At 38.3% G+C, this 50,634-nt stretch overlaps 3 protein-coding genes across 6 annotated transcripts; 1 reads left to right on the forward strand and 2 right to left on the reverse strand.

The window, feature by feature from the left end:
• Positions 1 to 8,084: 8,084 nt before the first annotated feature.
• slc12a4 (solute carrier family 12 member 4) lies at positions 8,085 to 27,357 on the forward strand. 3 transcript variants are annotated; one of them, XM_085255027.1, is made up of 24 exons: positions 8,085 to 8,532; positions 16,216 to 16,313; positions 16,403 to 16,534; positions 16,879 to 17,025; positions 17,401 to 17,455; positions 17,678 to 17,808; positions 17,969 to 18,210; positions 18,470 to 18,684; positions 18,948 to 19,112; positions 19,470 to 19,568; positions 19,691 to 19,748; positions 19,881 to 20,055; positions 20,381 to 20,499; positions 20,712 to 20,810; positions 20,958 to 21,077; positions 21,880 to 21,984; positions 22,888 to 23,056; positions 23,742 to 23,937; positions 24,210 to 24,379; positions 24,649 to 24,780; positions 25,119 to 25,226; positions 25,351 to 25,538; positions 25,710 to 25,843; positions 25,949 to 27,357. In XM_085255027.1, the coding sequence occupies exons 1-24, from the start codon at positions 8,397 to 8,399 to the stop codon at positions 26,038 to 26,040; spliced, it is 3,285 nt and encodes a 1,094-aa protein (XP_085111153.1). In that variant the 5' UTR covers positions 8,085 to 8,396; the 3' UTR covers positions 26,041 to 27,357. The 3 variants fall into 3 exon arrangements, with proteins under 3 accessions (XP_085111153.1, XP_085111273.1, XP_085111209.1); XM_085255083.1 differs by lacking the exon at positions 8,085 to 8,532 and adding an exon at positions 15,094 to 15,184; XM_085255147.1 differs by lacking the exon at positions 21,880 to 21,984.
• A 258-nt stretch (positions 27,358 to 27,615) lies between these two features.
• Positions 27,616 to 34,912, reverse strand: dpep2 (dipeptidase 2). Of its 2 annotated transcripts, none has more exons than XM_085255257.1 (11): positions 34,807 to 34,912; positions 34,202 to 34,385; positions 33,981 to 34,107; positions 33,741 to 33,870; positions 32,243 to 32,393; positions 31,706 to 31,775; positions 30,881 to 31,057; positions 29,798 to 29,882; positions 29,646 to 29,721; positions 28,502 to 28,637; positions 27,616 to 28,392 (listed from the first exon to the last, which is right to left on the reverse strand). In XM_085255257.1, exons 2-11 carry the CDS (start codon positions 34,366 to 34,368, stop codon positions 28,189 to 28,191), a joined length of 1,323 nt encoding a protein of 440 aa, XP_085111383.1. In that variant the 5' UTR covers positions 34,369 to 34,385; positions 34,807 to 34,912; the 3' UTR covers positions 27,616 to 28,188. The 2 variants fall into 2 exon arrangements, with proteins under 2 accessions (XP_085111383.1, XP_085111463.1); XM_085255337.1 differs by having other exon boundaries at positions 34,202 to 34,349; positions 34,807 to 34,888.
• A 9,080-nt stretch (positions 34,913 to 43,992) lies between these two features.
• Positions 43,993 to 46,252, reverse strand: LOC146582927 (ribonuclease P protein subunit p25-like). Its single transcript, XM_085255463.1, has one exon. The coding sequence runs from the start codon at positions 45,489 to 45,491 to the stop codon at positions 44,661 to 44,663; it is 831 nt and encodes a 276-aa protein (XP_085111589.1). The 5' UTR covers positions 45,492 to 46,252; the 3' UTR covers positions 43,993 to 44,660.
• Positions 46,253 to 50,634: the final 4,382 nt, after the last annotated feature.

A 50,634-nucleotide genomic window follows, 5' to 3' on the forward strand; every position in this document is an offset into this window, starting at 1 on the left:
ACTGCCAGATCATTTTTGTAACCAGTATTTTGCAGCTTGTTATATAATCTGTGTATTTAAATTTATACGGGTGCCTCTAGATTGTAGATGTTAACAATGCTACCTGACTGAGAGTGTTCATGAAGTGCATAGCTGTTTTTTTTTGTTTTTGTTTTTGTTTTGGGTTTTTTGTTTTTTTTGTTTTTCCTCAACACTTAACACTTTACATGATCATTCACCAACAGGGATTCTTTGCTCCCCTTATTGAGAGCACCAATGAAGAGCTTCCATATGTTATTTTAATGCTCAAAGTCAACTAAGAGATTTTCTGCTTGACTTGTCCTTAGACAGGGCATGAAACTGCTTATCAGTAGTCTAGCTATGTTTGAGCTTGAATACAGAGGGTGTTTAAAAATGGCTGTACTTTCTAAACATTTAATGTGGACTTGCATTTAATGCCATATTATGTGTTACGGAAGTAACATTAGGTAGTTTTGCTCTGTCATCTAATAAACATTTGAGTTGTTTAATATGAACATTTAATTCCTACATAATTTACCAGAAACTGTATATGATAACTGAACCAGACAAAGAAGTGTCAGTGTCATACTAATGGAAATGAGTGTTTGATACCAGGGCCCTGTTTCAGGAAGCCGGTTTAGAAAACTCAGAGTTAAAAATGATACTCAGGGTTGAGTAACCCCGAACTGTCCAACTCGGAATATTCGGTTTCAGAAAGGCTGATAACAATTAGTTCAATCAACGCGGAGTTGCTTTAACCCCAAGTGAAGCGCGCGGACGAGGATACATAAAGCCCTGATAAGCGGAGCACAGATTAAGCGAGTCACCATGGAGACGGAGGGAAAGAAGGCGCGGTCAATGTATTTCACAGCGCTTGAGGCCGAAATTCTGATGGCAGCATATGCCGATAACATGCAAATTTCTCAGAAAAAAAGTAACACAGCCTCAGCTGCAAAACAAAGGGAGCATGCATGGCAAAACATAGCCGACAGAGTCAATGCGTGAGTGTTAATATAAACATTGATCTAGGGATTTCCACCCATTTAACACGTTATTTTATCATATGTTATTTTATTTGTTATTTTATACATTTTATTTTGTGACGTGATGTGAGCGCAGGTGCAACCCAACAGGCCCCAAACGTGCCTGGCAGCAAGTAAAAATGAAATATAAAAATATAGTCCAAACAGGTGAGGTGTAATTGTATTATGAGCCATAGTGCTTGGTCTGTTTGTCCGATGTAAATCAATTGCAGTTAGAGGCTACATTAATTTTCTTTCTGTAAGCACTTATTGAAATTATCTGAGCACATTACAAGTACATATTTGCTTACTCTGTATGCTCAAATGTGGCCCGTTATAGCCAACAGAAAAAAAGCGGAGGCCCGAAAAACAGGTGGGGGTCCTCCACCACCACCACTCACAGAGGCTGAGCAGTTGGCCCTCAGCCAAAACAGAGGGCGCCCTGTGGCCGAAGGCATCTCTGCAGGGACATCCTCTGAGTCAATAACCCCGCAAGACACAAGTGCCTACATAGGGGGTAAATTCAAAATAATACATGATGTGCATACATCCTTTCTTCACAGTCACCTTTGCAGTGCTACTCATTCATTTGATAAACTCTTTACCATAATGGATTATTTTGTAGTGAAGTTATTTTCCTACTGATTTTGCCTTGCCTCAGTCTTGGTTGTCTTTGAGAGCATAATGACAATGAAGTGTAAGGTGATTGGTATGTTTGTTAATTGCCATTTGGTCCCTTGTAAGTTATAAGTGACCTGTATAAACCTCATATTCTATCAGTTGATGGTGATGGTGTACTGCATCTGGTGCAGCCTCCTGTTGAGCCAGACCAACATGCAGTTGTGAGTAATACTCCACAGATTATATGAGTTTACAGTAGAACAGCAATGTTGTTAACTTCTTTACTACAGGAAAATAATGAAGAAACATTGACAGCTGTTACAGAGGAGGAAGCAACAGAGACACTTTATGAGGTTTACATCTTTTAATACTTTGTGTACAGGAAACACAGGCGACCAATAAAGCCAGTTGAACAAAAAATCTGTTTATTCTTCTTTCAACATGTTGAGGTGATGGGTCAAAGGAAATGATTGTGACATATGGTGTCTCTGACTGCTCTTCCATCTTGTATGTCCGTGGGAGGGTCAGGATGTTCATGGTTTGGATCACTGCTGATGTTTGGTTCAGAAGGACAGTGTTCTCCTCTAATTGTGGCAATGTTGTGAAGAATCACACATGCCACAATAATGTCACATGCCCTTTCTGGGGTGACCCTGAGTCTTTGCAGGCACTGGAACCGGGCCTTAAGCATTCCGATAGTCATTTCAATTCTGGCTCTTGTCCTGCAATTAGCCAGATTATATCGCTGCTGTGGGCCCGGGTCAGGGTAAGGGGTAAGCAAATAGGGTAAACATGGATACCCCCTATCACCAAGCAAGTAGCCAGTGAACTCTCCTAAGACAGAAGGATACACTTCAGTTCAAATGTCCCTGAAGCAATTGGTCTTTATATATTTTAAAGTATTCTCAACTCACCATGTCCAAATTTTGTGCTCAGTGTACATTCACGGAATATTTGTGAGTCATGGACAGAGCCTGGCCACTTGGCTTCCACATTTGTGATAATGTTGGCAGCATCACATATGATCTTCACAGTGCAGAGAACACAAATTAGCATCCATTACTATAATGAAATAATTTGTTAGTTTGAAATGCTACAGGGAACTATGTACCTGCACATTAATGCTGTGGAAAGACTTCCTGTTCACATAGTCTCCTTCATTTACTGAAGGAGCAATGATTGGAATGTGAGTGCCATCTGTACAGCCAATCACGCCTGGGAACCGTGAAAATAAATGTAAAATTTAAGTAGTAGTCCAAGTAGCACCACATCATAAATTAAGTTTTGGTCATCCTGATACCTGCAATTTTGTGGCATCCCTCTTTGATAAATCTTGTGGGTCTATGACCGGGGAACACAGACGAGTACAGGAGACGTTTCAGTGCAACTGTAACATTCCTGACTGCCCGACAGACGGTAGCCTTGGAAACGTGCTCAGCATCACCAATATTATACAGAAAGCTCCCGTTTGCAAAAAACCGAAGTGCAATACAAATAATATGTACAGAACTGAGAGAATGTCCACGATGTGTCACATGCGTAATATATGGCCTGAGGATGTTATCCAAATAACTTATAGATTGTGCTGAGAAACGGTAACGTTCACACAGAAAATCATCAGGAAATGATAAAATGTCCAAACGCGCTCTGATCACTCTCTCCCGGCGGAGAGCTCTGCGGAGAATTTGGGCTTCACAATCTACTGGCTCTTCAAGGAAGGGGCACGCCATGTCCGACACTTCCTACTGTCAGGTTTCCGACAAAGGGGCGGAGACAGTCAGGGTTAGTTGTAGTAAACCTGCTAGGGGGCAGGTTAGCTTCACGGAGTGTGTCGTCATAGTGACTCACTGAGGCTTCATCTGAACTCGCTTTGTGAAACCGAAAACCCAGAGTTTTCTTTAACTCAGGGTATACTTACTCAGTTTTTCCACTAAACCGGCTTCCTGAAACAGGGCCCAGGAGGCAGAGCGGGTTGTCTACCAAGGTTTGGGAATCAGGCCCCTGCTCCTCCACTCTGTATGTCAAAGTGTCATTAAGCATAATGCTGAACTTGTGATAGCTGGAAAACAGAATAAAAGTGCTGTACAGATATGTATATGTATATGATTGTGGCTGTAGCCAAAACAAACAAAAAAAAATAGTTGATTGTTTTTTACATGTTTGTTTTTGTAACAGACAAACTTGCTCTTTTAGTAATAATCCCCCAGAATTGTGCTGTTGGGAATTCTCCACTTTATTGAACAGACAAAAAAGCAACAACAACAAAAATAGCCCACATCATGCTCATACAGTAGTAACCAATCAAAAGCAGTCACATTGTAAAACATACCAATTGTTATGCTCTTTTTGACTCCATATGACCCCGTCATTCATAAAAAATAGAATGTTGTATTAAACAAGAATGAATATTGACAATTTAAAAGAATAATACATGTTGCAAGCCTAATATGACAATTACAATGGCAATTTTTGTGCATATTTCATTACATAAAAACTCAATGTGCTTAACACAAAACATAGAAATATAACAACACATGTTTGTACAAAATGCCTTAAGTCTGTGAAGGTTCTCAGGTTTGAAAGAGGAGTGAAAGAAGCCATCTTTGTCCACTGTGAGCGACCATCGTTGAACAGAGGCGGGGGTTTACGACACCAACTCTCTGCCATCTATAATCCAGTTTTGAGATCCCTTCCCAGACGCCTTAACGCCCACTCACATCCTGGGCCATCTGATCTCAGGAATTCGCATGATAAGGTGGGGCCAGGTTTCACAATGAACACACCCGAAACTCTGACTGATTGGGACCCACACCCAGTTTCACACCTTGGCTCAGGCGATTAGAGGATCATCAGGGGGTCCTTTTGTCCCTCTGTGGGGGGTCACTCCCACTAGGTTTAAATCTGGGACTCCCCACCATTTGACCTTAGAACTGAAGAAGCTTCTTGGATGAGAGGTGAAACGTCTTCAAGCAACTTAAAGAAGTCCAGACGCTTTTCTTTGCAAGCTCCTTTGACTAAAATGCCTTAAGGCAATGGCAATTTAAACAATTATAATATTAAAGTAATGGCATCATATTATATCAAAATATTACAAAACAACAAAATAAAACAATAATAAACACCTAGTGTAGACTTGAGTACAAAAGGTTTTGAGTCTATTTTTAGCAGGCAGCTAAATGCATGGTGTTCCTGACCAAGTTACTTGTACTTATATTATTATTATCACTATTATTATTGTTGTTGTTGTTGTTGTAGGCATTTCCCCTTTCATATGAAAAGAAAACAAGCTGTGATTCGATGGGTGGCTTCTCCTCCTCTAAACCCAGTGAGTTTTGAACCAAATACTTTACTTTTGTTATTTTGTTGTTGTTGTTTTTTTGTTACAATTTTATTTCCACATAAGAGCAGGATCTTCTGCAGAGCCAAACTGACTGAAATCATCACAAATTGCTGTCAATTAGAAGACAGGCATATGTGCTTTGAAGATTATGCCAGTATTTAGTCACAATCCCAGCCAGGCCTCATGACATTCATTGTCCGCAGATCCAGATTTTCAGTGCTGGAGACAAAGTGGAAGGACCCTGCAGCCACGTCAAGCTAATCATGGCAGCCAAAGGTAATTGGATTGACTTAAGTCCCAACAGGCCCAGTATTAGAAAATTGTAATCAGTGTCATTGGTAGAAAGACAAGGGGTGCTTTGCTTTCAAAATCAATTACAGTTAGCCAGTAAAGAGTCATTTGTTAAAAATGCAGAGAAATCACTTTGTTCAGACATTTAGCTTTAAAATGCTCTCTTTTTCTCAAGAAATGTTGGAAGGTAGAATCATGGGAACAACTGGCTGTGATAAAACCTGACAAGTAAACCTAAAGGTTTCCAATATTTGACATCATTCCTGAACCTTTTGCATGACTGATTCCTGCATTGCTGAGAAAAAGGATTTAATACTAATATTCCAGTAGAGACTGTTACACCAATTGTTCTGTAATTTAAAATCCCTGACATAATTTGCATGTTTGGACTACTCTTAGGTTTCTAGAACTTATTACTCTCACAATGTAAACAAAAAGGTAACTCCAACACTATATTTCAAAATAATCAGTACTTGCTGTCATTTTTCTCTGTTGTATGGATTATTGAATTGAGTTGAGACTGTGTTTCTTATTGTGTCGGTTTTGCTTTTTTATCCCATCTCTTGGAAAGATAAATGCTGAGAGAAAATCTTGAAATAAATATAAATTGATGTGTATTAAATGTATGACAGCTATAGGTTAACCATTTACATTTAGATCTGTGCTATAGCCTGAAAAGACCAGAATGAATAAGTGTTCAAACGCTGCCATCTAGCGGATGATAACCATAATCACAACTTGGTTAATGTACATGTACTGCAACAGGAAGAAAGGTCAAAAGATGGAGTGTGAGTTATGATCATATCATTCTGGTAATATATAACTTAACATCATATGGTATCACACATGCTCATGTACAAAGCTGTTGCATTATAGGAGAAAGGGTGTTAGGAAACAGAAGTTAATTCTACTTTGCAAACTGATTGTCGAAGTACACTTGATATTAAGGATATTTAAGCAAAGTTATCTACATACCTCTCCTAATTCTGACCTCAGCAAAGCATTGTTCCTTCAAGGATGAGATACTGTACTGGACAGACTCAGTACACTGAGTCTACTGGTATGCCTTAGGGCAGTGAAAAATATAATAAATTATATTTTAGAAAGTTTTATCACTGTACTTTCAGTTGCAGTAACTCACAGTACCAATTCCCAAGTTATCTTCTATGCTGTAAACAAGCTGGCTCTCACGTTTCATGGAACCTAGCAATCCTGCTAAGACATCTTTCCACAAGAATGAGTAATCATTCTTGTGTCAGTGCCCATTGCTCACTGACCTTTACTTGTACACAGCACTGCATGAGTTAGGAAATAACCTTATATGGACAAAGTCTTGTGTGTATTACTTTTTCAAGCCAGAAAACTGGTCAGGAAGACGAAGAAGAACAAGAAGAAGAAGAAGAAGCTATAAACAATTACTACTATGGGCTGAGGAGAAATTTGATCTCATATATAATTTGGGGGTTGATGATGTGCATAAGATGACTAACAAACCTTCTTATAGGAGTATGATATTGATTGCAAAGTATTGCTTGCAAGGTGAAGCACTATGTGTTCCCAGGTTGATTTTAATGTAAATCAGATATATTGAAAACATCTTTAAAGGAGGCCATCTTCAGTATTCTTATAATCATGACAGTTACGTCATATGAGCTAAGAGGTATAGATTCAGATTAGATTTTTTTTTTAATACACTTTCATATTCTAAACCTTTATATTAATTGATTTGGAGTTACATTAATTGAGATACAATGTATGGCATGTGGGAACTGACTGCTCCTAATTAAACTATAAACCTTTTTAAAAAAAGATTTTTTTGCAGTATATCATAAAGCATTATATTTACTGTATACTCTATTTTTAGTTTCAAAAAATAGACACTATAGTCTTGACAAGGGTTAAGTAATGTACATCTTTTGCACTGGGTCAGATGCCTTTTACGTCATATAAACAATGCCATTGAACAAAAACTTGTGTCTAACTGTACAGTACACAAATCCATAGATGCAATAAATATTTTCCCCTTTTGTATGTGATTGTCATTCATCAAAACTTTAGCTCATTTGCATAAAATTGTTTTATAATCTTTAATAGTTTTTATAACAAAGAAAATGAAAAGTATGAGAGAAAAGAAATAACAAAGCTTCAGCAATCAAAGCCTGTGCTGCAGTAGCAGCAAGATGTAGAAAAAAAAAAGTCATCTTAAAAAGGAACTCTAATAACAACCTTTCTAGAGTGTCTTTGATCTCTCGGTTTTTATGGTTTTATAGTTGCAGACTAGCTTCTATTCCTGGAAAGAGGAGGGTAAACTTTACTTCTCGTTCTGATGCTACTGCAGTTCATTGCAGAGGCTACCCACGCAGCTTCAACAGCTGCTGACCATCATATTCCATTAACATACAATTAATTTCACTCAGTTAATAATTATTTCACTCAGTTAATTGGTTATTTTACAAATGTTAGTTTTAAAAACATCTCCCTTAAATCTTAAAAAAGCTCTAGCTTCAAATCCTAAAATAACATCTAACTGTCCCCCTGTTTACCATGGGGCCCTAGAGTAAGTTTTTTTTTTTTTCTTCCATCTTACACTGATAAATGCTTTTTTCCCACTCCGTCTTTTTAGGCCTGTGGTTCCACTTCACCAACATTGATTATTTTCCAAACTGCCACGTTGCTCTCTGTGTGTTTTAGGAAAAGCTTGCTTACACAGAGGACTGCCTGTCTGAACCTTGAACAGACAAGGACCACTCTGTTAGATGTCATTATGATACACGGAGACCAGAAGGGGGGGGACCTGCACTCTCTCACGCTATGTATGACTCGGTAACTCTTTAACAATAGCTGTGCCCAACAGATTATTACTTTTATTTGGAGTTTGGGCATATGGGTGAGTGTCACACCCCTTACAGCTGAACCTTACAGTTCACACCAAAACCAAAGAAGAAGAAGAAAAATCAGCGAAGGCTGGCCTGTGGGCGGAGAGTATGATAATACCCTTCAGAGGAAGTGAGCGCAGTGTAGTGGAATGTAGCTGCCATTAGTGGGAGTTGAGCTGAAGCTGCCCAACTGCTAGCCCTCTAAGTTGTGTTTGAGCAAGAGACACCGAAAAGAGTGATGAAAACATGCCTCACTTCACGGTCGTACCAGTGAAAGATCAAGTTCAGGCTAGCTACGACAGCTTAGAGGGGATTAACTGGGTTGATTACAGGGATACTGGACAGGACTACCCTGATCATCAAGATACTGTCAGCTCTGATGGTAAGTCTAATAACTTTTACGCAATTCTCAACTTTTGAACAAAGGGACTTTTTAAGTTCTATAGTTCAAAGAAGTGTGTCCCTAAAGTGATAATTCATTAGCTGGACACGATATTTGTTGAGATTTGTTTCCTCCCGAGAGAGCCTTCTGAACAGCTGGTTGAATGGTTACCATGGCAATTCTCCATTGCCAGAAAGCAGTATTCCTGCAGTCTGTTTTTGATATTAGGGTCAAATTAGAGAAACATTTATCACATTGGAGCTGCTTTTTCCCTCCATCAGCAAGTCTTTTAACATAAACTCAGGGACAGATGAGTAACAAAGGGAAACAATGAAAGGGGTGAGGACTGTGGTGGGAAGAAACAAAGGGGATGGTGGTGTGTGAGTGGGGCCTGTACTCCGGCAACAAGAAAGGCCTCAAGTGCTTCCTCGCACAAAAGATGGAGCTCTTTTTGTACCAGAGGAGTATTTTCTTTCATAGATCAGCTGCTAAACAAAACACAAGCAGATTCCTCCCTCCCCACTTTTCAGTCTAAGCTGTTTTCTGCACTGGATCATGATAGAAAGAGTGGAACCATACTCTGAAAGAAAAGACAGGGAGAAGCTCTGAGTTTGTAGCCTTTGGGTAGGATTATGTGAGAGCATTGCCAGTTTGCATTGCCAGTTTGCATTGCCAGTTACCAGCAGGAACTTATTTGTTTTAAATAAAAGAGACACATGGGGTGTGGCCTTTAAAGGGGCACCCTGCCTTTACTAAAAGCCCAGAAGGCTGCACAAACCACAAGCAGCACTGTACATTTCTTACTATGTGACTGTGTTAGTTTATTTATTCTAGTGCAGCCACTGTTTAGTTTTTTTTTTTTTAAATATGTTCGGCTGTGTTTGTCCAAAAATGTGGGAGTGCATGTGTGAGTAAAACATTTTCCATGATGCAGATGAGATTACACATGCTTCAGTGAGCCAAAGTCTCCAGTTGACTGATATTTGAAGCAAAACAATAAGAAATCTCAGCACATGTTGATGCAGCTCCTGGCTCGTATACTTCTGGAATATATGGAAGCCACCCATTAGAGTTGAAAAAATGGCACAAGTTGTCTTGAAAGAACTCTGAAGTTTTTTTGTATTTCCCACAAGGCTTTTGCTGTTTAACCTTGTCTTCCTGCTGTCATAATTCTCTCTAACCCACAAAAGAAGCTTCCTGAAGTGCGAAAAAAAAGCAACAACCATTAAAAATTTCAGAAGGCAACATGGATGACTATGCCAAACATGATGAGAAGGAGGAGAAGGATGTGAAACTACTAAATGATTAGAACAGCAAAATGTCCTATTGTTTTTCAGTTAATCAGATGTAGAAATTAAACTCTCTTTAGCTACTCAAGTTGACTGAGGTTTTATAGCATTGCTTTTCTTTAACATGTATGTTTTTAAAGCATCATACCATACTTAAGTATTTATGAAAATGATAATCAAAAGAAATGTGTTTTAGTAATTAAGATTGGAATATGTATAATATGAAGTAATTCTAGCTACATACATATTAATTTCTTCTCCATATTATCTTTCCATTCATCCATATTTAGACAGAAGAAAAAACTGGAAAGTAGTCTGTGGTAAACAGTTTAAGAAATGGGGGCATGATCTGGATGATTTCATCCTGGGAGTGGTGTGCCTGGCAGTGTTACATGCTGTATATGTCTGCTACAGTATGACGAATGCAGCACGGAGGAAGTGACACAGTGCGAAGTCTGTTTAAGGCTCTGAATTCAGCTCTGTTCAGCTTACAGGACAAACTGTGCAGTCATTATGTTGCTGTAGTTGAGACCCTGAAATAACAGAATTCTTCTGCTGTGGGTTTACATTCTATGATTCTTTGCCCACTGAGCTTTAAAATATTGCTTTAGGTCATTGTAGTTTGTGTAAGTTTGTTTACGTACACCTCTCTTAAGGCCCAGTCACAGTATTGTAATCAAGCTAAAGTCTGGACTTTGACTGGGGCATTGCAACACCTAAATGCTTTTGTTTTTTCCAACAACTCTGTTGTCAATATGCTGATGTGCTTGAGATAATTGTCCTGCTGCATGATCTAATATGGACCAAAGCGCTAGACAAATACAGGCCATTTACCAAGCATTAGTCACTGGAAAGGTAGACTGTCCAAAGGAAAGTCGTTTTATTCAGTTGAAGAAGAGCACCAAAACTGCTAACATGTACTTTTTTTGTTTTTGGAAACTATTCCAAACAAGTCTTTCAGTTCAGTCTTTTTTTGATTGCACTGCCTTGAACATTGGCATTTAGCCTGTAGCCTCTGAGATGTAGTCCCTGGATTGTTGGGGAATTGAGCATTCCATGGTTTGAACTTTGAGTGAGTTTAATAGGATGTCCACTCCTGGGAAGATTGTGGCATTGTTAAGCCACACCTGAATGCTACAGGTCAGCATACTGTCAAAATGTTGCCTTTTAAAGAGGTGCTCATGCTTGCTAATGATCATTTAATTAAGAGCACCTGGCTGCTACTTACTCTCTATTTATGTCTGTCCTGTCTATGGAATCATGAAGGGTGTTAATTTTTCATAGAGAAATTGCAAAGAATTCTCTGAAAGGTTTTCTTTTTCAGGTGACTATAGGTGGCACTCTGATATAAAAGATAAACATACTTGGATGGAGTGGAAATATAGAGCTAGTGACAGAGTTAAAACACAATGTCACACACACACACACACACACACACACACACACACACACACACACACACACACACACACACACACACCTTTCCAAGCAACATGTCTGAGTTCAAGTACTTGTAATACATTTTGTCACTGGTGACATAGACGGTCATACCCTGATTAATGGATAATTTCATGCAATGCAGCTATCTTGCCATCGTCAGCCATCTTTGTTCTATCTGCTGGTTTGCATGAAAGTGACAACAGTGCTAGCTTGAACCCCCACCTCCGAATGTTCCACCTTCCTAGCTTATGTTGAGGATCTCATACTTCAGTACAGCTGTACTTCAGTACTGTTCAGATTAAAAACAAAAACAAAACCTTCTGTACTTGTTGTGCAAGTACTGAAGGTACTAAGAAATATATATTTAGTATTTTGATCTTTTACCCCATTGCAGCATACTTTTTAGCATTCTAGGGAGATTGTGCGACCTTTCACACTAAACAAGCATTCACAAGTATTCACTCTACTTACAGAAAACACAACTTTAAACCACTTCGTAAAGACACAGCAGATGTTTTCCCTGTGCTCACTACATTTTACAGTTAATTTGTTTATCAAATACTTCAGACACACTGGCATGCCCATTTATTTTATTGGTGTGTTTTTGGAAATCCATTGTATGATAAACCTTTTACGACCCCCTGAGGTAATCAGACTGAGCAACCACCCTTTTCTCATCATTAGCACACATCAGAGTTAATATGTTTGGCTGTAAGTCTCAGCAGGTTAACATTCCTCTGCTCTGGTCAGATTGTACTCGCCATGAAATACTGTCATTACAACAAACCTTGCTGTAATAGCATTGCTTTGCTTACATGATTTCTTGCCAAAGGCTAAGACAATGAGGAAAGTGGAATTTCCGACACCGTGCAGTAGGGTCCTTGATACCAGAGGCTCAGTGATGTGCAAAAGGCTGGCCTGTGTCATTTGATTGCATAGAAGAACTACTGTTGCATAGATAAAAATGGTCTAGATCTAGTTAATAACTACCTACAATGGGCACATTTGGACCAGAACTGGTTGGCTGAGTTACCATAGCTTTCAAACTCTCAGGGGAGCTTGCATTGCTTATTTTGGAAAATGATGGTAGCAAGACACTATAACAAGAAGAAAGCTGACTAAAAATGTTCTGCTGAAAAGTCTTGTGTCCTTGAGTTTATGGTTGATATTACTTTGAGTTTAAGCATTTATGTAGACCATGTAGACCTGTTGTTTTGCTCTTGTATTGCCTCTAATGAAGTAATGATTAACACATTCACAAGTAAAAGGTTGCTAGTTTGATTCCAGCTGGAGATACAAATGCCCTTTGGGGTTGTCAGGGAATCTGTAAAACTCTGCCAATTCAAACATGTGAATCTAACCGCTATGGGGACCTCTTGTGGCAAGTGAGCAGCCGAAAGTGACTTCTTGCACCAGTGTGGAAGACTTGTGCAGTACACATGCCATACGTGCCATCATGTGTAGTGAGAGAGCATACTGAGTGCACAACATAGAACAAGTTTACCTTTTAACTATTTGTATTGCTGCCACGCAGCATTTGTATCCTCTTTGCACAACCCTGTAGAATAGACACATCAATATTTGCTTTGTATAAATTTGTTATATAAAAGCAAACACACTCACACACGCACATACACACAGAGGGGGAAAGAGTGAGCTGTTTGCAGATGGTGTATTCAGTTGTCATTAGTACAATATCATTGCCAACTTACTTCATGGACTAAGCTAGGACTTAAGTCTCTCGCCCAGTGTTAAGTCTTAAATATTTATTAAAGAGGAAGTTTAGCAAAGAGGCTTTTTCAAATCCTAAGAAGCTAATAGACCACAATATTGTTTTCCATGTCTAATCAGCTTTACAAAGTAGATAAACGTTGCTAGACTCACTCACTCACTCACTCACTCACTCACTCACTCTTAGCCTTTCGCCCTGTATTTTAACTTGTCAATGTAAAACTAACCCTGAGGAATATTAGTAATGCCATACTCATGTTTATTATTATTTATTTTGTTTTTATTTAATGGAATAAGTTCATTTTATATATTACTATCACTATATCATAGTAATAGTGTTAGTAAAAATAATAATAATAAAAATATCATAATAACACTGATGGATTTTAATATTTTGTGAGATATCTCAAACATGTTTTGTGAGATTTGATGAGTGTATAACATCATAAATAAACTTGAACTTTGGTTTTGTTTAGAACTTTGAAATGCTAATACACAACAGACAGATTTTATTGCATGTTGTGTTTGACATGAGCTAAATTGTTAAAGTGGAAGTAGCCAGATAGTTTCTGTTGTTTTGGAAATCTCTACATGGATATCACCATTGTCAGTCATATAACATAGTATGATTTTCAAATGAATACAATTATACGTTAGTCAAATGCTTCTAACTGGATGTTCTTAACATGCAAAACGCACCTTATGCTGACTTTTTCAAACATTAGAGCCACCATCACTTTCAGTCGCCACAATTTTCATACAAACTGTCATCGCTGAAATAATGAGTTAAAGTACTTAAGATTGTTTAAAACTATTTTGCAATGGGATCATATTAGCTGTGAAGCTTCTAGCTAGTAGTATACTAATATTATACCGTACCAATGAGATGCACTACATCTATCTTGGAACTCAGCCTTCATTGTTGTCTGAACTACAGATGTCTAAAATTTTTGGAGTGGTTGTAACAGTGTTGTACCGACTGCCCCGTGATGGCTTTTCTATAGTGGAACTCAGAACGTCAAAACTGTATCAGCTTTGCTATCACTGCTGGTAAATAGATTTGTTGTTGTTTTTTATCTATTTACACATTTTTTCGTAGATAGATAGATAAATAGATAGTTGACTTTTATATATTTTTACTTCTATAAACTGTGTTATTCCCACAGTGAAGTTTTAAATCTTCTAGCTGTAGCTGTGAGCTGTTTTGCAGGGAGCACAGATGACAAGTTAGCACATGCAGTAAAGCCTCTGCTGCTCTGTGCTCACAGCAGGACTACAGTTTGCCTTCATAACAGGCCAGTTAATCTTTAATCTTTTAGATTAGACATTTAATGTGAGGTTATTAACAAGAAACCCCTTCTGTCTCCTTGGCTCATTGTTAAAGTCAGATTTATGTTGCCTGCCCAAAAAGGAAAGAGTTGCACGCTTAACTATTTGATGTTTTAGCTCTTTGGTTATTATGCAGAGCATTCAGCATGGCCGAGTCACAGTTCTTGCCAGGAAGCAACTGAACATCTCATGGCAAACCAAACATCAAGACAACACTAGATGGCAGTATTGAGATAGTTTTTTTTTTTTTCCTCTTATTGCCCCCTAGTCATCCTTGCATTCCAGCTATAGATAGGGGTTTCACGTGAATTTGGCCTTAAACTTTCAAAGATCAAGGTTTCTTTTGTAAAGAGAAATGTCAAGTTTCATATTATATCTTGTTACTGAGAATTTGCAATGGATGGTTTTCAATAACAGGTTTTTGCATGTATGCTTATCTTTTATAGTGTTGCTTTTTGCTGCAGCCTGGGAGCACCGAAATGTGATTTTGCATACAGATATATCCAGAATGATCATGAGCACATTTTAGAAATGCAGAAAATATAAGACTGCTCTTTAAGGTGATACCGTGAATCCAACCCAGCCTTTATATTCCTGTGAGAAGGCTTGTGTCTTACATATGTGTGTAAGTGGTGTGTATGAGTCAGTAAATTATCCCTGTTTTCTCCACTCCCCACCTCTTACCCCTCCTCACTGTACGCCATGTGTTAGATTAGGCCCCTGAATGAGTATTCACCCTGGGTGACCGAGTGTCCTGGATAGCAGAACATAGCATACGCTGCTGCACACTGCACAAACAGTGCATAAGTGCATAAGTATGCTCGCTGATAGCGCTGTTAGCAGCAGTGGGACGCAGAACACAGGTGAGTAAGGACCAGCATGGAAGTTCAGCCAACTCACTTGCTGGTATTTTCTGCACAGTTGAGAATACTTTTCTATTTCATGTCCACTTGGTACATTGGCTGGGTTTTTGCTGCAGGATTCATTTGGGTTTTAAGATGCCGCTGTTAAAGTTTACATGCTCCAATAATCCAAGGTTAGGTAATTTCTAGGTAATGAGATGTGTTTATGCCTATGAGTGTGAATGTGTGTGTGTGATAAAGTTAGCAGAGCTGCTTTGCGTGCAGTAATTGCCCCAGGCGCTGTGCTTGTCTCTGTTTGATTCTCTTCCTCAAACGCAAACATTAATGAGAGTGAAACTAATTATAATCCTATTTATCACCTGGTCTTGTGCTGCTTTTGGCCTTTCATTGCAATTTTGCTGAATGAATTGTCTTTCTAAAGATTACTGCTTCGTGAACGCTGTTAAGATGTTTCAATTAAAATTAGCAGTGACAGTTAAATGCGAAGAAGAATTGCTATGGAATAAAAAAAATTGAATTACTATTTGTTTCTTTTTGTTTTCATTTTTTGCTCCTGTACAAACAATAGTGTTGATAATGTTTTTCCTCTGTAATAATGTCACATATTTTATATAGTTCAGATAATTATTAATTTAAAAAAATCCATCAGGTGTTCTTTCTTTGAAGTGTTGATGTCTGTTTTGGTGTAAATCCATCGATGACTTTTTATGGGATTTGAGACTCACTGAGCCATTGTCTTTTGTCCATTTTACATATAGCTTTCATTTATTTTTTGTTAAAGAAGTGCTCGACTTTACCATCACAAGATGCTGTAATGATGCTACAATATTGTTTCAGCCTTTACAAACATTTTGGGAACCATACCTCATATTAGTGAATCAGTCATTAGCTTTGCTTATGTAAATGAGAATAATGTTTGCCATATTTACTGTCCAGAAAAACATTTGGTAGGCCTAAACTAAACTGCTGGTTTTCCACATCTTTGTTTTCATTATGTTTTTATTTACTTTTCTATCCCTTTTCTCTAACAGGACATGGCAACCATAAAGAAGACAGTCCGTTCCTTAACAGTTCTGATGCTGCTAGCAAGAAGAATGACTTCTATGACAGGAACCTGGCATTGTTTGAGGTTTATTATTTTTACTGTGCAGAATTTCTATCAGATTATAGATTAAAATCAATCTGCTGAGATTAACTTCATGTCCTGTCTTCTTTCAGGAAGAGCTGGACATCCGGCCGAAGGTTTCCTCTCTGCTCAGTCGCTTGGTCAACTACACCAACATCACCCAGGGCGCCAAAGAGCATGAAGAGGAGGAGAGTGCTGAGGCGTCACGTAGGAAGACCCCCAAGGTCAGTAGTCGGGGCAGAGCAAGGGAACACTGTGCTTCACTGTTTTAAAAATCCGTACACTCTGTCTTTTGAGGTTTGGAAACATTATACTCCTCTGGTGGTTCTCTCCCTGCCACTTTGTCCATGTTATTAAGGCTTGCTGATTGATTGCTAATGCCTTTCTACACTCTGCATTTAGACTGTGGCTGTGTAAGACCTGGATACATGCAACGAGCTGATAACATGATTGAATGACCTTTAAAAAGTACATCAATCAATACTAATGATCAATACACTTGTTTCCTGAAATGTCATGCTCAATACTCTCTCTCTCTCTCTCTCTCTCTCTCCCCCCCACCTCTCAGTCTCCCAACATGGGCACTCTGATGGGAGTCTACTTACCGTGTCTCCAGAACATCTTTGGTGTTATTCTCTTTCTCCGACTGACATGGATTGTCGGGATGGCTGGCATCGTACAGTCCCTCTTGATTGTCCTTATGTGCTGTTCATGTGTTAGTATGCACAAGCACACTATACCCAGATATACACACAAAATAAAACCTGCTTAGTTCTCCGACCAGTGTGGGACATTAGCCAATGTTTTGTTGCTAAACCAGTCAATCAAATTCAAATGTTGGATTACGTAAAACTGCAGCAATTATTCAAAACTAAACAGTTTTTTTCTGCTCACCATGCCCCCACTGTCTTGTCTCAACAAATACTGTGCATGTTCTAAGTTACATATTCTGATCCTTGTAGGACTAGATGAATACCAAGACTTTTCCTTAGCTATCAGTTAGATCTGCAGATGTTAACATTATACCCAAGAAAGAGAAGTTGCTGTGGTGTCTGCATATGTTTATTTTCTTTTCTCTTTTGTTTTTTAGACTATGCTGACAGCCATATCTATGAGTGCCATTGCTACTAATGGAGTTGTTCCAGGTAACACTTAGAACGTCTTTATTCTCTTCAGTTCAGTGTAAAGGTTTCTTTAATTTTATTCTATATTATTTTTTATCCGTTTTAAATATGTGTAGATTATTTTGCCAGTTAATTAAAATTGCACATTGGCATTTGCTATATAATCTGCTGGGTGCTCAAAGAAGAAAAAGAAAATGAGAGAAATTTCCAGTGAAGTTTTGTGTTGATGTCTTTTGTGTATAGCTGGGGGAGCTTACTTCATGATCTCACGCTCACTTGGTCCTGAATTTGGAGGAGCTGTGGGGCTGTGTTTCTACTTGGGCACTACCTTTGCTTCTGCCATGTACATACTGGGGGCCATCGAAATCTTCTTGGTCAGTTTGCCAAAATGATATTCTCCTGTTGCATTCAAGCTCACATTTGTATAGTAAAATATAGTTCTAGATATGGTTTATTAGTTGCATACTATGGGTTTTATACTGTATAGGGTTTATATCCTGCTATGATTTTTATTGTATTTGTTTTCCTTTCTAGAAATATCTGGTTCCCCAGGCAGCCATCTTTCATGACACGGAGCCCCATAGGAGTGACAGTGCCATGCTGAACAACATGAGAGTTTATGGCTCTTTATGCCTCAGCCTGATGGCTGTGGTCGTTTTTGTAGGAGTCAAATATGTCAACAAGTTGGCCTCTCTTTTTCTGGCCTGTGTGATTATCTCAATTGTCGCGATTTATGCTGGGGCAATCAAATCTGTGACTCATCCACCCGAATTCCCGTAAGTCATAGTAAAATAAACATGTCTTAACAAAACATGGTGAGAAATATGTTTTTTTTTTATGTTTTTTTTTTTCTAAAATAGAAAAACTAGTTAAATGCCTAAACAGGCTTATTGAAGTCAATTTGAGGTAATCATTCCTAAAAAAAAGAAATGGTGACCAAATTAGTATGAGTTTAATAGATGGTTATACTAATGCAGCTGATATGTTTTATGTTATACTGATGTGTAACGTCTTTTGTCCATGTTCTTGTTGTAGGATCTGCATGTTGGGCAACAGGACTTTGGTCAGAGATCGCTTCGACGTCTGTGCTAAAACTATAATAAAGGGCAACATCACAGCGCCCAGTCAGCTGTGGGATAAGTTTTGCCTACCAGGGAACATGAGCAGTGCTCATTGTGATGACTACTTTATCCAGAACAATGTGACAGAGATACAGGGCATCCCTGGACTTGGCAGTGGAATTATTAGAGGTAAAAACTGACAAGGTATTAGTATTTGGTATTCTGCATTTTAAGAGTAGGCTGCCCTTGAGGTGGCATGAAGCATACAAGTTAGTAGAAAACAAGCTGCCCTAGTGTTTTCTTAATGTAATCTCATGTAGTCTTACGTTACAAAGAGATAAATGTGATATCAGGAAGTTTTCTTTTCAATGGCAGTGAGGCGTTGAAGTTCATGAAAGTCCAATTTTAAGTTCTGTCTAAACATCAAATCTATCTTTTTTTTCATCCTATAGACAACATGTGGGGAAACTACCTAGAGAAAGGAGAGCTCTTGGAGAAGGCGGGGCTACAGTCTGTGAATGCCCATGGGGCTCTGGAGAACTTTGGCATGTATGTCTCAGCAGATATTGCTACATCATTCACACTTCTGGTGGGGATCTTCTTTCCATCTGCCACAGGTAGGACAGTATGATAAAGCTGACAATCTAACTTTAAGAATAAGATATACAGCTTTTATGACACTAACGTCAGCCTACTGGAAAGGTAGAAACCCATTTTTAAACATTACATTCGTCAAACATGACATGGTTGTGACAATAGCTTGAGTGTGCGACTATATGAATGTTCTTTAGAGTTTAAAGCATTAATATGCATTTAGTAATTTTATGCTACCTTTCATGTTCTCATTTCTAAAGTAACACATGAACAGTCAAATTGTGTGGAGATGGCACAATGCTCCCTACAGACAGTAGGGGGCATTGTTTAACAGTTTTAAAATTTGTGTTGTTTTTATCTGTGGTCCATTCCTATTGCAGGTATCATGGCAGGCTCCAACAGATCTGGTGATCTCAAAGATGCTCAGAAGTCTATCCCTGTGGGAACTATCTTAGCCATTACCACCACTTCACTTGTTTGTATCCTCACTTCTGGCGAATACAAACTCACAATGTTTATTTTTGCAATTTAAAGTTGACTGAAAAGCAGGTATGCAATGCACATTGGTTTTACTTCGAGATCCTTAACTTATGGTAATCAGATTTTAGTTCTGTGGTCCTGTTTGGCTCATGCATTGAAGGAGTAGTCCTTAGGGACAAGTAAGTTTATTTTTGCAATTATAATGACTTTACTATTACAACACTTACTGTAAATGGTAAGGTTTCACAATTGGAAATAAATAAATATACATATAGTAGTTAGATATTTATTCAATCAGCTTGTACTTGCAGGTTTGGGGATGCAGTTAAAAAAAATTTGGTGGTGGGAACTCTTGCCTGGCCATCTCCATGGGTCATTGTTATTGGCTCCTTCTTCTCTACTGTTGGAGCAGGCCTGCAGTCTCTCACAGGAGCTCCACGACTTCTACAAGCCATTGCAAAGGACAACATCATTCCCTTCCTGAGGGTAGGACAGCACAGCTTTGATGTGGTTCAACAGCTATTTCTGTAGGGGAAAAACATTAAAGCAACTCTGCAAAACAGAAATAGCCTCTGTACATATACAGTATAATAAGAAAATAGGTTAATCCAATTTTCATTTTTTTCCTTCTTTTGGGGTTTTTGTTTTGTTTTCCCCCTGAAATATTTGAATAATTGCGGTAACTTCCCAATACTTATTTGCATCAGGTAATATCTTATTTACAGGATTGTTTGAATATAAAACAGTATGAAGCACGAAGACATTTGCATTGCTTTATGCGAACTATTTGAATTTTATTTTATTTTTTTAGGTGTTTGGTCATGGTAAGACAAATGGGGAGCCTACGTGGGCACTGCTGCTGACTGGGCTTATCGCTGAGCTGGGGATCCTTATTGCCTCTCTGGACATGGTGGCTCCTATCCTTTCCATGTAAGCTCACATATATGATATTATGTATTGTAAAATATTGAGCATATATTCCACAAACAGGCCTTTCTCTTTCATCAGAGCCATCAAATATATCTTTTGTCTTTTTGTTAAAATCTTTTATCACTTTACTTATCTCAGGCATCAAATTTCCTCTCTGTGGTGCTCTACTATATTATCTACTTTACATGTTTTATTTTGTGCCCTTTTAACAGGTTCTTCTTGATGTGCTATCTCTTTGTGAACTTAGCCTGTGCAGTGCAAACTCTTTTACGCACACCAAACTGGAGGCCAAGGTTCAAATATTACCACTGGTAAGTAAATGTGTTGTATATTTATGTTTTATGATGAATTTTACTAGTTTTGCACCCTTTATAGTTTTATTGGTGACACATGAGAACCAGTGGCACCTACGTTATCATGCAAAAAATAATTTCAGCTTTTATGTATCGTACTAACAGGGCTCTGTCATTCCTGGGCATGAGTATGTGCCTTGCTCTGATGTTCATCTCCTCCTGGTACTATGCCATTGTGGCCATGGGCATTGCTGGGATGATCTATAAGTACATTGAGTACCAGGGGTACGTCTGGAATTCACTTTACACTGTTTTGATGTTCCTATCCTGCAACTATAAATTTTCATGTGGTTTGTTGTGGTGGTTGTTTTTCCATGTGACCTTTGCATACAAGTAGTAAATATCATTTGACAACTAATTATTTCATCTCAATCAATCAATCAATCAATCAATCTTTATTTATAAAGCACTTTTCATACAGAGAAAATGTAGCACAAAGTGCTTTACATAGTTAAAAGCAGCCCACCCCACCCTCCAACTCACTCCCCACACTCTCAATACACATATATCCCCCCACCCACACACACATACACACACGCGCACACTTAAAGAGTAAAAATTGGGCTGGGCTCGCATGAGCCAAGTGAGGAAACACTATAACAGGGAGCCGTCTGCACCGGGAGCCGGTCACAGACCGCAGCCTCCAGGCTGGGCACACAGCAGGAGGGAGGCCAAGGAGCCCCCCAACCAGGCTGAGAGGACCCCAGAGACCCAGCAGCCACGGTCAATAACAGCCCCGGTGCAGAGAGCGCCCTCCGAGGAAACACTGGAGATATGACGCAATACAATATATACAGGGTAAAATGATAAAATAAATAAGAACAGGATACAATATAAATATAAATAGAATAAGAAGATTAAAAAATGAATAAGAATAAAATCAAACAAATATTAGGTAAATCCTAAATTAATAATAGAATAACAGGATAGAATAAATAAGCATAAAATAAATAAACGCTAAGTAAAAGCTAAATTAAAAATCTGTCTTGCATTACTATGACTTTTTTCCTCTCTTAAACAAAAACAGAGCAGAGAAGGAGTGGGGAGATGGCATAAGAGGACTTTCTCTTAGCGCTGCACGCTATGCCCTACTAAGACTAGAGGCTGGACCACCACACACAAAGAACTGGAGGTATAGCTACACTTCAACACCAGCGTTGACTGTTTCTCTTTAGATACTAACATTTGGATCCCATTTTCGAGGAACATGCTGCATGCTGGGACATAAAAGTTTCCACATGTGTGTTTATGATAAGAATGTACACACAATAAACAAAGCAGCATCCAACATCCTGCAATCTACTGACCACAAGCAAATAGCTGACATTGGTACTGGTTCCTTGTAACAGCACAACATATTCATTGAGTATTATGTTTAAAGTAGCACAACCAATGTTATAGAAGTTTTGGTCAGATTTTTTTTTTCCCCCTTGTTTTTAGTTGATAGCGTGACTGCTTGGGAGTTTCAGTAAGTTAGCTTGCCACACTGATATTGCCACACTGATATTGCCACACTAAGTCTGAACTTCCTGTCACAATGAAAGAGAAAAAAAAAGTCACTATCTGCAGAAAACAATTCAATCAAGGCAATAGTTAGATTAAATGTAAAGATGATAGCCTAATAAGCAAAATCAAAAATATCTAGGTAACTGGGCAAACTTTTGGTATTCACGTAATACTTTGAATAATTCTGGTCAATGTGGAAATCAGTCCTAAGACTTCAGTATTTCAATAGGACCTAATTCATACTGAAACAAATATGATATGGGTCTAAATAACTGGAACACTGGTGTTTCAGTAGTTAAACAACAATCCTACAGTTTGTAATTAATAAGCACAAAGTCACAGCCCACTCTTTCAGCATTCCTTGTTTATGGTGAGTCATAGTTCATTGTCATGAGCGTATTCGTGATGTCCTTATTTTGGTCAGAGTTGCAGCACTGAATTAGAATTTCTCCATTTGCTATTTACTACTTTGTACATTGCAAATGGAGAGGATGCATTCTCATATAATCTATGACTTTCCGCATTGCAGACCTCAACTGTTGGTGCTGTTGAAACTAGATGAGGACCTCCATGTAAAATATCCCCGACTGCTCACCTTTGCCTCGCAGCTGAAAGCAGGAAAAGGCTTGACCATTGTGGGCTCTGTTATCCACGGTAACTTCCTGGACAGCTATGGAGAAATGCAGGCAGCTGAGCAGGTAGACGCGTGAAAGGGATGCATGGAGCACTCTATTGTTTTCTATTATACTGTGCTGCTGAGAAAGCGGCTGATTGTTACAAATGAACACCCTTTGTAATTTGAAAAACACAATGAAGCATAGAAATGCTTCAGCGTGAATTGTGAAATTTATGTCACATTTCTTCAGCGGTGATTGCTTTATCATTATTTTTTAATGCCTTTGTGATGTTATTCAAAGGGTATGGCAGCAAAGTGCTTGTTGTTAGCGGTCTAACGACCAATGAGCCATTTCAGACAAAATAAGGGGCAGTGCTGTAAGATTTTTCCTAATGTGATATGACTGGTATGACTCCCCCAGAGAATATAACAACAGAACCAGGTTTTCTGTTGGCTATGTTGCAAGCAAATACTGAAACCGCTCATCTTCTGTTCACTAAATGCTGAGGTTATTCATATATTTTTCATTAGGATGGATACTGTGGATACTGAGCAGGGAGGCAAACACATGCATTTAATTTATCTGATGAATAGCTTTATTATCATCCTCTGTCATCTGTGATTCCATTTCTATAACTAATTATCTATTTTCTTCAGTGATTATTATGTAGGTCTACTATGTGTAGTTTACCAATATAAAACTTTTTTTTAATTTTTTTTATAAAGAACTACTATTCAGTCTTTCCACATATTTCTTCCCCTCCCAGGCTATCAAGAATATGATGGAAATTGAGCGGGTCAAAGGCTTCTGCCAGGTTGTGGTTGCATCTAAGGTACGGGAGGGCATTGTCCATTTGATCCAGTCATGTGGTCTGGGTGGTATGAAGCACAACACTGTCGTAATGGGATGGCCATATGGCTGGAGACAGAGTGAGGACCCTCGAGCCTGGAAGACTTTTATAAGTAAGAATCTTAAGAAAATGAAAACTCACAAATTCAGCGGGGTCCCCAGTGATGGCTGCTTACCCAGATTATGTTTTAGACAATCTACAAACCTCTATAATAAAGCTAGTCTAACTTGTAAATATACCTTGTGGATGCTTAACCATGGGTTTCAGTTGGATTGATATATCTAGTCAGCCACTCATTTGTTTGCATTATCTGTATCCAGTATACTTTTTACACTATGTGATTTGTGTAAATATCTTAGCCTGCACATTTTCATCCAAACCCAGACACGGTTCGCTGCACGACAGCTGCACAGCTGGCCCTGATGGTGCCCAAAAATGTGTCCTTCTATCCAAGCAACCATGAACGTTTCACAGATGGCAACATTGATGTGTGGTGGATTGTCCATGATGGGGGGATGTTAATGCTGCTGCCTTTCTTGCTTAAACAGCATAAGGTGAGATGAAAGTATTACATATATGTGAGGGTTTTTTTTTTTTTTTTAATTCATGTTAATTCTGAGCTTAAATGTTTCACTTTTCATCAAAAACACGATTTAATAATAATCTGCTTAAATAACTCCTTTTCTTTAACCCGCCTTTGTTAAGTTTGACTTTATATGCTGTTCTAGGAATTGTCTTTAAAACTGAGGTTTCTTTTTTAATCATTTATTTATTGCACAGTATATTATCGTTGTGATATCTCAAGACTTTATTTGTAATTTAGGTCTGGAGGAAGTGCAAGATGCGCATCTTTACTGTAGCCCAGATGGATGACAATAGCATCCAGATGAAGAAAGATCTGGCCACTTTTCTTTATCAGCTGAGAATAGAAGCTGAGGTGGAAGTGGTGGAGATGGTGAGTCCCACTTATACAACTAATTTTGAAAAAAAGGAAAAGGAATTCTTATGCTTTGGATTAAAAAAAAATGTTAGTGACTTGGTCATTTAACAAAAAATCTCAAACCAGTCGTGTATGACGTCAGGTTAAACTGAAAACATCTAGTTCGTTGCTTACTATAAGGCTCCACCAACCTGTACGTGAAGAAAAATGAAAAGCTGGAACAAACTAGTGCTTAACTTAATATTTCAGATAACAGAACACCATGAATGAATTCGTTTGCACCTCCAAACTCCCTATGTTTCATTTACTATAACCATTAACATTACTCCCCCGTTCCCCAAATGTCATTCCAGCATGATAGTGACATTTCAGCATACACCTATGAACGAACATTAATGATGGAGCAGAGGTCCCAAATGCTGAGGCAAATGAGGCTTTCCAGTGCAGAAAGACAGCGAGAGGTAGGGTTGTTTTGAACCTTGTTAAACTCCGGAAAGTTATATTTGTGAAATATATGCATTTTTCGAGTTTAAGCTTAATAGAGTGACAAAATAAAACCTCATTTGACTCCTATGGAATCCCAAGGCTCAGCTTGTTAAAGACAGACACTCCTTGGTGCGTATGGGGAGTCTGTACTCAGATGAAGAAGAGGAGATTGTGGAAGCTCCTCCAGAGAAGCTTCAGATGACATGGACTCGAGAGAAGTGTGAGGCTGAGAGGAGGAACAAAAACAATGCACCTGAGAACTTTAGAGAGCTCATAAGCCTCAAACCGTGAGTCCGACTAAGTCAGATTAAGCTTCAGCTTCTTCTGGAATGATTAAACCATTTTACTTTTAACCACTAAAAGCACACACGTTGAAAATTTATCTATTACTTCTCTGTGTGTCTGAGTGAAAACCTTTTAGAGGCACAAATCAAACTATCTCCATTGCTACATTCCAGGGATCAGTCCAATGTGCGGAGAATGCATACAGCTGTGAAGCTGAACGAAGTAATAGTAAACAGATCCCATGATGCTCGATTAGTACTGCTCAACATGCCAGGACCACCCCGAAACACAGACGGAGATGAGAACTGTATCCTTTGCCACTGAAATTAAAAATGCTGTTTTGGGTTGTAGTGTGTATACAGAATGTATAGGTTTTTGTCTAATTGGTATAGTTTCTTTAACGGTACCTCAGACATGGAGTTTCTGGAGGTGCTGACTGAAGGTTTGGAAAGGGTGCTTCTGGTGAGAGGTGGAGGGCGGGAAGTTATTACTATCTACTCATGACTAAATAAGAGCTGCTATACGAGGGCACTGACCTCATCAGAATAAATTCCACCTCTGTTCAAAAGGTGGCAACCAATTTGCCTGCAGACAATTATGCGTAGATGCATAAATTTGATATTTTTTTTATGGACTTTTGATTATAAAAAGAGGTTCATTCTATTCTTGTAGAATATTGGGACACTTTTGAATACATATCATCCTGTTTGTTCATTCTTTTATAAATGAAAGCTGTCATTTATGCTCTTTTATTTCAAAACTTGTCAGAAACAAACTTTTGGGAATTTGTTCTTATTTTTTTAAGGTACTGATTCTGTACCTCTTGTACATGATATTATAGCTATATTTGGCAATTTGATAGGCAGGATTGTACCGAGTATTACACATTTTGTTAGAACAGTATTAATAGGATGCCAGATTATTATTCTGAAACAATTCTCTGATTATTTTAGGGAAACACAAATATTTATTTATTTATTTTCTAAACATTTCCCCGATGAGAATAAAGAAAATGTTACTGTGGGTATCGAACAAAGCGATGGATATTTTGTGTGTTGTACAGGTGGCTTACAATCTAGATTGTAAATCTGGATGATGGACATTATAATGCAAGAGGAAAGAGTAAGAATTTGTATTTTTTTAAGATATGAGTCAAAGTGTTCATGAACATGACCTTTAAACTGTTGCATGTATACTGATAAGCTTACATGTTTATAAAAAAAGATGCTTTAATTTAAAGTTGGAATCCTTATGGTTTAATTTTTTTTTTTTTTTTTTAATCTACTCATTATTTACAGTTGACCTTTTCTTTAACTGCCACTCTAAATCCATTCTATAAAACAATGGCTATCTGTATCAAATCTATACCTATTAGTGTGGAAGTCTTCTTTTTTTTGCACTGAATTGTAATTTTCAGACTATACATACATACATACATACATACATACATACATACACACACACACACACACACACACACACACACACACACACACACACACACACACACACACACACACTATTTTGTAGCTTCTAATAGTTTATATTACCACAGGCATCACTAATTCAACTAAGACTGAAACTCTACAAGGATTACATCTTTAAATTAATCTAATCTAGAATCTGAATATGTTTTTAGACTTTGTTTTGTGTATGTTTTACCTGAGAAACTGAAGATAATCAGTATTTTAGATCAGGGTGTAGTGTCTGGAACGACTATATTTTTTTGTGTTGACTAAATAGTTTTTTTAAAGGCAAGGGTGTGTCTTATGGAAAGTATGACAAGTGTGCAACTATTAAACACTCAATGTCAGAACAGCATTCCTGGTTCAAATTTATTTACGCTATTTAAACCATTGTTAATTGCAGCAAACTAAATATGTATTTTTTTGTTTTTATTTCTCTTTTTTTTGGTTACTGTATTTCTGGCACAGTCCACTACTTCAATAGGAACTTTAATAGAGTCGTATTTTATTTCATTCATAACTGTAGGTTTTTAAGAAGCAATAAAACTACCAAGTCAAATCCTATGATTACACGAAGATCAACATCACCACCTCAAGTGAGCACACCAAAGCAGATATTTATCAAATTTATTGCCATTGGGTTGTGAGCAACAAGGCTACATGAATGACGTAAAACCATAATATTGTCTTATGCTATGAGAGTAAATAGAACAAATATTTGCTTTGAAACTGATATTCTGTACAACTTTGTTAAAGTGCTTGAAGCATTATAAACTTAAGTAGACAACCTCAGCTTCTAAGCTGTTTCCTAGTCAATCCTAGATACAAAGTATAATCTCTAAAGTTATATTTATCAAGTTTATCATTCTATTATATTTTGTAATCTTCTATGGACATCATGAAAAAAATGTTCTGCCAACTAAATAACAAAATAAATAGTGAATTAAAAAAAAAAAAAAAGATAAAACCAAGAGGTCTCTTTCAGACATCTTCTGAATTTTTAATTAATCGATTAACGTATGTACAGGAGTTTGCATTTTAATTATAGCAAAAATGAGGTTAGACATTAAAGTCATTAAATTCCTCCTAATCTCCACTGATGTGCAGCACTGTGACACTCCTTTCTGTGTACTCCTTTCTATACAACTTCAAAAGAATGATACGGCTGAACTGAGATTGTTAATATTCATTCAATCAAAAATATTCTGGAAAGCACCAGAACTGTGGCAAGGATTAACAGACCAGGTAATCCACCTTCTGCTCCAGAGGACTGATCTGAGGGCAGGCTTCTTGGGTCTGGACGTCTAAGGACTAGCCTGCATGGGTTGTGTGCCTCTTCAAATGGAATCTGGACCTCACTTGGTAGATTTGAACTCAACTGATCACGGACCTTGGTGAAAATAAAGGAAGGAAATAAGAGTATGCCAACATATAAAATACTTAAACTCATGAATCTTTCACCATCTATTCTCGTTATATAAATGTATTCTCTCGCTCACCCTCTCAACCTGTTCAAACACACGCAAGAAGTTACGTCGAAGGACACCAGCCAGCTCATTCTCAGTCCAGTTTCTTCTCAGCAGTTCCTGGATTAGGGCTGGGTATTTTGAGACATCCTCTAACCCATGAGGGAAGCTTTTAACCAAAATGAAAACAAAATTACTCTCAAATTATTGTTTTTAGGCGAACCATTGTAGAAACAGATCCCTCATTCTGAAAATTATGGTGTTGCTAAATACATTTAGTTTCATACCTTTGACACGTGGAATTACAAAAGTAAACACAGAAACATGATTTGTTTTATTCTCAGTTCTAATAAGATTTTGGGCTGAAGAATTCTGCAAGAAGAGCCTTGGCATCGACTCTCCAAGTCAATGGGTCAGGAAGAATTTTAACCTTTATTAAATTCCTTTATTTAAAGTTTGCTGTAACAGGCTGGAACAAAAGCTCCAAAAGGCAATGAAGAAATTTGGTCACTGTTAAAGACATGGGGTGTGATTCATGGCATTTTTATATTAATTGCAGTATTCAATAATGAGCTTTGTTTTCTTTTTTCTTTTGTTTCATCACAAAACTACCTGATACTGATTGTTTAAGACAATTCCGTTTAAGAGGACTTTGCGCACTTTGCACCCAGCAGCACAACAGAGTCACTGCATCCTCTCACTGTAGGGGTTAAAAGTTCTGATTCTGATTTTCCTTAAATTTGTCACCCCTCTGTATGCATAGCAATAACCTAATATCCACCATCTTGCAGAAAATCTACCGCAGCATAGCAGCCTCCATTTATGCCTATTAGAGGTATAAAGTTATTGATTTTTAACCCACTTCAGTCTGTTGACAACTGGACAGCTAAATTGCTGATATGACAAGCAAACAAAAACCACACAATTGATTTGGCTCAACAACGGCCTTTGAAATAATCTGTCTGGAGAGTTCCTCAGACAAGCGTGTTGCCTATTAGTATTAGCTTTGTTTTGTCTCAAAAGCTTTTCATTCATCATGACTATAGAATATAAAGAAGATTTAAGGTAACTTGCATGGATTTTCTGTTTGCAACATTTACCACAACAATTACAAACAAACAGTTACCTCTTTAGCTAATAATTTGTGTTATCTGGTTATTGCAAATTGATTTCTTACCTTGTAGCACCTTCATAATCCCCTCCAATTCCTATTGATTCAGCTCCAATCAATTTCTTAATGTAATCAAAATGGTCTGTAAAAATAGTGGAATAATGTATAAACTGAGATATAAGAAATACAAACACATCCATTCCAGATGGACAGCTCACCAGCCACATGAGAGATGTTAGCCTCATCTATGCAGGAAACAAATGTGTTGTGGAGATTCACCATGATCAACCCTTGGTTCTTTTTCTGAAAAACACACAGGGCCATTACCAGGCGTGGAGAAAAGGGTTAAATGCCACCAAACAGACTAAAATAATCTATGCATGTGTACACTCTACAGAAAAGTTATTGTTTAATCATTTCATTTGCATATAGTGTAAATTATTATGTCTGGCATATCGAGATGCCACTCAGATCCCAAAAAGAAAAACAATAAGACTAGAAGTCAAGAGGGTTTTAGAACTGTTTTATCTAGTTCTTCCTGTTCAAATGATGATTTACTGAGCTTATGTGTATGAGTAATCACACAGAAAAAAAAAAACACGTGGAAATATCAAATTCGTGGCTATGATAAAATTTAAGTATTGATACTATTTATTTTTCAACTTGATTAATAAATAGAAGAAAAGAATATTCTCAGTTTAAAAATAAAGAGCCTGAAATTACCCCGACACTGTTGACAGTAGGCTTACACACAGCTTGAATTCTTGATCATCAGCCTGTCATTAACCACTATAAGCATTTTTTTTTTAAAGTAGAGGGAGGAAAATGACTATCATTGTTAGGGTAAACAATCTGATATTCTCATTAATAGGTCCTCACTATAGTACTTTTATTTCATCCTGTGAGATCACGTTCTGGTGCCTGTCTGTGTATGCAAGTAAAGGGGAAATGGCAAGAGCTAAAGATGGCTGAGGAAATCATGGAGAACACAGAACGACATAAAGACAGAAGAAATGCATTAAGTTGATTGTGCAAATAAAGCCTTAGGATTGAAATCAATAACTCTTAGTGGGTGAAAACTGAATAATTTCTAATGGTGGAAATCTGTTCATAAATGTTTTATGCTGTTGATACACAAAAAGCCTAACCATTACAAAAATTGTCTGACAGTTTTTCTTCTTTAGATATACACATAAAGAGACACAATTAAAATGAGCCAGTCATCGATGTGACTGATCAGACAGTTGTTTAATCAAGCGGTTAAGAAGGCAAGCAATTACTTTTAAGGTTGTATTTCTCACCAGTTCAAGTAGCAGATTGTCAGGAACATTGCGGCTGTGGTTACATATGGAGTAGGAAGAGGAATGGCTAAAAATAACCGGAGCCTTAGAGTGACTCAGAACAGCAAAGGATGTGTTCCACGAGGTGTGGGAGAGGTCCACTATCATTCCGAGTCTGTTCATCTCCTCGACTACGACCTCAAAAACACAATTAAGAACATTTTGGTGGCATCAGGAAGGAAGTCATTTATTCAGAGGAGAGGATGTTGTTACATGTAAACTATTAGAAAACACTCATGCAGATAACCATCAAGAGTGTCCCTGCACTTTGCTGTTGAGACGGAGATCTGAATGGGAAAGGAGTAATAAAGATGTTTTCTATGTTTAAATAAGCTGCCTATAATATATTACCATATTCCAGTAATACACAAGGAGTTATTAAATGAGAAAAGTCCAGTTTGGGTTAACAGAGATTCTCTTTCCACAGCTTCCTATCAGGAGAAGATTTAGTATGCACAGTATTCCCAAATTCTAATAGTAATGAGGTTCATTTTATTCAGAAGGTTCTCAAGTTGCAATAACTATACAATCTCTATTAATGCAAACATAACAACAACAATAATGCATAGTAGTTTTATAATAGTTATAATAGTTACTTAGTTAATACAGTTTTATGTCAACAACTGAATTTCTCTTATTTCTTCAATACAGTATGGAAGGACTGATATGTTTTATGCTTTCTGAAAAAGGGTCAGGCAAAACTGGCATGCACGCTGACATACTACTCTGTGGAATGTGAGATAATGAAATACAGCTGTGGCTAATGTTACTGAAACTCAGAATTACCTTCCCAAAGGATGTCAGGCTGTTATTCTCCCTCTTATATACAGGGTAAAAAGTTGAGGATGATTCAGCCCTGCATAGAAACAATATATGTATTTTAATGTCACAAGTGCTGCAAATTATTCTTCTCCTGTTTGTAATTACTTAAAATTACTTTGGGTATCTGAAGGGAACTGCTTCAGATACCCACAGCTATAGTCAATGTGAGATATCTGAGAGAGGACATATATAGGTTAATTTGCATAAAAGAAAAGGATGTCGAGGTGAAAATGTAAATATGTTTCACCTTTCTATCTTTCCTATTCTATAAACAAATACTTCTTAGATTAAATGTAGCTCAGTAGTTCCTGCTTTAAAGTTGCTATGTAGCAATAGACCATTACAGAGCCAATGCTACGTATTTGATAAAATAGAAATTCTATTCAAAACCCAATTTATTGCTTAAATGATCATTTAAGAAAAGATCGAGATATGACTTTTTAAATACAAAGTACTAGATATACTGTAAAATATATGCTGTATAAAGTCTTTTCCTATTACCAGGGTGTATTACAAGAATGCGTGAGACCCATGGAGCGGACTCCAAGCTGGTAAAACATCCGCAGGGCAGGAAGGCTGCTGTCAATAGAGTGGCCTCCTTCGATACTTATTAAACAGGCTATCTTACCCTTGTCCTTAGAATCTTTTAGCTCTGCAATGACAGGCCCACATACAAAGCACATAAACACATAATTGGACATCATTACCTTCAGTTATCAGTTCTACTTTTCATCTGGTTACAGAAATGCAAGCTAACGTAACCATCATATTTTAGAAAAACAAACAAACAAACAAACAAGATACATTTCAAAACAGTAATCTAGTAACCTAAAAACATTAAGGAAATGACCTCTAGTTTCAAAATTTCTTGAGAAAGTAGTTAGTAGGAAATTCTTATCTGATTTATTCCAATCTGGCTTTAGAAAAACATCACATTACAGAAATCACTTTATGACATTTTAATGAGTGTGGACCCTGGAAATTTTACAGTTCATATTACCTCATCCTTCTCTTCAACAGACTCAGAAATGAGCTTGGGTTAGGTGGAACTGCACCCAAATAGTTCTAATCCAATCAAACAGAGTATTTAGAATCACTGTGGTTAATTTTAGCTCATCGAGTTTCTCCCACGACTCAGTCCAAGGGCCTATTTTGTTTAGTTTACATTTGTTACCACTTGGCTATGTAATTTGTAATTATACACAAGCATCTGACCATTGTTATGTCAATGGCTGCCAGTTAGAATGAGTCATTTAATCCTGGAGAACACAAAAATCTAGACTTCATTCATTCCTATTTTACTGGCATTAAGGATGGGATAAAATTAAAGTTCTTGTTCTTCTTATTGGTCCTGATGATTATTCTTATAGTCGCCCTGCTGACCTTGAACAATGACTCACTGACCTAAAATCATCTGCTGGAGGTTTAGGGGAGTATTTCTGATCAACAACTTAATTTCAAACAGCATATCAAAAGTCCAGACTAGTCTTGTGTTGTGAAATATTTGTTGCATAACTCAGACCAGTACTTATGAATAATATAACGGCATACCTTATATCTGCACCCTCATTTCCCCCTGATTAGATTACTGCAACTCACTGTTTACATGCCTAAAAGTTTGGAGGAGTGAACCATCTATAAAACACAGCAGCAGTACTACTCACCAACACTTGGTGAGATGAACATGCCATTCCAGTCCTTGCAGATTTACACTAGCTTCACTACAGAGTTCAATTTAAGATTTCCACTGATTACTTTTAAATCACTTCACAGTGAAGCTGCACTTTCTATTTTAGAAGTCCTAACGTCTAATAGATCAGAGAATCGATTACTTCTACATGTTCCACAGTCCAAGCTTAAAACCAAGGGGTTTTCATGCATTTTGAATAGTTTTTAAACCAATGTTTTGTGTAAATACTGCGAAACACCTTATAACTTTGGTTTAGAAATGTGCCATAGAAATATAGTTAATTATTATTATTAAGAAAGTATACAATACCCTGGACAGATGTGACCAGTTCAAACTCCTGGTACTCAGTGCACATACGTCTCACCACATCTATTTGTTCCAGAGTAAGCCTCACAGCATCCTTCTGCTGAGCACCACACAGTACGTAGACAGCAAACATCTGATACAACATATCACAGAACATTAGACACATTTTACTAACCAATAAATCTCAGATGTAGATGGATTTTTTTCCAGATTGCGCTGTGAACACTTGTGAAATTGCAATACCTGTGTCTGCACATGCCCTGCTTTGAAACGGGATATGTCTGTGGATACTTTGGAGAGGTTACGGAGGTCAACTTGGCTTAGGTAGTTGTTGTGACGAATCCTCAACTGGAGAGCGAGGTCATTGTGACTGACAGAGAGATGGGATAGTGGGTGATACAAAATTGAGGGACATTTTAATTTATGATAATTTATGTATCTTGTATGTATGAAGCACACTTTACCCATCAATCAGTGGATATGTGGACATCAATTCATCTACGTCAGAGCATCCACATATTTTGGCACACAGAGAGAAAACCACCAGAGCTTCGATAAACTGCATCCAGAAGCTGTGTGAAGCATGTTTTTCACTTTTCCACGAAGGCATATCTGAACACAGAACACGCATCAACGCGTTACAGTTATCTGATAAGGCAAAGAAGAATAACATGTGAATGATCAACACGTGCACACAAAGAATATTTTGGATCTGTAATTTATTTTGAAAGGATCACAGCGCAGCTTGGATTGTTACAGAAATATTATAGCGGCACTTTTAAATATCGTCGCAATAAACTTCTTGCTTTTTATCGAATGTATGAGTTCTGGAATACATTAAACTGCAACTCCGATAAATATAATAAGTATTTTGGGATCGTCTGTTTTTTTTTTAAATTGAAACTTAAGTCCACATTAAAATAGCATATAAAAACAACGTACCATTTAAGCGTGCTTGAAAGTGGAATAATGAAAAAGGTAATTGCTCGGGATAATTAGTGCATGCTCATAATGAACCATTTGTAACTATAGACAGCGCGGAACAGCAAAATTTAAACAATATACTTACCAGCCAGGTCGCTGAAAAATGAGCCGTATGGCCACTTTGTTTAGCAACTGTGCACACACTGTACCAACTTTCCAGCTCTCCGCCCCACACAAACGTAGAGCAAACCTTTACAAAACTGGAGAGCTGCCTGTGTGGTGCATTCATGTGCTATCGGAAAATTGCTAATTCATATAAATTATTTATCGCTTGATGTTGTAGAAGAACTGCATTTTGCAGGACCGGGTTCTACAAGGACCTTAATCATGCTTTTCTTCGTTCTGTCGCTTCTCTTTTGACTTATAGCAGCTTCCAAATTTGGTAGTGGTAAAGCCTGCTATCAACGGGTAAGCAAAACAAACAAATAAATGAAGATGTGAGGGAAAAACTACAAAAACTGTATTTCACATTTTTTACGTATTCTATACTGTTGTATCTGTAGGTTCCATAACTAGTATGTGGCGTTTTAAGTATACATTTATTTGCTAAACTGCGTCGCCTTATTTGGAAATACAAATTGACGACTGCGAATTGAAAGCATGATAAAACCTGAACATTTGAAGTTGCCATCTGCTGGCCACATAGTAAATCACATTGTTAATGACCCATGTGTTTGATTTGGCAAAGAATTTACGTTGGTTGGAGAGGGTAGTCGACTTTTTGACCAGATTGTTTAACACTATCCAGGTCAGTAAGAAACTTAAGGAAGGCAAAAGAAGTGTACCGTGTATGTGCAGAGCTGTAGTAACCACAGAGGGATAAAGTTGAATTAAGCTGCATTAAGAAGAGAGGTGACAATTAGCGAACAGTTTAGTTTCATGCCGAGAGACTGCCAGTTGCGATGATTGCTTTGAGGGTGTTGATGGAGAAGTATTGAGATGGTCAGAAGGAGCTGCAGTGTGTATTTTGAGGATGTGACGAAACAGATCATAGAGTGCCAAGGGTGAGGGTGGTGCAAGACATGCATGAGGACAGCGAGACAGTGGTGAGGTGTGCGATAGGAGACTGATGGATTACAACGGGGATCGGCTCTGAATCCGTTGTTCTTTGCAATGATGATAAGTAGGATGACTGATGATGATGCTGTCAGGCAGGAGTCTCTGTGGACTATGATGTTTGATCACAACATTGTGATCTGTAGTGACATTAGGTAGCAGATGAAAGAGAACCTGGAGAGGTGGAGGTATACTCTTTAGAAAAGAAGAAAACAGTCAGTACAAGTAAAGCAACATACCACGTGTGCAAATGAAAGGGGAACAGGTGTAACAGTGAAGATGCAAAGTGTAGAGATAGTGAATGTGGACAAGTTTAAATAGCCAAAGCGATGGACAGTACACATGAGTGATGAAGAAGAGAGTGCACACAGGTTGGAGCAGGTGAGTATCAGGGGTGAAAGGAATAGCACATAGTGAGGCCTGCTGTTATGTATGGATTGGAGATGGTGGAACTGAAGAAAAGAGTTGGAGGTTTGGAAAAGTTGAAGTTTAGGTTTTTGCCGGGGGTGACCAGGACGGACAGAATTAGAAATTAGTTTATCAGATGGACAACTCAGGCTGTTTAAGATGGTTTGAACACGTGCAGAGGAGGGATAGCAGATATACTGGACTGGAATATGTAGATGTCAGGCAAGAGGAAATGAGGAAGATCGCAGAGAAGATTCGTGGATATAGTGAAAGAGGACATGCAGACAGAGGAGGATGCTAGAGATGGGATGAGATGGAGACAAATGTGCTAAACCCTAATGGAAGCAGCCAGAAGAAGATCTGTTGTTGAGACAAGCCTGTTGCTAGGAGAGGGGAAAAGAACAAAAACCTGACCCCATGGTCACCATCGAGTTTAGCTAAGTTACGGCAGTAGTGGTTAAAAGTTACATCGTTTCTGATCAGCTGACAAAATATTTTAGTAAGTGAATTTAAAAGATTTGTTAAAAAAAGGGGGTGGGGGGGGGGGGGGGTTGGTGGTAAATAAAACTAAAAGTACTTCATTTGGTGACAAGAGGATATTAGTAACAGGCCTATTTCATAACAGACATCCTCACAATTGTAGAAGGAAAATGACAGCATCTTTAATCACATTACCTGTGGTGAGTGAGGCATCATCAAGACTGAAAACTAAAACTTAAAACACCAAGACTGAAATGAGTCTTGGTGTTTTAAATAAAAATAATAAAATAATTCATTTTATTATTTGGGACTACAGATGCTCACATTTTCTACTGTGGCTTGTGATTTGTAAATTTGTAAGAAGTTTCAGGCTTTGCAGTGTTACGACAACTGATACCAAATTGTGCTTTCAGGAAGCTGGATGATTTTTCACGCTCACAGAGAGACAGTGACTATTTGCAACACAAATTTGCAGTTTTGCATTAAAGCACCACCACAAAAACTCAAAGTAAGAACCCATTTATATAAAACAGTAATCATATGTTTACTATTTATACAATAATGAGGGTCCTGGGATGATATTCAGGGCCTGAACCGATTGTAGAAATTTGGCTCTTTACTTTTGAGAGGAAAACTCATTTTAGAGTAGTCTAGTGGAGAAATTGTGATACATTTTCAGTTTACTTTTTTTGCGTTAACTTGGTTTACTCTGGAGATATGACACCTCTTCCTGTTTTGTACCAGTGGTGTGCATACTTTGTGTGCTACTGATACAGAGCTATGTAGATTGTGAGTTATGTGGCGCAAGTATGTGTCACACACAGATAAATAGATAATGCTTGACATTTAATCTGTTTCTATGCAGTTGTTTTATTAAAATTGTAATTTCTGAATTAGTTCAACCATAAATGAAAACACTAAAGTTGCTCAAATTTGTGCAGTTGCAGTGAACTTACGACCTAAATTCAGTGGATGGCCTACTCTTCTTCAGATTTGAATAAGAAGATATCCAGGGGAAATTTCTGTTTTGCTTTCATTATTATTATTACTATTATTATTGTTATTTTTTTATTCCTTCTCTAATTTAACATATCCAAACATATATCTAATTGAAAAGCTCTCTGAGCTCTGCTTCATTATTGTTAACAGGCACCAGAATAAGGAAAAGGAAGGCGATAACACAGTGTGTGTGTGTGTGTGTGTGTGTGTGCGTGTGTGTGTGTGTGCGTGTGTGTGTGTGTGTGTGTGCGTGTGTGAAAACTTCCATTATAATATCACTGAAACATGAAAAAACACTGGCTGCTTTTTCTACATTTAGTGAAAATTATAATGAAGCTGTTTTGGCTACATTTCATTTTCTGTAAGGTACAATGTCTCCTTTTGAAACTGTTCTACATACATGTACTTACACTTTTCTGTATTAAATGTCTGATTACTGAAGAAAGAAAAAGTAAAAACAGCCTGATCATCAAAACCAGCTGGCTGGGGACCATCAAACATTTGTGCCCAGGTCTGTCTACATGGTATGTTTTCATCTGTAAACATGAAAGCTCAATTTGTGCTTAGGAGTCTTTGTCTTGATGCTTTAGGCATGTGTGCAAGACATCACTTTTTAAAACTATGGGCTGTTTACCAATTTATATACAAATTATGATTTAAAAATAATAATAAAAATTAATAATAATAATAATTATTATTATTATATTTTGTAAGTTTATCTATTTATGCTAAAAAACACTGCATAATGTACAGTTACCATACAATCTGAACCTCACCATAAAAGGTGAAGTTCAGATTACAAGCCCTGCTTTGTAATGCTTTTTTACTTGGAATGTGCTTGCACTTAATGAACCTGAGTTGAATTGTGCAAATGTGAATTAGTCTGGTGTTGATGGGGAGCATCAGGGCACCACAAATGAATTTCAATTAATTTCAGTGGGAACATGCAAAGCCTGATTTTGTGGTCCACCCACTGATATTTGGCCTTGTAGTCTGTAATGAGTAGAGTGATTCGGCTCTGATTGGAGCACCCCACTGTTGCAATGGAGTAATCACAACCGTGTTGATATTACTCTACCAATCCTCCCACTGCGCAGAGTGGACCCCCAGCTGACACTGTTTGAATTCAAATAACCAAATCATTTAGTCATATTGTCAACCTTGCTGTGGAATGTGATTGGCAAAATAACTGATGAAATCCTGTTAAAACCTTATAGTGTGTGTTCACAGTTTGATGACGGAGCTTAAGCCAAATCCTTTTAATTAGCATGCGGATTCCTGCATGTGTTTTATTTTATGACATTGAAAGCATGAGTGCAAGGGTTGGGCTACATTTAGGTTAGTCATGTCAGAAAATAGATTTTCTGAATAATTATACTCATCTTCTGTGGAGATGGAGTCACGGAAAAACATTTTGATCTTGAGGGAAAAAATGTATAGTGACAAAATGACAGTTATGTGTCATTTTTATATTTATATATCTCTGATCACCACAAATATATGTTGTGAACCCTCTTTTGCTATTGATTTCTCACATTTCTGAAAGGCAATTCTGTGTGTCAAATGCAATCTTTTAAAAAAAAAGCTTCTGAAAGTCATGTAACAAGGTGATCACTCTTTTAATTTATGTAGCAATGTATTGAAAATCATTATTGAGGCATTTGTTTTATTCCTGCATTATTCATTTGACTGGTTAGACTTGAGTTTTATAGCAGACATGTTAAATGTTTTTCTGGGTTGTGGTTCACTTTAATTCAATTTATGTTTATTTATATAGATCCAAATTACAACAACAGTTGCTTCATAGTGTTTTATACAGTAAGGTAAAGGCCCTACTGTAATGTGGAGAAAATTCATTAACGTCAATAATCAAATTATTTCCTATGAGAAAGACTTTACAAAGGTAGGAAAGAAGAATCCTTAGGCTGCCCCTCCCTGAACCATTCTCTTGGAATAACAGCCATCTGCCATGATGAGTTGAGGGGTGATAAGAGCAGTTTCCATCAATTCCAAAGAAAAAATAAACGAAATAAAACAGAAACATACAAAACAAAGAATACTAACTAAAATTGTGTGAAATGCAACGTAGTATGTACTCAGTAAGCTGTGCAGTCACTGTAATATCATGTCATGTTGTGATATTAGAAATCAATGGCAGTGCAAGTTAAATTGGTGTCAAACAGAGATTCCAACAACCAAAATATTTTCAGCCCAACACAGAGGAAAAAAGCCATCTAAGGATTTGTGCTGAATTCCATTATTCCTCTGTGAATTAAAAAAAAAAAAGATGTTGAAAAAGACACCGTAGCAGTCTAATTATACTACATTTTCACTTTATTTTGTGCCCGCATTATCCTGGTCTTTTCTTTTTCCTTTTTGGTCTTTTAAGAAAACTTCTTCTTTTCTCACACAGGAAATCATGATTTAGTTTCACAGTTAAATGCAGCCAGACAGTGCTAAGAATTATGAATTGTATGTTTTCATCTCTACACATAGGCAGTATTTTTGAGCAGTTCATTCGCAATATTAACTGCAGTCCTGCATCTTCAACAGATTGCACATGTGCACAGTTGAGATCAAAAGGTGAAGCCTGGAAAAATTTAAAGGGTCTTACTGTTTCCAGCTTACCATTAGGGTTTATTTCCTTCTTCTATCTTCTTCTGAGCATTACTGGAAAAGTACAAAGCTAATGTTGTTTGTTTTTTCCCCCTGTAATTCACAGATATCGGTCCCTGAGCCTAGCCTCTTTGTTCCTCATCAAGGCCTTTCAGAAAAGATACGGGGCATAATGTGTTACCATGAAACCTCATTTATTCAAATTCTTTAATCTAATTGAGTCCTCTCATTATTGCATAGAGGAAGAAATGAGGATAAAAGGGTGAAATGTTGTTGTCTCTGAGAAAAGGCAAGACTTTAACATACCAGCCTTGAGATTGCCATTAAATGATCCAAAAAATAGCATAGCCCAGAGCTCCCATTTGCTTGTTGTAAATGCTTTGTTATATTCTTAAAACTGTATTATAGATAATAAGCTCGTCAGATAATGGTGTTGTATTCTGTGGCCATTTAGCTTTGTTGTGGAAATCATCTAGTGCACTGGGCCAGTTATGTCTGTCAGATACATCAATAATAGTGCTCTTGAGCAAGTTGTTTTTCTGCGGTTGACTTGAAACTTACTTCTCCACTAGAGGGCAGCAGCCATTAGTTGATTTTTTTTTTCATATTTCTAAACCTATCTCTCATATAGGAAAATTATTTGAATACCAGTGTAATGTATATCACTTACAGCTGCATGTTAGTTATGGAATACAGCAAAAAGAGCTCCAGAAAATCCTCAATTTTCCCAGATTTTCAAACTTAAAATCTTTGACTTTGTCAAATTTTCCTCTAACAAAGTCTAAAAGCAAACTCTGAGTGATTGTTTTAGTTGTCGGGTATTTAAAAAAAAAAAAATCAGTTTAAATACATTTAAATACACCAAGCCTTCGTCTTCAGTCGCAGCTTTTGAAAAAATGTTGAAGACGTCTTGGTCTTCAAACTTCTCATTTCTTTTGCCCTGGATTCTGGCAGTCCTGTAGTCAGTGTTCATTATCTGCTCTTACAGCTTTGACTTCAGCACAGCAATTACATCCTCAGCTGCACTGATTAATCCAACATGGAGGCATTTCACAAAATGGTTTTGAAAAGACATTTCCAGACACTTACCAGGGAGTAGCTGTGGCACAGCTTGTTTATGCAGATAGACCACAGCCAGTCAATTGGCAATAAGATGTTTTCAATGACTGCTTAAGTGTTCTCTTAACCTCTAGTGTACACTGTGCAGAAAACAATAGACTGTCTGGAAAATGATTAATTTAATCTGCTTTAGCCCTGACATATAGTTGAGGTGCCTGATGTCATTTTTGGGTAATGTATGTTTCTCTATTGTTCAACATATTCCCTCTTTGGCCATTCATTAATATGTCTCCAGCGCTCTCTGCTTAACTGCTTAACCTTCCATTCTTTCCTAGCAATCACATAATCAATCACTGGCCCATTACTTGACAAGGCAGACAAAGAGAGTGTATGAGTGAGAAAAACCTTTTGGCCTGTCTCAACAAGCAAGAGGAATGTCGACTTCAGAGGGCTAACACAAGCAGAAAACATAGGCCCAGTAAATATTCAATTTAAAGGATTCCCAGATAAGGCGAGTTGAAAAATTGAGGCAGCACCCATTCTTCTAGATAAGAGAAGACGGAGCCATCTGGAGGCTGGGAGATAGCGAACTCCCACGCCATCCCAGAGACCTCACTCTCATCTGCTGCAGCGGCAGAGAAGGGGAAAAAAATGGAGTGCCAACACTTTCATTATGTTAACTTCAAAATGAATTTATTCACATTCAGTGCATGTAGTCATTGGCTTTGGCAAGAAGGAGGTTACTGTTGTGTCCACCATAACAGAAAACTGTAATCAGCCTTAAAGTAATGCTTTCCTTTGTCATTTATGATTGAAGTATGTAGTGAGTATTTAATGAATTGTTCACAGAAGAACATTCTGACCTTCAGAAAAAACGAGAATGCAATATATATACGTAACATATATACGTAATACGTAATATATATGTATGCGGTGCGTGTGCATCCGTGTATGATGTGTGTGTGTGTGGCGCATTAACTAAACGAACAGAATTTAAGCCTAGGCCTGTATTTCCTCCAAATTCACCTTGACTGCATGCTTGAAAACCACCAGCTAAACATTACTGGCAAAACAGACTCTCAGCTTGTGAATAACCTTGTCCACATTCCTGTAATGCACTTTGTTGACTCCTTCACCATACTATTTCATGCCAGCCTCATTGGATTTAGCGCTGGGATGATGCTTTTGTCAGGATGTTTTATCTGTTCTCTCAGTCAGGTACGCTTTGCCATTATCCCTAATTACCCCCACTGCATTTCACACTTGGCCCAGAATTCTTAGTGCTTAATAACAGATGCGGGTCGATTTGAAATGTACTTATAGTGGCATTATCTGTTCAACCTGGATCGTAGACTGACTGTCCCATAGGCTCTTGGATGAAAGCTGTTAACTCTGTGATAACAATGACCTGGAATGATAACCTTCCTGCAGTCTTGAGGACACACAGTTTGCTACATATGTCCTGTATTGCAGTCACAGCATTTTGTATTCAACCTTGGGTGCTCTGCTGTGCTCTGATTCATTTAATGGGATCGAGAGGGAGGTTAATCACTATGTCTGTCATAGACTGTTAAAGTGCTATATGAAATACTAGCATTTTTCTTTCTTTGTCCAGTGAGTTCGAAAGCAAATGCCATAGACCTGACTATACCTTTTTTTCTCCTCCTAAAATCTGCTAACAATGCCCCCCTCCAATTAGGAGTCACTTTGATTAATCTACTTTAGGGGGTCGACATTTGCATTTGCAGATTTTCATTAAGATCGGCATTAAGACAAGGTTCCACTTATCTAAGTTATTATGCGTGGAACATATGGGTGATTAAATGGAAAAGGTCTTAAGTATTTGGATTGATTAATTCACCGGAAGGTTTATTTTGTTTGTGTTGCTCAGAACAACTTTTAAAGAAATTTTTAATCCATAAAATTCATTACATATGCCCTCAGTTGTTGTTTTTTCCTACTGCTGTGGAGTCTGCAGAGGGTAGAATTTTGATCCAAGCACCAAAAGCGTCTGCAGCATCCAGTTAAGCTTTTGCAATTACTTAGAGGTACTGCTTTTGCAACTAAAATGGTATCTAAATGGCGTGAAAATGCAGGGAGGCAATGCATTTAAAAAATGGAAAAAGTATACAGCCATTTTATTTGCTGTCTGTCAACTCCAAGTGCATAGCGTTACTTTGAAAGCTTAGCTCCTTTTATACCATATTTTATAGCATATTATTTTGCTTATGAAATGTAAGAATATACCCGAAGAGCTAGACTACAATTGATATAGTGGGTGGCTAGGCCTATAGGCTGAAACAGGAAGGAGAGCAGCTAGTTGGTTTGATTTAATATTTTGCAGGAACAGTGTAGTGTGAAGCTCTGTCAAACCTAGTTTTAATCCTTTTCTCCACTGTGTTGTGTGATGTTATATTGCTATCTTAATGATAATCTGTGCCTGTATTTCTGCCCTAGGCATTTCTGTCAGGCTGGGTTGGTTTAGGACTGCGCCTTATCAACAGCTTTGTCATTAAATCAGCTTTTTCTACAGACAAATTTCACTGCTGTTATTCTTATCAAAAGAACAGCGCACTGTGATTTTCTGTTCAATCGCAGCTTTGCAAATTCAATGATGTTTGAGTAAGAAAGATGAAATACAAATGAAAAATCCCACTGAAAAAAAGCATTTATTTAATTTTGTTTTCATGAGATTTAATACTCAGACAAATAAAATGTGTATGCTGTGCATTTGTCATGTCACCAGTGGCTTTGGTTGTGTGTGTGTGTGTGTGTGTGTGTGTGTGTGTGTGTGTGTGTGTGTGCACATGTGCGTTTGCGTACGTGTGTGTGTCTACTCGGATCTACGTTTTATATTCCGAAAGGTTAAATTTAAAAGCATGGGGAAAATGGTTGCCGAGATGACTGTAGCATAAGGCAAACAAATGATTTTATCCACAGGTTGTTAATAGTTTACTGAAAGCAGTAACCTAGAACCTATGAAATTCATGGCTTTTGTTAGTGTGAAATAGGATGTAATATTTTTTTCTAGATGTCATATATTAGCATGGTAGCACACATCATCAAAGTTTTCTGGATGTGAGAGACCATGTTGGACGTACCACAAAAGACGTCCTGTAAATGCTGTATGTCCAGAGGCAGCCTGTTAGGTCCCAGTCAAACTGACCTCTGGAGGATGGAATTGGTAGTCAGTTCTTCTGAGAAAGCACTGTTCTGTCTGAGTGGATGTTCTGATTGTCTCAGCATTGTGCTTGAGTGGAGTGCAGTGCCAAATGAACGCCTCTGATTCAATCCTCTCCACTGTGACACCAGTTGGGCCAGTCAGTGAGGAGGAAGGACTGAGGCTCCTTCCCCTAAACACACTCTCTTACAGTCAGGGAAACTGGTGTATTGCAAAGGTCCAAGGGATCTCTTGGATGCTGTCGCAGGTTCGGTACCCTCTCTTTCTTCCCACAATGCACTGAGAGTCTCTGGAGGCTGGTAGCCTGGTTCCTGGGGATCCAGAGGATCTTTGGAAAGAAGGATGCTGATGGAGGGCACAGTCCTGTGCACTGTCATCTCGGATGTCCCTCCTTCAGTACTCTCCCACACTTCTTTTACAACCTTATACCGGAGTTTGGTCAGCTGGTGCAAACAGCCCACTTTTCGTTTCATGATCTCGGCACAGGTGATGGTCTTTGTGACGGCACGACCTGACCCGGTAAAAACCACTTGTCTGAGCCCACCACCACTTGAATTTACCCCACTTACTCCCTTCTCTCCTTGCATCCGTGCCATGGCAAATCCCATTAAATTGCGAATCTTGCTTCCTTCCTTAACGCGCATCTCCAACACCCCAGAAGATAGCCCTGGGAAGGGACAGGGACTGTCCTCCTCAGTTCGGCACACTTTTTTGAATCCTTCTTGCCCTAATTTGAGTGCAGGAGGAGGGACTGGGAGTGGTGCTGGTTTCACTGGCCTAGAAACATTATTAACCCCACCTGGCTGTCCAGCATTGTTATAGGCTTGGCTTTGATAAACAGGGCACATGCTTGAAGTTACCCCATTCTCCATTTGGATTGGTCTGTTCAACTCCAGTCCTGGGTGGGGCTTCACGCCATCTCTGCTCAGGTACTGGTTCTGGCCACTGACCACTCCACACGCCGTAAACATTTGTGCAGTCCTCAGTGATCCACCGTAATGTTAGTCCAGGCACACACTTTTCCCACAGCTTAACATAATTTTCTTATGCACGTGGCACTTCTCTTTCTCTCTCCAGTGAACAGCTGTAAAGTTTCAAGACTTCATATTACCTCCTCCTCAAGAGCGCTATCAAAAAATTATTTAATGCTCTCCAAGACAGAGCTGCAGAAACAAGATAAATGTGTTGCTGGTAAATTAAGAGCAGTGCTGGGACCTTTAAAGATGTTCTTTAAAGAGCATCTAAATTTCATACCACAGACTGTTTGGAAAGTGCTCTGAAGATGAATAAAAAATCAATATATAAAGCTAAGTTATACACTTTCTTTAATTTGTAAGTATTTTATACGGTGGGTTATTTTCTTCTTGAATAGCAGTAAAAAATAAAATAGAGTTCTCTGTTGATTCTTCAGCAAAACTTTTCTAAAGAGAACCTGAAAGCTCAAATTAGGACTCCACCTTTTCTTTAGCGATCCAATCCAGCGCTGTTAATTTTGATGTGCTGGTCGTGTCACGTTCAACTCAAAATTGACATCTGGGGATGTCCATCTCTTAAGTTCCACGTCCTGTTTTGGACCTCTGGATGTTTTACTCCAGCTTGAGTAGGTCTGTGTCTCCTCTCCGTGTTCTCATTTTGACATCCACTGTAGATGAGGCCAGGGTTACACAGATGTCTGCAACTGGGGTGTCGTCCCTAGAGTTCTGTCTTGTCTTCAGTGATGCTCTGGGAAGTGTGTTCTGTTCCCCACAAAGAGACATAAGGGACAGAAGCTGCCTCACAAATGCTCACAGGAGGAGTGTCTGTGTGGCTGAGGGGGAGCATGAGGGAAAGGGGAGACAGCCCTCTTAAAGGCACAGGTCTTTTCATCTTTTAGACGAACACCCTCCCCTCCACAACTGAAGCCTGCCATCTGAGGAAAAAGAGAAGGGAGACGGCTACTGTGTCCCTTTAAAACCTAGAATGCAGATCCCCGGCAACTTTGTCAATCTCTTTAGAGGACGTTCCAGTGTTCAATGTACATGACTGATTAAACCTGAGTTCTGAAATAGAGACTCAGTCAACCTTTAAAAATGCATTTTCAGCTTCGAAACAATGAATTAAATTAGCTCTGTTATAATTGAAAACATCCTTCAAAGAGCTACTGAAAGTCAGCAGCATTAAATTGCACTGTACTTAGCCTTTATCCTATTAGATGTTTGTGACCATTACTATTTACATAATGCACCATTAATGGCTTCATTGCCGAGGCAATCAGGTCGTGCGGTAAGAATGCCTGTCTCTTAACGCATGGATTGTTATATTGTCGCAACCCTGGATAATCCTTGCGATCAAGGACACAAAGATCGCAAAATGCATAGAAGCATGACTTTTATCTTCAGAGTGCTGTATTAATGATAACTGTCTTCATTACTCTCTACTATATGTCGAGGTGAGGTGATGGACCCGACAGGTGAGGAAATAAGCATCTTAATGGGCTTTTTATCACCAGTGGAGGGCGCTGGCCTGCTCGCTTCCACTAAGTCGAGCCCAGACATCTGTAGTATAGCCCTGTTCAGCCCAGTCTACCGGTCGACAGGTGGATTTGTTTTCGTGTGTGACTGACAGATGAAAAAATAGGTGAAGACAGCCCACTGAGGCTGAACCTATGAGGCAGAGAGAGAGCCAGACAAGTCCTAACTACTTTCAGCTCAGTGTATTCCATGGTGCACAGTAGTACACAGGCAGTATAAACTCACTGCGACTCACACAGGCTTTATGGAGAGGCTAATTCACAATGGCATGTGTATTATATTAGATCCCTATGGTAATCAAGGAAAAAATAAGGAACAACCAACCCCCACCCCCTCACCACCACCTCCACTACCACCACCACACCCCCCAATCCAACTTCAAAGTATCTTCTATTACATGGATATGAATCGTCACTGAAGTATCAATAGTTTGATTGTATCCATGGAATTAGATTACTGACTTTAAAAAATCCCACAAGGTGGTAGAGCTGTTTATCTTTGTAACCATTCCAGACAATGCAGGAGGCACGGTAGCAAATATCTTTCTTGCCTTTTTTGTAACCTAAAAAAAAAAAAAAGATGGGAGAAAGGGAAGACAGAGGGAGGAGGGAGGGTCTGTAGCGCTCACCACCAAAGTGATCATTCTGTTGTTTGGGAGAAATTACCCTCATCAGTCATACAGAGATGCACAGCTGCCTAAGGGGATCTGGTAATGTTACTGCATAATAAACTGTGTTTGTGTGTGTGCGCACATGTCCATGTTCAGTGAAAATGAGACGAGGCACGAAAGAAATGCAAGAGGGCATGGGGTAAAAGAAGTCTGATTTAACCACAGAGAGGTTAAAATTGATGATAAAAGCAGCTCTATAATCATCCCTCCTTACTACACGTTGTTGGCATATCATTTATTGCTTCTCAGTTTAGCTATAGGAACCCATTTTCTGGTGGGAATGTGATAGATTAAGCAACTCAGCTTCTGAGTAAAAAGGCAGGGTTCTGAGTAGTGTCTTCAGACACATATTAAAAACATTTTCGTCTCCATCGAAGAAAAAAAAACCCCTCTTCTCTGGATGCCTAAATAAAACCATCAGAGCTTTGCAAAAGTGTTGTGTATTGACCTTTTTGAGCAGAGCATTTTTCCTTTAAGTGGCTTCATTTAATGATGGGTAGAGGCGATGTTCATGCTTGGTCACTCACTCCTTCACACCTCCTCCACAGAGCTGGCCTCTGCCCCTGTAGCTCTCCAAGCACTTACTCCTCACTTTATGTGACCTTGGCTGGCATCTGTGACAGTCCAGGAATTCTCCCCTGCACTCTATCCTCCCTGTCTTCGTTTGAACAACCACCCTCAGCTTTTTCTCCTGACCAACAGAATTTAAGTAAAGATAAACAAAGACTGTGACAAATGGTAGTGATTCTCCCACTTTCTATGTACTTCAGGTGTCGAAGTCGGTTGCTGTTACAAATTGTAGGGCTGTCTCTTTGTTGTTTGTTACAGCACTGCAGAGTCTAGTTGTAGAGAAGCTTGTTGTGCTGTTGTCAGGGCTGCACATAAGCGCAGTGTCTCGCTGTGACAGCCGGTCGCTCACTTTACGTTAACCGCAAGTGTTTTCACGGTCATCAACCAATGGTGGCCTGGAGGCTGTCATTTCACTCTGTGTGGAGCTCGCCCGCGGCTTGGTTCTGCCCCACAAACTCACAGCCAGCCCTGGTGGGGGGACAGAGCAACATACACTCATGCATATGTACACACTTAAAGACAGACACACACCCACTGGATAGACACACACACACGCACACACATACACACACACAAAAACTATATGCTCAGCATAAGGCAGGCTGCTGGAGCAATTACAGAAACATGGCAGAACACGATGAAGCAGGCCCCACTATCAGAAGGGAAATAGAGTGAGTAGAGGAAAAATGATGATGCCATTAATAATAGGGAGGCACAGAGGCTCACAGGGAGGTGGGGGTGGATGACCCCGTCTGTGATTTCCCTATGACAGCACTTTGAGATGCAAATGGTTGTGTTTGTATTAGATTTTGGCTGTTTAAATGGGCATGTTTTTGTGTCAAAGAAAAAAAAAGAAGAGAAAAAAGTAAACTGGGATACTAAATGATGTTTGAAGTGATATTTTCCTTTCACTCATGCATCCATTATTTTTGTAAATGACAGATCACGCTTCCTTATTCTCTCTTTTTTCCTCTTTACACCTTGGTCTAAAGCTATTCATATGTACATTTCTTCTACTCCAGCCATCGCTTTCCCCTTGGTACTGCAATGCAGATGTGTCTCACACAGTGGCAGAAAACTTCCACTGAAGACAGTTATGAAAGAGGAACATGAGAGACTGGAAGGAAGACCATGAAAAAGATAGAAACAGCGGTGGAAGGAACAGAAGTTTACATATATATATACTTATTGTCAAGTTTAGAAGCAAAGCATTAAAATATGAACATTTTAATGGAACTGGGTGGAGCTGAACCCTATTGCTCTATGCTTTTATGTGTACTGTTGTTAGGGAAAAAGCAGGCATGGCAACATTTGATTTATGAGGCCTGTCTACAAAAAAGGGGTGTCTTCAGCTTCATCAACTAAACAGCATTGCAAAGCTATCATGTCACCAAATAAATGCAATTTAGATGCTTTTGAAATACCACCATGATATAAACAGCTGCCTTTTCCCCCCAACATTTAATGGAACTGGGTGGAGCTGAACCCTATTGCTCTATGCTTTTAGGTGTACTGTTGCCCACAGTTTGATTAACAGCATTGTCTCCAATTTAAATTGGCAACAGCAGTTGAAAATAGCATTTGTGTTTGGTACTTCTGTTTTGTGTGGCCTCCGGGTAAAAATTAATGGATTTCATGGAAAAAAAAAGATCAATTACATCAAGAATTAATTGGCCATGTTGAAACAAATGCAAAACCCAAACAGATGCCTCAGAGGAAGTAGATTTTAATTTAGGATTCTTGTGCTGCTTACTGTATATATGTATACAAAACATTTGGAATGGGCGATGTATGAAGAATGGCACCTGAGTCGTCAACATCAGTACCAAAGATTGCTTGGGTTGATGATGTGTGGTGGTGTTTCTTTTTTGTCTAAAAATATGAACCGAAATGTTTCAACATGTGTACAAATTGTAATGTTTTCAGATTCATATAACCCCATATTAGTATCTATAGAATGTACAACAGTACAGCTGTAACTCAAGGTAAGTGAAAGATGCCTGTCCATGCTTGTATAACTCCTGTGCACGTATGTTAAAGTTTGTCTTTGAAAAGTAAAGTGAACATTTTCTAATCCTGATGGATTCAGTGAAAGAGCAGCCCAAAGGATTTAAGCCGACTGATGATAATTAATGGCCTGCTATAAGACCAAATGCTGCTTATCCATTAAAATCAAGACTCGCCAAATTTTATTTAATCAGTCGTATGTAGTATATTTATTGAAACTGCACTAGGATCTGTAAATTTAATTAATTTTATTAATTTACTTATTTTTATTATACAATTTTTTTGTGTGTTTCATGTTTTTTTTAGTGGTTTAGTGTTGAGGATATATTAAAGTTGAAGAGGACAGGCGTGAGTTTT

Source organism: Mchenga conophoros, linkage group LG1 (assembly GCF_057382185.1).
Source record: "Mchenga conophoros isolate Kocher_MC1m ecotype Shallow Benthic linkage group LG1, M_conophoros_male_GT1.1, whole genome shotgun sequence".
Lineage (NCBI taxonomy): Eukaryota > Metazoa > Chordata > Actinopteri > Cichliformes > Cichlidae > Mchenga > Mchenga conophoros.

Bases quoted from the DNA above. Each gene is read 5' to 3' on its own strand.
- slc12a4 (XM_085255027.1), top strand. From the start codon at position 8,397: ATGCCTCACTTCACGGTCGTACCAGTGAAAGATCAAGTTCAGGCTAGC. The intron at 24,781-25,118 runs GTGAGTCCCACT...ATGTCATTCCAG, and splicing joins AGGTGGAAGTGGTGGAGATG to CATGATAGTGACATTTCAGC. The intron at 25,844-25,948 runs GTATCCTTTGCC...ACGGTACCTCAG, and splicing joins CACAGACGGAGATGAGAACT to ACATGGAGTTTCTGGAGGTG.
- dpep2 (XM_085255257.1), bottom strand. From the start codon at position 34,368: ATGCGTGTTCTGTGTTCAGATATGCCTTCGTGGAAAAGTGAAAAACAT. The intron at 32,394-33,740 runs GTATTGTATACT...CTGTCATTGCAG, and splicing joins ACTGGTCACATCTGTCCAGG to AGCTAAAAGATTCTAAGGAC. The intron at 29,722-29,797 runs GTGAGCTGTCCA...CTATTTTTACAG, and splicing joins TAACATCTCTCATGTGGCTG to ACCATTTTGATTACATTAAG.
- LOC146582927 (XM_085255463.1), bottom strand. From the start codon at position 45,491: ATGTTTACGGCGTGTGGAGTGGTCAGTGGCCAGAACCAGTACCTGAGC.